This window comes from Homalodisca vitripennis, chromosome 2 (assembly GCF_021130785.1).
Source record: "Homalodisca vitripennis isolate AUS2020 chromosome 2, UT_GWSS_2.1, whole genome shotgun sequence".
NCBI classification, from domain to species: Eukaryota; Metazoa; Arthropoda; class Insecta; order Hemiptera; family Cicadellidae; genus Homalodisca; species Homalodisca vitripennis.
Window position 1 is genome coordinate 88,217,725 of NC_060208.1, and position 72,089 is coordinate 88,289,813.

The following is a 72,089-nucleotide window of genomic DNA, read 5'->3' on the forward strand; positions in this document are numbered from 1 at the left end:
AAAGTCTTGTCGGAGACATTTAACATCAGATTTTCTCCACTATTATTTCGTTTTTCCGTATGAATAAGCAACATGTGTTAGTAGTACACATGATAAAATCTCACATGACTGTTCTCAGCTTGTCTACAAATTTATTTCCCCTGATATTTTCTCGTTACCATCATAGTCACCTATAAAGGTTAATATACAAATATTGACTAATGTTCAGGCAAGTACCATCGTGGTAAATGCACCGCCATCGAAATCAGTGTTTTTTATATAGAAATGCAGCTTTGTGCAAAATTTTAAGTCTACAGTTCAGTTTGTTTTCAAGATTTCGTGCGGACATGCAGATAGGGAACAGAAATTAAATATTTACAGCCTCACGAGTGACGCGCTTTACCAACGCTCATCCTTTAATACTTTCTTTATATATTTTGCATTAATTTATAGAATATGAAAACATATTCCTTAGAAATTATTTTCAACGAATAGCACATGGGTTGCAGAGTTACAAGGAAATTGTGTGTATCTCTTCATGAAATATTTAAACACTGATTCCACTGTTTCACTTTATACACAGTGCCATACTTGCGTACCATACTTTACTTCTAGACACAATTCAAGAATGCCAATATTATGTAAAAACTTAAATTAAAAGATAAAAATCCAAGCAATTGCTCAGATTTGTATAATATTATGGATGTTCTTTTATTTGCAGATATTTTTAAAATTATCTGGCCGTTCCAAATCTAGCCTGGAATGCTATACCAAAACTAACCAAAATCTAGCTCAGTTACAACATGTATATTATAGAAAAGAGGATTAGATACGGAACTTCTCAGTGCATTAGAGGTACGTTAAAGCAAATAATAAATATTTGAACAGTTTTGACTACACAAAACATAAAAATGTATGTCATTCATGTCAGAAATTTTAAATACTATAGAGAACAAGGAATGATTTAAAAACACTTTAATTGAGTACTCGCTTTCAATCAGCGACCTTTTTTTAATACAAATATGAAGACCAAAGCCACAAGTGGCTTCAAAAAAGACTTTTAGAAGGTAATTAATTACTAGGACAAATTTAAAGACGAGTTGAATGGCGAAAAATTAGAAGAATTTTTTTGATGAAAATTTAATCATATAAACATCACGATATACGAAGTCTTTTAAATGTAACGGAATTAGGAGAAGTGTTGTAGATATTTACGTAAATATAGATAATTTAAAAATATGTCTGTTTTAAAATACTAGAGAACTTATAATCAGCTACAGAAACGAATTATATAAGATAACGATCAAGAAATTAGCGTAGCTTTCTATGGATGATAAACGAGTTGTCTGAGAAAATAGAGTCTATCCTGTATACGGGTATACCATGTGAAAACATATAATTTAGAATATTAAATACAATGGAAAGCTTTAAAAGTCGATAAAATTATGTTTAAAAAATTCAAAATAATCTTTAAAAATCAATGAAAACACCGAATTAAATAAATAAAATTCTCTATCAATCTATAATGAATCTGTAAAATTAATGACACAGTTCCTGTAACTTATAGCATAAAATATTGAAATAATTATGAACTGACCTGAAACTTTTATGAATATGGCTTGAAAAAAATCAATTCTATTGAAAAAGTTCTATATAAATGGAGGGACGAAATAAATTTACAAAGTGTCAAGAATTGAAATTTAAACAATTTAATAAACAGTATGAAAGACGGATTATTCCATTTTTGTAAGGATTGCTATAGTAAATATGAAAACGAATTATATGATAAAATATAAAAAATAACTTTAGAAGAGAAAAAAATATTATTCGTAAAGAAATTAATAATATTTCTAAATTTGATAATTGGCATTACAGTAAAGATAATATGCATTCATATTACACAGATAAAAGAATTTTCCGAGAAAGTCAAAAGAGAGAGAGAGACTTGTAAATTTGGATGAATTATTTAATATTTACGTAATCTTTAAAGACATTTACAAATCAAATATCATTACTCTAAATTTTAATGCAATCTATTAGTGTTAACATAATGTATTTGGGATATTTTATAAATATGCCGAGAATCTATCAAATTTTTAGTAAAATGGTTTCTATTGTATAAAATATTTAAAGATTCTTTCATTTGGATGTATAGATTTATACTATTAGGAACACCAAGTCTCAATAAAATTTCATTTCTGGGTAATCTATTTTACGTTTTTCAATCTTTTTTGGCGTTTCTCTTTTTTGACCACTGATTACATAATAAGGATATTCCCAAATATAGTTATTTTTAATTAAGATAAATATGTGATATTTTCGTTTATCAACATCTTTACAGCCCAGATCTAGTTTCATTAAATCCACTTTTACACTATTGGTTTTCTAATTTGTTCATTTTTTAATTCATCTTTCATTTGTAACTGTTTTATTTAATCTTTTAATAGCTTATTTTCTTTTTTTTTAATTGAAGATAAATATTCTACTGTAATCCAATTTCGGAAGGTTTTGCCTCCTTTTTAGATCTTAAATCTAAATAATAAACAACTAATTCATTTATAAAAATAATGTTTTTATGTATATTTGTTATGGTGCATTGAAATGACCCATTATCTCAACGTGATATCTAATTACTTTCTTTGTACTTTGATATTCTAAAATTGCTTATACATCCTTAGATTTTAACATGCACTATTTTCATCTACAATTGCTACAATAATTTTGTTTTTGAATTTGAGTTCGTTATTAAATAAACTGTCTCATGTTATACATAAACTGTTTGAACTGGCAATTTTTTATTTGCTAAATACATAATTTTTATAAATAAAGTGCTTTCTTAAATTGTATTAAAGGTTATATTTATATACTATTAAATAATTACATAAAAATAAAAGATGTTATCATTATTAACCGGTTTTATCTTAAAATTAGACAATATATTTAGTAAATATAGTTATTTATTCTTCAATTGTTTATCTTTTAATTAGCAAGAATCTTTCTTCAACAATAAATAAACGGTTGTTTTGCTTTAATTTTTTAACAAACTTCCTTCATAATCTTGAACAGTTAGAGCAATTAAAAAAAAATTCTCTTAATACTTTTTCTGCTTGGAATATAATATATTCTTTGTTTAAAGTTTGTTATTTTTGATGGAAGCGCTGAAAGGATAATAGGATTTCGGACATCTGTCATCGTTATATACCTTTTATAAAATATAACGATAGCAAATGTCCGAAATCGTACTATCCTTTCATAATCTATTCATTTGGTGTTTTTACTAATTTTTGATCCAAAAACAACGATTAGAATAAATATATACAATATATCAGACTCTTTGTTGTGTTAAAAACTTGGATCAACAAGATTACAGAGCACTTCTATGATATTGAACGATCTCTTAAATGTATTTAACGTTCTCCTAAAATTGCTCTATTAAATTTTAATAAATTAATCAAAAACTGTGAATGAAAGATTAACAGGAAATTGTTGTTGAATTTTGTTGAGAACTACAGTATTAGCCATAATAAACAGTACTGAAACTGAATCAGCTGAAACCTTCTCGATAACCTGATTCAACTGTCGTTTGTTGCCACGGCTTCCTGTTCATTACTTCTTTCTCATTTGAGGTTAGCTTTTATTAACATGGTCCTAACAACGGTAGAAACATTTTGTATCGTAGAGCATTATTTTCGCTTATACGAAATTTTACGTGAGATTGGGCCAAGCTTGTCATACACAATATCCATCCCAAAAGACCCATTAATAATAATTATTATTCAGAAAAACTGAAATTTTACGGCATGGGTGGAACAAGCAGTTTCAAAATGTCCTTCCCATTCACTCAGCGTTATTTTTCCAAATTATTATCTTTTTTTAATTTTAATTCTTTTTTTTTAAAGCTGTTTGTCGCTGCCCAGCACTGCTTCGTATTAGTTACCATCGACTTATTCTCTTGACTTTCTTCAGATTTTCTATAATATTCTATCTTAATTCATTGAAACTAGACTTACGAAACCAATTTTATATCGTACAAAAGCTTTATACTAGACATTTTGCACAATCTAACCCGGATTGTATTTGAATTACATTTAAATCTTTTCTGTATTATCTCCACAAAAATGGAGTTCCCTTCAATCTGTTTAGTTTTTGCAATTTATAAGTCACATTCACTAGCCTCCCATCTTAATTCAGGCTACAAAACGAGTTGCAATATTTATGTCCCCCCTATGGGTTCTTAGAGGTCACGGAGTTTGGGAAGTCCCAATCTCAGGAACCTGGGAGAGGGCAAAAGTTCTCAAACGAATTCTTCGAATTTTAGAATGTCAGAATTAGTGTAATGTGCATTCTTGTATCATTAACGAAGCCAGTTTTTTTTAGTAAGTTTCAATGTACTTAGAACCTGTAACGTAAAACTATCTGAATTTTGTAGCCGGTGAGTCATAAGGTCTTGACTATTATAAATGCTAATAAAAAGTATCCTTACACAATAGAGTTCAGTGTTTTTCGCACGTACTCGTTACATTTATCTTCACGTGGAGCCTGTTTTATACATTTTTAAATTTATGGGTAGCCATTATCTGTCCGGAAATCGTGACAATAGTATCAGTAAAGACGATGTGTATAAAAGGTTCTGGTTCCTCTCCTAAGGTATTCTGCTCTCATTTATTGGAAGACGATGGCATCATTGAGAATGATTGCAGTGTTCCTAGCATTACTGGGGAGTTTTGTAAGTTTTGTCAGCTCTAACGCTGTTGATCAGACGACTACTACTACTAAAGATACAACTTGCGCTGCTTGTTTTGAAACGGTTAGTAATTCATGCATTATTAAATACTAACTAATTTAAAATTTTTAAAATTAAGCAATTAATAACTTTTTATATTTAAGTAAAATAAAACTTAGTTGTAATTTTTATATATTCGAAAAACCCATTTATTATTTAATTTAATTTATTTATATCGCCACCGATAAGCTGAAAATTCTATATTTGTCTAAAGGAAATTTAAAACTTATGTTGTATTTACCTGTTCTGCTCAAAGTTTCAAGCCAGAATGGAGAAGAAAATTTACGTTTGTGCTGTGTATGTATTTGTACGTCTGCGCGTGGTTAATTTAATATGTCAGGGCATTTTATACAAATTAAAACATAACTTCTTTTTCTTTGAGATTATAAAATACGTACGTCCGTACTTTTAACTGGCCAAATAATGTAGAAGAATGTTGCGTAGTTCCGTTATTTATGAAACTAATGAAAGGTTTATTATTAAGGCATCTGTAGTATTCCAGATACTAATACCAAAGAATATTGCTCCTTAGTTTTACGTTTTTATATTACCACATTTTTACCAACTTCAATTATCACCTTAGGTACATTTTTAGACATTTTTATCCCAATATATAAACGTGAAAAACTCGTAGTAGTTGTACTAAACTATTAGCAAAGATATTGCCCTGCTAGAAGCATCTAAATTAAATGGCATTAATCGCCATCTGAGACCATACTGTTATAGTGGAATGAAACACACTGTGTATAACTTTTCAGGCGTTATGTTCCTCGAGTTTCTACGTTCATATAGAATTCATCAATTAGCTAAGCACGTAAGCCAGTGATAATATAAAGCTAAGACACTCTTCTTTAATATGAACTTTCATTCATTTGTCCCTATTTATAAAACATACTCAAATTTTGAAATAACTGAAATATATGATTTATCCCATGGTAAATCATACAATTAGTTCCATAAATTATAGTAAATCTTTTTTTATATATATCTATGACATTTTCTATTTTATTGTACTCTTTTATACTTCTCCACGCGCATGTTATTTTTAGCTCTGACATTTTTTTGTAATTTCAACAATTTTATCAGCTTTTTTGATAGGCTAAATGATTTATACAATGAATATTTAAGTCCATAAATATGCATGTCCCTTCCTGTGCTTGTCAATCATTTTCTTACATCATGTTCATGCCTTGTTTTTATCTTACAATCTTAGATTTGTAAAGTTATAATTTATATATTGTGTTATAATCAACCCAATCAAGCTTTATCTAATATTTTTTGGTGTGCATGTGTTTAGTTACAATATTTTTGTTTTTTATGCTTTAAAATATTTTAAAGTATATTTATAAATACTGTTTTAATAATAATTTTATAATTTAATAATTTTTTTCAATCATATAATTTCTCTTAAACATGTATCTATGAAAATATTCAAATAAGCAAATAAACAAGTAATGCATTTTGTTATTTTAATTAAAATATCCAGTAATTATTGTACCGGAGTGAAAAAAATCCAAACAAAAACGCGGGTGCATTGTTGGTGATTATTCATGCATTAAGTATGCAGTTCTTAATCCTACGTTTTTGTTTTGAATTTCCCACGTAATATATATATATTAATTAAAATCACTATTACGCATATGTATTACAACTTAAACTATAATTTCTTTTTAATATAGGACTAATTAATTTAGTTGTTTGTACCACTCGCACTTACGTTTTTCTTTACTTTAACCATTATTTCCAATTAGAAGATATGTTTTAATATTCTGCAACCATTCTAATGGTTAGTAGTATCCCATCTCTAGAGATGGGATACTACTACCTTGACAGGTAAACATCTTAATTAAGAAAGAGTCTATTCCAAACTTTATAATCGTTGACATAATATTTGTCTGAATGTTGTTGCAGTGTGCGGGGGTCTCATGCTGCGACCCATTTATCTGTATCGATGTTAAGGCATTAAATCTGGGTATCGATTTAGACGTCAGTGTATGCCTTACTACAGAGCAAGTAGAAAAAGGAATGAAAGGTGATAAAGAATTTAAAGCAACTTTAGTGGGTGTATTGGAGAATCTATTGGGTGTTGTGATTAATTTATTGGATAATTTATTGGGTGAAAAGGGGATATTGGGGAAATAAAGAAATACATGGTTGAGAAAATCATATTCATAAAAAATGTTTTACTTTTATATACCACATTTTCTCCTTTTTCTATCCGTACTCGTCTGGAATTAATAGTGTTTAACAAATATGTTATTTGAATAGCAGTTAAATAAAGTAAGCTCTTCTAATAGCGTAGGCAGCACTATTCTGAAGAATTGTGTTATTTTTTACAAATTCTCCATCTATTGTATTACCTTCATTTATTATACAATTTATGTCAGCATAAAGTTGTGTTATCCCTCAAGATGATATAGAATTCCATATAACTGCAGTAGTTGCTGTTGAGGTGAAAGTAATCTATAATATCGTTTTAGTCTACTCTTGCCGGGAATAGAACTGAGGTGAACCACTAAGATGCAGCACCAAAGTGTAAGAAATTACCAATCTTGTTTATTCCTACAAATTCCAAACTAATAAAAGCAATTACTAAATATTTTGTGATAAACTCTTATAAAGTTTGCAATTTTGAAATTAAAACTGAGTTTACGGTTCAATTACAATCACACTTATTATTAAAATATGTTATTATTATATAATTTCTACTCTACCTCTTGTACATAACAAGCCACAACATTCCAACTATAATATATATATTCTTAACGCAATGGAATGTACAATATCTTTTGTTAGCCCATCTTTAGCTAACACGAACAAACTGGATGACTTACCCACTCGAGAGCATGCCACGTACAGTTACCCTTGTGAAGTGCATGGTGTGCTCAAATCTAAGCCACAAACAGACAACGATTGGCCTTGAGATTTGTTGATAGTCATCACAAATGCCAGTCTAATTGGAAATTGAAAACGTTTCAATGGACTTGACATATCTGTGGGTATAATATGAATCTGTGATATTAATATATTTTCACCTTGGAATTTGCCATTTAAATTTAATGCTTTGGCCAATTTTTTCTTTAATCTTTTAATACCTAATCACGTTCCGTTGCACGACTTCGGTGGGTTCAAATTGCGAAACAAAATAACAGTAAATTCAACCGGAGATCCAACCTTTAACTGTATATTATGCGGTGACATGCCTGGTAAATTTAATGAGCTTTAAACCTCTGCTGGATAATTAACAGCTTCGGTGTCATCACAAACTGTAGCAATCGATTTATACATCACCAAGTTCCTAAGCAATAACTGTCTTGAGATTCAATTCGTAGACGCCCACATTTCTGCTGCTAAACTTGCTCTTCCTGACAGCTACTTATGATTAATGTATCGCGAATGTACATAGTGAAATATCTGGTCAAAGAAAGCATCTTGCGAATTAAGGATTGTGCAGAAATCACACGGTAGTTTTAAGCATTCTGTTGCATCTACAGCAGCTTATCCATCATGATATCTGATGGTTGTTTTGAAAATGTTTTAGCAGATGGATCTTGAAGGAACTGAACGCGCATATTTACTTTTAGTTGTAATTTTTCAACACTACGCCACATTGGCAATAATTTCAAACAGGCATTGATTTCATCAGTATATGTTGAACGTGGAATGACAGGAAATGTTTGCCTAAAATTACCTGAAAGAAGTAACAGAGTACCGCCAAATAGTTTGTTGTTGTTTTTAAGAAGTTTCAGTGCCTTTTCTTTTCAATGCCTTAAGTGAATATTTGTGTGCCATAGTGCATTCATCCCAAATTATAATTTTACAGTCTTTAAACACTGTGGCCATGGACGATATTTTTAGAGTTGCACACTGCCTCTAGGTTATTTTCAATATTCAGAAGGTTAGAAGTTATTGAATTACTAATATCGCTGTTAAAGCAATAGGGGTTCTTGGTTGGAGGGAGAAAATTTAGGGTTGTAAGTATATTTGAATGCCACACAAAAATGAAGTCCAAAAAATTAAAAAAGGTTTGGGGTGGACCATCTTTATCTCTTACGGGTTTTATAAATATATGATAACCTATCCTCAAACCTACCAAGTGAACATATAAAATTTCATCAAAATCGGTTAAACCGTTTTGCAGGAGTATACCAACTAACACTGTTCCACGAAATTTTTACATATATAAAGAGATATATAACTGATTTCAATATATAAATATTATATATATATATATATATATATATATAATTACGCATCATAGAACTCGTGAACTAACAATAGTGTTACCTCATCCAGTCACAATCTGCCCTTAGAAGATGTATAGAAAAAGATTATGACTCTTTATTTGAAGTTTATTTTTGACTATGGAAGGATTGTGAAGGAAACAGGATTTTTTCCGGACATTTGCCATCGTTCAGTGAAACAAGATTTCTGTTACTGATTTATTGTTTCACTGAATGATGGCAAATGTCCGGAAAAATCCTGTTACCTTCACAAGATTATGATCCTGGGGTTCCGCCCAATTTTGTCCGATTGGCCTCGAAAACGGACCGATTTACTTTTAGAACTTCATTCTAATTTTCGTAATGGACTGCTACAGTAAACTTGATGAAGATATACATGGATGTAGAATGTTTATATTTGCTTTATGAAAATATGTATATTAGAAATCTATTTAAAATAAAATTAACATAAGTTACACAAATATTAGGAAAATGTTATAAAATATTATAAATCACGTTAGTGCTTGGTAGCCCATCGTAATGCCCTTAAGAGATCCGCTACTTCCATTTCGCAAACTTATTTATATGCTTTAATTACAACGTGTAAGAATAATGATAAAAATTCCAGTGGGTTGCTCCTAAAAACTGCTTGTAAAAGCAAAATTTGAAACCTATTAGTTTAATTATAATTGGAAATTTTTCGACTCGTAATGCAAGGTGATAAATATTATACACAGCTGGGAAATTCACCAAAATAAACAAATTGGCCCAAAACCATATAAAGAGAGCCTGAAAAATATCACACTGCAAAACCTATTGATTACTTCCTTTCATCTGCTATGGTTATATTCACCTAATCACTGACAGCAGTTTACTTAATGATTGTCTTTTTGATTATTGTTGATATTGATTATAATATTGAGATGGGTCTAGCTGATGTACTCTAGCAGCTGCATTAACTTTTGGAAGTGGATGAAAAATAATTTCCAACAGTTAGCAAATATTTTATTTTCCGAATTTTTGTTCACCAAGTGTGAGAATTATCTGCTATGATAATTTGAATGATATTTATGATCACTGATGAGTAATTCAATTTAATTATTTGCAAACTTGATTAAATGTTCTCGATACTGTTGGATCCTCTCAAATACTTCTTGATTTTTCTCAAATTTGCCAGTGGAGAGGACATGCTATGGAACGAGGACTGCAACCTGATACCTGCCATGTACACTGTGCCTTCTGAAAACCGGGATTTACAGAGGCAAGGATGCGCCATATACCATAAGCGTTTCGAAGCCAATGACATTCCAGTATCAGGGAGCTGCCGAAGACTGGCACTTAGTGTATTTCCATGCTAAGCTAAATGGAGCCTCAATAAACCTCGGACATTGCAAATCTCCACATACTATATCTGAGATGTGCAGCCATTTAGATAAAATGCAATATCTGTACTCCATACTGTCCCACTACGCCATAAAAAGTGTTACATTTTTTATGTAACTGTGGTGCCATTGTAAAAATACATTAAGACTTAATTAATTTACAAAATAGATTACATTGATTTAATAAACTATTATATATCAATTATTACTGAATTCAATCTTAATCCGATCGAAATAAAACCCCTACGCAATACTGTGTTGTTTTACACAACTAGGATAAAAGCCTTCTAAAAGGACACATTATGAAGGACGAAACATTCATCAGCAACTATAAAGGCTGCATTATCAGTGTTATAGCTCACAATCTTGGATTCCATTCTTTCTTGATATTCCAGGCGGGATTCTGTCATGTCTCATACTATGGACATCATTCAGAACGCTAACACAAAAGCGAAATATTTCTTCACATCCCTGAGGTAAGCGATGGTAATAGCTATTAAACTACATACAAGTAAATTATTCCATATTTATACCTCCTTATCATTTGTTGTATCTGAAAACAAAACCAGATATAAAAAAACAACTTTTAGAAATTTATATTTGAAGATCTTTATTTATTTGCAAACGTTTATTCCTCTTCTATTTTCGCTCTAGGATAATTTCATACTCAAATAAAAATTTGAAATATTTTAATTCCAACTTTCAAGCTCAGTGTTGCATTGTTGCTCCAAAAGGGTTTTCAAATTGTCTCCAATAGGGATATCACTCGAGTAATCGTTGTAAAGGGATAACAAATTTTACTTGTGAAATTGAAAACTGATAAGTGAGTTCGAGTTGTCAGGCATTTGTAGTAAACAAATTATTATAGTGCGTATTTTAATGTAACATCAATTTTCACCACTAATAGTTATATATTACAGTATTTAGAGTTCTCTTATTATATTTAGACGCATACTACACATACTTATTAATTTATGTAATTTATTAAGAAGAAATAAGGCATAATAAAACAACTTTGGATACTAAAACAATTACAGATTCAAAAATCAAAAACTACATTTTCTGAATAACTTTGAACGCATTCAGACATCGAAAAAACGTGACATTGATCATAATAAAAAAGAACTCTTACGTGTTTTCAATATTACAACTACATTCAAGATAGTGCATCAAATAATAACTTTACTTTAGGAAAAACCTTCCTCTTAGCGCAGCGTCTGATATATGAACCTGGAATCTGGAGTCATGTTCCATTGAAAAAAGTCGCAGCAAAGAAGCTTGAAACGAACTTTTTCCATCTTTTCAACACCATAGAAACCTAGACGACAAAATATAGAGTAATCTATAAGTTTTAGACACGATCCTAAAGAACGATGGAGCAATCGAGCTTTCTACATATAACCTAGCTATGGTGGGAAAGGTTGATTCAATGTGAATGTGAATGATTTTTCGCAAGTTCACCTTCTCCTTAGTGCTAAATCTAACGCTGATACTTCTAAAAGTCAGTTTCAGAAATTAAAAAAAAATAAAATATTTTTTAGTGTAGTGACAATATGTTAGTTGTATAACTAACTTCAATAAGGGTTTTCTAAAATTTCAGGCACTCATACAAACAATACACATTCATACATAAAATTTTACAATCACGCCTCTTTCATTTATCGCCAATGCAACCCAGCAGAGTCAGTCTTCTAATTGGGCGGTCTCCCAGTCGAATAACAAAAATTCACCGGCATTATATAATGCTTGATACACCAAGAAGCGTTTGAGGCGATTCTTTAACGCCTTAGGCGTTGAAGCATGTTTAATTGAATTTGGGCAGTCTGTTGAAGAAATGGTTGACTAGTTTGTGAGCTTTTGTTTTATTATTATTGATGTCCCAAGCTGTTTTTAAATGCTTTTGGAAGAGAGAATAGCTTTTGAGCCATCATATGCTTTTGCAGCTTGTATCACTTTCCTGTATGTTTTTATTTTTAATTCTTGAAAATAAATGAAAGAATGAATGTTTATTCCATCAACTGTACATGAAATACACTTAAAATTAATGACAATAGTAAAGCATTAAACAGAAATGTTTTGAAAACAATATTTTACTAGTTATCTAGCTAAGATATTACTTAAATATTTAATAAGCAATAAAGCCTGCATGGCATTCAGCCTGTGCGCAGGCTTCAGTTGATCGTCCGCCACGATAACTTAAAATGAAGAACTTGATAGCTTTAATAGCATTTAATAAATAGAATGAGCTAGAATTTTGAACATAAAATTTATAATTGAAAAGAAAAGAAAATAAACACGATTTAATATGAGAACTGGCTTGTTACGTTTAGTAAAAAATTAATTCAGTGTTAGTTTATCTATAATAATGCAACGGCATCATATCGGTGTTTTGCTCAGGGCAGATAAAGTCAGCATGGTTATATGTAATAATAGTAGTAGTGTGGTGTGTACTAATGTAGCGTCTAAAGTAGTGTAGTGAAGTAGCAGTAGTAGTATGGTTTAGTAGTACTATAGTGGTCTAGTGGTCGGGTGTAATATTATAAACTGCATGGGGATGGGTGGTGCAAATATTTTTAAAATGTTCATTTGTAGTGTTTTTTGTACATTTTGGAGAAACTAAATCACCCTTGAAACTAAAATACCCATTGCACTGTGGCCCTGTTGTATTTGGAATTTATTTCGCAAATATTGATAATTTTTGTAGGGCAGCAAATGTTATTGGGGAAATCTAGAGTATCATTAAAATTTACATTAACTGCTGCTCTACAGATTGAATGAATTTATAAAATCCCATGTTTCTTTAGAAAGGGAAGTATTAAGGTGAGCGATGTTTTCTGAAATATGTTAATAGAGTGATTGCATTCAATGAAAAACCTTATTTTAAAGATTTAAATTGTAATGTAAGAACTCTAGGTACAAGTGATTTGAAAAAGATTTCTAGTTAATGACCTGTTTAGTTTATGAAAAATGGTCTAAATATATGTGATATTAAATTATGAAATAAACATTGTTGAAGTGGGAGTTTAATTACGATTAACTAAATCATTTAGATACAGATTTGTACCTTTATTATATGGGTACAGGCAGAAATTTTGTAATAAAGACATCCGTAAACCTTTTACGGACTATTTAAATGCGAAGAACTGTAAAACATTGTTGTTAATAAAACTATAAATATATATGGATAATTTTCAGAGTCGTTTATTCGAGAGTAAAAATGATTTAGAGAGATACACTTATATTAAAAGTTATAATCATCAAATGTATACAGACACTATAGAATATTTAAATCAATAAAAGTAGCTTTGATTCATTTCAAAAGGAATAATTAAGATATTTCAGAATATTTAAATAAAACTGGTTAATTTGAAGATGAAATGTAACATACGTGCATACATTATATTTTATTGCATTAAAAAATTTTAAATTATAAATAGAAGATGCACATCGACTAGTCCAGACTTGATCGAATCGTTTAGGCACAAGCAATAAATTAAATGTAGAAGTGTTCTATTTTATATGTATCCATCGACAACAGGCCAACGATGACTACCTATACCACAATAATAGGAGTTTGGAATTCTTAGAAACGTATTGTAAACTATAGTGGTGTCACCGTGAATAATTAAATATTGTTGTTTTAAATCCAAACGGTTTTCCATCGCTTACAATACTGTCAAAACATGGCATGTCTTTCGTGAAAGAGTTTTTACTTTTTGTATTAAAAAGCTACAACCACATATCGCGGTTTCTCCAATTGAGAAGATGTGTTTATCGTCAAAGATTGACGTCCAGTTTGAGGTACTACAGGATATTCATGCAAGTTACACTGTCTAAACGGTATATGTATTGAAGTTACGTTTTCAACCAGGCGTGTACTTTTAGCACGAAGTCAGTTAAACAATTAGTCAACAGCGGAACCTGTGGGATTAACACCGCACCTCCTTTCACGCCTTAAGCTTATGGAACTGATAAAAATTTGGAACCTTATGGAACCTATGTATAAACTCAACTGTTTGAATAAACTCAGAAAAAAACTAGAGTTCGAGTGGACAGAGGAGTGCTATATGTGATTTTGGAGTTTGATAACTAGTGTAATGACATGTCTGGTGTTAATTATACTAGACTATAATAAATCGTTTATCTTGTACTGTGATGCAAGTGATAAGGTTGCGTGAGGGCATGAAGCTGTTTGGTGCAAGAAGTGGACTGAATGAATCGGCCTATCACATATTCATTTAAAAAGTGCATGGATGCAGAGCGAAGGATTTTGTCTGTCTAATTGAAGGAAGCCTTGTCAGTTTATAAATAGAAATGCTTAGTAAGTACTTAGAGGTAAGACCATGTATTTCAATCAATGACAACTGTTCACTGGCATTAATACTGAGTAACTTTCGTAAGTTCAGAAGGCTACAAAGGCGGTCAACTACTATTTTAAGTTTACTAATAACTATTAGACATTTAAGATGCTGTAGTGGAATATTTATCAAGAGTATTTGTAAATAAGGGCAGATACGAAAATGTGTGGGGTCTGTGGGAGTTACTAAACGGATTGCCATGTGAGGTAAACAATAGTAGAGAAAAGAAAAGTTAGCACAGATCAGGAATACGAAGGTCAGGGCCGTATCACTAACAAGGATCCTTTCGATTAGTACAACAGTATAGCAAGTAGACAATATTTAAAACTTCCTACTGGCCTTTGTATATTTTAAAACGCACCAAATTAAGGATATATAATTAAGACATTGAATTAAAAAGTCATGAAAATAGGTTAGAACTTAGAAACGTTTTACATTAACAAAGGATTCGTAAAGTTAAAAAATAATATTATAGTGCAGACAATATATAATAACACCTGATAGAAGTATTGTTCGAATATTTTAACATGTCACCTATTGATATACATTTTTGACAACTGAAGGCGTAAGAAAAATATGACTTATTCCACATCCCAATCTGGCGGTAGAAATTAAGGTAAGAGTAGAAACATGCGAGGCGTGTGCCGTGGCGATAACTGGACACACATATCATGGTAACATATTATCTGAAGTGACACAGGCCTATTGACAAACTTACGTTGCCTTGTTTTGACAATTGATGAGGTTACCCAGAGGAAACAACAATGTGTTAGTAATCTTTGATGATCATAGTAAGTGTTTTCTTATATTTGTGGAGGGATGCGATGACTTAATCAATTACGAATAGTAAAGTGTTGGACATTATATTGTTTCAGAACTTTTCATATTGTAAAACATTGTTGAGTAACAATGGACAGCGTTTTCTTGGTGTGGAACTTAAAAACTGCTAACCCTTTGATCAGGGTATAACACACCAATTTATCTTCCCATTTGTGCCTGAAGTAGTAAAGAGGAAGAGAGCTTCGAACTTTCCAAAGAAATATTTAAGGAACCATTTAAGTTGTGTATGAATTATTATATCGTTGCCGTACACAGAATACAGAAAATCGATGATGACGTTTTCTGGTAAGCTGGCAACATTTAAAAGAAGTGGGCGAGTCACTAGTAATGTAAACGTTGTAAGCCTACACTACAAGCTTATCCCGTCTAAATAAATCTATAAGATCACCTGGAAGCACTGGGTAAATAAGTAGTGTACTTGATACAGATAGCGTTGTGTACATAAACAAAAATAGCTTCTACAGAGTAAATACAGGAGACTACCTAAGGCAGATGACAGACGAGCTGGCTAAAGGCTATGGTCCCTTAACACGTATTATAGAATTGGTTTCCGGTGGTCCAAAGACGTACGAATAGTATGTTTCTATAAACAAGAACTGTTTTATATCTGTCCGCAAAATCAAAAGTTTTTAAAACTTGTTTTTAGTGAAACCTGGATAACACTTAGTTAACATTGAAGAAAATAGAATTAGGAGCACATAGTCTAGGAAAACATTAAACGTCATGGAGACAAATGTTTTCTAAATTATTGGCCCAAAACGCATTCGAGAAGATAAATATAGAACCCTATCACATGGTCACTGTAAGACGTAAAAATACCTGTTCAAATTTAAACAAGAGATGGTAATTTATGCGGACAATATATAATTGTGTAAACAGGTAATGGGTCTATTGTTGCACTCGGTCTGAGTTCAGAGCGAAAATGAATAAGTTAACTTTTGTATTGTATTCCCTTTAGTCACCGTCATATTCTCCACCATTCCATCCACCTCCATCACGCACCGGAAAGTCTTAAATCTCCCTTACCGGATTATCCTGTGTCAGATTCAGAATTTCACGAGGTAGGGTAAAACTGCCAATCACTATAACAGGGGAACGCGGATGATGGCTCGACTAAAGGTATATAGTGGTCTTGCCACCGGTGTTTATCGGTGTACAAGTTTTTAGAAAAGTTTTAAAATTCTTATTATTTGTAAACAAAAAAACTAAATAGGAAGTCTGGCTATCTTCAAAAATTAAAATTTCTTCTTGTAATAAAATGTGACCGAGAAGGAGGTAGCACGTGTAGTCCAGGAACTGAAACACAAGACATTATGTGACATCAACGGAATGTCAATATGGATATTAAAGCGCTGTTTCAATTAGTTAATAACACCATTAACACAATTGCTCAACTGTCCATTGCAAACTGGAATCTTCCCATCAAAATTGAAAATAGCAAACATCATTCCAATTTTCAAAAAGGATGATCCCCTGCTCACCAGCAACTACTATTAGATTTTCATTCTGCCAATCTTGAGCAAAGTCTTTTAGAAAATCTTTCTTGGACAACTCAACTGCTTTCTGGAAAATTTTGAAATTCTCAGTCCCACTCAATTTGGGTTCAGAGAAAAAAAAACTCACAGCGGATGCTGTAACAAACCTCTTTGACCAAGTTGTCGGTGGACTGAAGAGGCGTAGACACGTGTTAAGCGTGTTTCTCTCCAAAACCTTTAACTGTGTAAATCACGGAACACTACTGAACAAGTTGGAAAGGTGCATAGTATGGGGTCTGCCCTTAAAATGGATCGAGTCTTATCTTTGTGATCGAGAGCAGTGTGTGCAGATTTCGGACAAATTATCCCCAAAAACAAAGATCGCCCATTGTGTCCAGCAGGGATCTATCCTTTGTCCAATTATCTTTTTTATTTACTGAACTTGAGTTATGAACTGAATACACGCATTCAATTTTGTTCTGAAATAAACCTGAAAACAAAGGAATCAAAATGAAGTTTCATAAAATTTTCATTGAAGAACCACGATACTGATACGAAACTTTCAGTGTTTGTGGATGATGTTCCTCTCCAGGAAACACAATCCACAAAATTCCATGGAATGTACCTAGATCGGGGTCTGACTTGGGACAATCACGTCGACCACGCATGTGGAAAAATTGCATCAGGTATATTTGCTCTTTGCAATTTGGCACAGTATTGCTTCATCTGAGTATTTAAGACGGCTTATTTTGCCATAATTTATCCTCATCTAGTGCATGGCATAAGACTCTGGGTAGCGTAAGTTAGAATGGGTCTTCAGACTCAAAAAAAAAACCCGTGAGAGTGATTTTGGGTTTGAGAGCCAGAAGTTGCTTTTAGGAAGCTGGGGTTACTGACATTGCCCTGTCTCTACATTCTCGAGGTCATCCTTTACTTCCTTTACTCCAGATGCGTTTTGGTTCGAGGCGAAAACGTCAGACTAGATTTAAGGACAACTTTCAAGTCCTACAACATAGAACTAATGCTTTCAGAAATTTTCATTTGTCTCCCTGGATTTATTAAATAACAAAATGAAAAGAAATAAAAGCTCAGTTGGAAACAATTTTGGTGTCAAAGGTATTTTACTGTGTTGACGAATTTAATGATGTGTCTATGGGAAAAATTCATACACATTCACAAAATCGTATTGACGGACCTGTAAACTGCAAGAGATAAGTTTGAATGAGGCCATGTATGTTTGAATGGGTCAGTGAAAATGGTTAGGTTAGATTTAATTAGAGGATTGTGATACAATTTTATATTTTCTTTTCACAATGAACGACATTATAACTTATAGATAAGGCTATAATTCGTTATTTATTGGTTTTCCTGTCTGTAATAGCTGCGAAAGACGATTATTTACTTAAATGTAATTTACGTAACTTTCAACGTAGTCCATAATTTACTTGAATTTATAGCTTGAGGTTAATTTTGAAATGATTGTATTGTTACGTTATTTAAAGTCGTAATTTTCCTTGCTATCTTTGCATATCTTCTAACAGTAAAATAATTTTACACTATGTTGTGCTCACTGGAAAATCGTATTTTAGAAAGGTCAATAAAAGGATCTTTAAACAATAAAATTCGTGTGTCAACGGTTTAATACCTTCCACACGCCTTCATCCCAGTTATCTGCACGTGGAGCCGGTTTTATACATTATAAGATTTACGGGTAACAATTAACTGTCCTGGAATCGTGACAATAGTATCAGGAAAGACGGTGTGTATAAAATGTTCTAGTTTCTCTCCTAGGGTATTCTGCTGTCAACTATTGAAGATAATGGCATCCATGAAGGCGATTGTAGTGTATCTAACGTTACTGAGTTTCATTGGTTTCGCCACCGCAGGTTATGTTTACGATAGAACGAATGAATGAAAATACTCCTTTACTGAGGCGAAAATTTGGACGTTATAAGTGGTCCATTCTTACATTTAACCTCACAGTCCAAATTATAACTAAAATTCTTTTAAAACTAAACAATACTACAAAGAGTAGTGTCTTCTATGTGTACGAGTCAACGTAATTATAGTTACAATAATCAATAATAAAAGGAAAATACTAATAACTTTAATTGAAAGATGTACAAAAAAATTACAATTTTACTTATTCGTTTCCATATATATATATATATATATATATATATATATATATATATATATATATATATATATATATATATATATATATATGGAATCAGGAAGGGAATTTCATGTTCGACAAGCAGTAACAGTAAAAGATCTGTGGAAAACCGTTGTTGTATGATGAGGAATACGCAAAATAGAAGAACCAGTAAAGCACTTTAACTTTAAGGTGATCCTTACAGTTTACAGAGCTACACTTCCTCCAATTTTTCCAATCCTATCTTTCCTAAGTAGTGAATAACCTTTGACAAAAACTCATTTGAAAGAATATTCAGCTTTAACGACGTCTCCGACACAGCAATCACGTCAATGATTTTAGACCGCAAATTGCTCTGACTTTATCTTTAGGACAACTAAATGATTGCGTATTCCTATTAGAGGCGTTAAAATATTTATAAAAAGCAACGAGGTTGTTGCGCGCATGGAGACATTATTGTGCGTTCCAATGAACACGAAAATCCTGTCTGAACCTTAAAATTATTTATCTTTTTTGTTTAACCCCGACTTTTATTTCACTTTTACACGTTTATATAGTGTATCTTGCATGTGTTTGATTACATTTTAGGCAATTCTATTCTTAAATGTTAATGCACACGTACAAACCATTCAAGTCACGCTTACAACTCACGAGCCACTACTTCACTAAAACCACCTGACCTTGATATACTGCTAATAACACAGCTTAATTATTAAGTAGCTTTATTTGTAACTAGATTACTTGTGTATTAATTCATGGGCAACTAAATATCCCTTTTATTACCCAAGCCTTTACTACCCCTCGCAAGTACATACACTTCCTATTTCCCCAGACGAAAATAAAATCAACCTAGGCTACCCAATAATCCAAGTATACATTATCAAGCTGAATGTTGAGTGAAAGTAATTAATATTAATATTTCTTAACATTTAGTCTTATTTAATTTTCATTTCAATGTGGTACGCAAACTTATCACCTTTATTCATGGAGATTGACATGTGACTTAGTAAAACATGACACGGAAGCAAACGATACACGCCATTTTTGCGATCCAACACATCATTTTGTGTCTTCAATTTTATAATTATACATGCTAATTATACTACTTACAAAATTCTCATAAATGTATATGACAAACTGAGAATCAACTAAACCCCAAACAAAAAACATATATTATTGAAATATTTGTTTTATTTGAGTGATTTTTGTTACTATCTAAGATGATTAAGTATAGAATATTATTTTTTCTCCTATATTTACAAGAAAACTTATGAACAACATTGTCCACAAAAAAAGTCTAGTACAGCAATATACTACGGTAGTACAGGACGTAAATAACTCACGCTTATTTTGTATTCGGGCATGATGTTCTAAATACATTTCCTGCAGGTCAGAATAACTTAATTGACTGGAGTATGAAGTTATTTAATAAAATACATAGAGCTTCCCGCACGCATTACAAAGCCTTCAAGGTTATCTTTATCGTATTTAAGCCGACTACTCTTGGGACCAGTGATGGCCATTCAAGGATAACCCCATATTCGGAATTGCTTTTCGACAATTAAACGTCCAAAAATTCAGTTTGAAGGTTCTTTGAGTTTGTAGAATGGAAAGTTTTCTTTTGTTCTTCTATAGGGTAACATGGTTGTCATGGTACTTTTTACTAGGTTATAGTATAATAATAAGAAAGTATTAACACATGGTTTATAAAGAAATTTTAAAAGGCAGCGGTGAAGTACGATATCAAACCTTATATTTTTATGTTTACAATTGAGCCTTTTCGTGATGTGCAACACTGGGTTAACCAAATCTTTTGTGAAGTGTTCCATGATACTGTGTTTAAGTATATAGTTTTTAATGCTGGTATATACGAGTATACATACTGACGTAAACAAAAGTAAATTTATGAAATAAATTTTTATTGCACCAAATTTGTTTGTATAAATATATCAAAATCCCATATATTTACTCTAGTTTTTTTACTTATTGGTCATTTTATTCTATTAGTTTAACCGATGCTCTTGAATAGTCTCTACTTTAGATCTAACTTTATCATGAAGGACACCCATGATGTTCAAGTGCTAGAGGTGCAATAATCCTTCAAGAACCGCGGTTCTCCGAACAGAGTAACTCCAGATACATTACAAAAATCCAGACAGGATACAGCCAGAGTGATTTATCGAAGCTGGTAAAGGGACTATTCGCAGAGTGGGCAGTGGCCTGGCAGCCTACGATTCACACTGAAACTGCGAGTACGTGAGACTGAAAGACTTAAAAGACTCCTGCATATACAGTAAATTTCACGAGTTTTGTAATATTGTTCAATATAGTTGGATGATTTCGTTGTATGCATGCCTAATGTGTATCCAATTTTATGAAAAGTACTAACGATAAATTTAAAAGCTAAAATCATAGAATCCTACTTGTGTACGACGTGGTCAACAAAGTCCAAAAGTATAATGAAAACACATTACGAAAACTAGTTGATTTTTTCTTTTCTATAACAACTACATGACCATGAAATACCAAAGCATTTAAAAGTTTGATCATGGAAAGCATTTTGTTACGAGGTAAACAGTAGGATATCTTTATGAAATCTAATTAAATACTCATGGCATATTCATTGTCATTAACACAAACTTCACTACATTATTTAGATAATCAAATGTGGTTATACATTCTCACTGATATCATAAAATACTTCTTTTATGTGTTTTTTTTATTTATAGTAATAACACCTTCCTGTGTAAAAATCCAGATATGAAGGATATTGATATTGGTTACCATAATTGCTTATCTTTATAAACATGTTCCTTCACCTAAATAATGTGTAGTGACTCTTATTTGCCACAAAACAATTAGTAATATGCCGTTTATTACCACCAAGTAATTATGAATAAATAAGAATGATCATGTAAAAACTATTAAATATCAATCAACTATTTGAAGGGTAATTTAAAGTGGAGAAATATGTTGCAACACTAAACAGGCTACAAAAAAGAGGCCAGTAAAATCTGTGATTATATCGAACACTGTTCTGAGGGAATATGGTCAGGACACCTGACTTGAACAATGGAATGATAGATGACAGTTGCACCTCAGAGGCAGTATCTACCTCTGGTTATGTATACTATTCCATAAATCTCAGAGGACAAGTGAAATAATTTATCCTTGATTTCTTGAATTTATCCAGAGTTTTCATGCTATATACAAATAATTAATATTTAGCTTGCCAATTAACGTTGGTATTATTTAACATGATGTGTTAAAATATACTTAAACGTAGTACATATAGTTATGAATTTGTCAAATTCACACATGTGTAAAAAGTAATTAGCTCTGTTTATATATTATTCTCTTTACGTACCAAATGCTGCAATGTCTTTAGACATTTCTCACCTACCAGGTAGTCCTTTGTTCAGAATGTATAACAGGACTCTGAACATTTCTCATCTATGTATAATACAAATACACACATTACGTTTCGATGACCGGAATCTTTACCCTTCTTCAGGTGTAATAAAACTCTATTATATGAAACCCTAGAGTTGGAAAATATATGGTTTTACGTATTATCCAATGCAATGCTAGTACGACATCAAAACTATCTATTTTATTAAGAAATTTTGTATAAATGTGTAGGTGTATCCTAAATTACTCATCATAATCGGATTAATAACCCAAGTGTTTATTTAGAAATATCACACAAGCCTTTATGAACTGTTATCTAGATTCTAGATTGTAACTGTACCAAATATAAAAGCCTTAATTGATGATGGGAAAACAAGAAACACTTTCTAATAAATCTTTTAGATTACATTTACACGACGAATTACGTTGTTATATTAAACTCACTTTATTCCAGTAAGTAGTGAAAATTCTATAAATATTGTTAGAGCAGTTTCTTAATCTTTCCGGTAACTCACCACTCATTGCTTGCTCAGACGTGATGTACCTATGGTGCGAAGGGTTGACTCAAAGCCAATGTTGAATTAAACTCCAGTTCACTTTCCTCTTACCGTCTAGAATCCGAAAATGCCATAGACTTGACTCCTGGAGTCATGTTCATCCAAATATAACAAACAAAAAATAAGATCAACTAACCCCTTTCATCGTGTCGACATCAGAGGCACCTATAATAAAAAATATAAAAATATATTGTAATAGAGGTGAAGAGGTATTCTCATTGTTTCTTCAGTGCGCAAATGAATGTACTGTGTTACTTCTGACACGATCTCTAAGCACGGTGGAGCAACGGGGTATATTTATATTGCATATAGCGTATAAGATCTTTGATAATATTGGGCTTAGAGGAAGGCGCGCTGAAGCTGAACTCGTCATTCGCATTATGATGCTGTATTTTTATATTTTTCTAAATAAAAAACCGTATAAACTGCATGCATAATATTTGGCAGTATGCGTAATCTGAGCTTATTTTTACCTTGTATTAGTGTACTTACCAGAAGAAAATTTCATTTAATTTGTGGAAGAAGGAATTGAAAATAGGTAGTATTTACCGAGGTTTTATTGCTACATTACTGGGGGGAGTTAATTTATAATTTTAAGTACGAAATTTATACACAATATTAAATTTTAAAATTATATCTAAAGTCCAGTTTTAAATATATGTTTTTATTTTTTGATTGCTCCGAATTTCACGTGCTCAAAATATGGTAAAAGATCAGATTTTCTTGGTCTCATCGTAGCCCTCTCCCTAAAATCACGGATACCACTGGACATAATCTTGGTTTTTCTTCGCTTAATGCCAAAATCCAATTGACACTGACCAAATAAAAGTTGTCTTTTGAAAACCCTAAGACAATCACAAAATAGAGACAAAAAATACAATATGCAGTGGTATTTGTTCTGTAATTCCAATAATATGATTTGTTGTGTAATTCCTTCACTGAATTTATTGTTTGTGTGCAGAGGTCATGTCATATTCAGCCGTCAATGAAAGTTCGTTACACACGTGTTTGCATCATTGTCATGTTTACAATATGAATCAAACTTAATTTGTTGTAAGGTAACAAGGTGTTTGTTTGTTTATTTATTCAGAATTTTTTTATTTTATCGTAAATATGTTTTATTTCCAACATCGTTCATTGTTATATCACCCGAGTTAAGTAACATACAAAAGACACGACTGAAGCTCACAAAAACATTACATTTTTACTTATTGTTTTATTTATTTTTAGAATTTGATACCATTGTGATACTATTTTATATATATATATATTATATATATTATACATATATATATATATTATACATATATATATATATATATATATATATATATATTGTTTACTCTATTATTATTGATGACATTTGTTTAGGTTTATATTTAAAAATTGATGTATATATATATATATATATATATATATATATATATATATATATATATATTGATATATATATCACTATATATATATATATATATCAATTTTAAATATAAACCTAAACAATTGTCATCAATAATAATAGAGTAAACAATGAATCCGTACCGTTAACCGACTCCCGAGCATAGCTTCAACATCGTCCGAACCTTCCGCTGCTAGGGCGCCAGACCAATCAGAGCGCGTTTCGTCTTAGGATGGTACTCTGGAAGGTGCTGCCGCCTAGGCGATTCATTTAATAATTAACAAAGTAAATGACGCTTTTAGACTGCTCGAAGCCTGCGTAAAACACAACTATTGCTGATTTCAGCGCATTCCGCACACATGGCAGCGACAACACCGGTGTTGTCGCACCACGAGCGGGCTTCAATTTAATGCATATGCAGGCTGTGGCAGAACTACTGTCCCTTTCTTCTGAAGTGGCCTTAACGCCTATATTAATCCGGATGGTACTTGATGTGTACGGCGGCATTGTTACATATTTTGGAGGTCTTGACTTCCAATATAAAGGTGATTAAAATAATCACTGAAGTAACAGTAAGAAATGTTCGTAGAATTCTCAGCTTAGTGTTAGGTTAAACTAATGTATTTGTTAAAATTTTGGGGTGTTAACACCGAGGTGTCGCAGTTATAAGAGAGAAGGTAGTTACTTTTAACTAAGTTTAATTCATTCCTGGCTCTACAGCGCACTATAGAAGTTCCTCTGCTAGCTATTAACCTATACGTTAGAAACACAAGTATTCTTACAATTTGTTTTATAATTCGATACAATGAGGAGGTCAAAAGCTTCCCCCTGACCATCTCTCTTGAGCGTAAATTTCTAAATACGTTTTACCTTTCAAATATGTCACAAACTTAATGTGTTTCATGCATACCGTTTATACCGGTTTGTTTTCATGTTAATTATATATATATTTATTATATATAATAAACAGCTGATTGGAATCTTGTTGTTTGGTATTTATTTGTTAAAATTTTATTTTGGTTATGTCTTTTGTTCTTGGTTTGAGTTCTGTTTATATGTTTTAATTCAGTGTGGTTCTGATGAAGGGTTTTGTGAACTCGAAAATTAAACATGAGCACTGAATTTTTGTTTCTGTTTTTGTATATACTTTTAAAAGTACTTAGAAGAGTATATATTTATATATATATATATATATATATATATATATATATTTACAGCTTATATATAAGCTATTTTGGGTTTCCCACAAAGTATGCCTCTTATAGATAAAGTCAATAGATTATATCTTTCTCGATACATCCTGTCACATGATGCAATCACACTTTTGCTGTTTAATTTAGGTTTCATAGCAGTGTTTCAATAATAAAAGTTCCAGTGAAATGAGTGGGATACTACAGCAAATAGCACGATGGAATCACCTATCGTTTCGAGATATCTTTTGACAGACAAACCACGATCACATTTTCCATCCCCTTGAGTTTCACAACTACTCAGCCAATAATTAATATACAGTATTAGTTTAAATTAAAATTTGAATTATTATTTTAATTAATAATTATTTGAATCTTTTGTTCAAATAAACACTATCTTAGAACTCCACCATGGTGCAGAGCACGACACTCTTTTGGATAGAAAAAAATAATGTGACAGTATCTGCTTTAATGCCTGGTGTCAATGATAACGAGAAGAAGGTTCAAAGAGAAGTGTGGCATCACAAAGGTGTACAGTGTGTGGTATTTTTCTCATACATTTTGCTCATACTTGAGTATATGATCTCAAAGTAACAAAGACATAGTTCCAGTATCTGAGGCGGCTATTAATTGCTTTCACTCGATTAAAGCCTATGATATACCTGTATTTGTAAATAGATGGAAGTTTATAAATAATATAAATATGCGAATACCGTTCACTATTACAGTTACTGAGTATTTTCAGTCTCATCTTGTAAAGTTTACAATATTCAGCTGTTGCTAAACTCGCTTAGGATATTAGTAATACTACAAGTGAACAATTCCAAAGATCTGTGTTTACGTCGTTTACCGAACTGTTTATTAAGTTCTTAAAAGTAATACCAGGAATTATTTTTCCCAAGCCATTATTTTAAAAAGAAATAAAATATGAAGACTTATATTAAAACCAACAGAACTGTAACTATACATAAGGAAAATAATGTTATTAAAATAAAATTATTTATATTATATATTATATTATTTAATTATACGACTATGCAGTTACTTATTAATAAAGATGAATTATTAATGTACATTACATATTATTTCATATTGAAACACAAATTTAGCACATTTACAAAAGATTAAATCAATTATCCTGTGTATATAATTGTATTTTTTGAAGATCTAAAATTTCACATATTTTTAATATTGAAATTAGCACGTTTTAAACATGATATTTACTTTAGTATTTAAATATATATGTAGTTATCCCAACAATATCCACAAAACTTGTAACATAAATTGTTTTCATAGTAGTATTCGTAATATAAGATGAAAAACGTGTGGTGATGTACTTTTCCGGTTCATTTCCTGTATGTTTATGGATGAACTTCCGGTACGCTAACCACAGCTAACTTAATATTAACTAGAAATTACCCATTTCCCAGAAAGAATCCTTTTGGAGTATAAGATGATTTATATGTAAACAGTATTTATAGTATTATTAAAGATATCATTGACTCGTGCTTGCTTATGTTCTTTCATTGAAGTAATTACAAATCAATACGAAAGGTATCATATATAGTTTGTTTTAATCGTTATCCCTCATCTCTTACATTCATGTTCTTAATAGTATGAATTGAAGATTTTAATATTTTAACATATTGAGTATATGAATATCTTGTTAAAATGCACACTATGACACGTTTAAACAAGGTACAAGTACATGACATATGTAACCTTACTTAATTCTTCACATTAATAATATCTCCACACACAACAGTGTGATATATTACCAAGTGTAGCAATGCTGGTAAATCCAGAGACAAACATTTAAAAAAGATTAAATTTAAACAAAGAGTTTAAAAAATGTGGATCTATTACGAAAATACAACCGGAAAATCAGTCTATTATGTTTTAAATGTGTAACAGTATAATTTTTAGGATTTATTATTTTGGAGATAAAATAATAATCTTTTTATTTGTGTTTTATATGAAAGATATACATTTGTATAACCATACAAGTGTTCTTTGCGTTTTGCGTACTGTAAAAGTGTTATTGTTGTGGAATATATTGGAATACCTAGAAATTCATATAAAGTGTTGCTGACGAGTATGGTAGGAAAGAAATGAACCGTTTGTAAATATCCATGGTGGTACAATTACTTTATAACTCCACATAATAAATACTTAGTTATTATATTTTAGAAATTTTCTGTTCAAATGTCATCTATGCTTAATATTTTGAATGGGGTTCGTAGACTGTAAAAATTCGAAGGCTAAAATTGTCTTCTGGAGAATAATTTTTCCTCGTTTCTGTCTCTATATGACGACTATTATTTCATTACCTACCTATTAAACCAAGCCTCGTATGCAGGTAAATTTCATGAGCAGTACAGTAATGGAGTACTACTATATATATATATATATATATATATATATATTTAACCTCTCCATTTGGGTAATAAACCCAAAGCAAATAAATAATATAAACTACATAACACACACAAACGCACGCGCACGTGTCTGTGTATAAAACTAAAAAATTCAAAAGCTATGGAGTGGGAAAAGTTATTTTTCTCCTTATAAGCATAATGCATATGTACGTTTACTGCAATATACTCTATAGACTTGCCAATTTGTCAGCAGCATAAAAACACAACCATTATTCTATTGTAAGATTGATGACTTGCCATGGTCAGGTGATTCTATATGTATTTAGCCAGAATAACTGCACCTCAGAGGATTTCACGTGATTAATTTTGTTATCCTCATATATTAGTTGTACTGCAGTAGAATTCATCAGGCTCGGTAATGTGTCAGCAGTGTGACAACCACAATGCAGTTTACGGCTAGAGTAACGTAGACTATTGTTCAGTTGTAAGATTGATGACTTGCCATGGTCAGGTGATTCTATATGTATTTAGCCAGAATAACTGCACCTCAGAGGATTTCACGTGATTAATTTTGTTATCCTCCTATATTAGTTGTACTGCAGTAGAATTCATCAGACTCGGTAATGTGTCAGCAGTGTGACAACCACAATGCAGTTTACGGCTAGAGTAACGTAGACTATTGTTCAGTTGTAAGATTGATGACTTGCCATGGTCAGGTGATTCTATATGTATTTAGCCAGAATAACTGCACCTCAGAGGATTTCACGTGATTTGTTATCCTCCTATATTAGTTGTACTGCAGTAGAATTCATCAGACTCGGTAATGTGTCAGCAGTATGACAACCACAATGCAGTTTACGGCTAGAGTAACGTAGACTATTGTTCAGTTGTAAGATTGATGACTTGCCATGGTCAGGTGATTCTATATGTATTTAGCCAGAATAACTGCACCTCAGCGGATTTCACGTGATTTATTATCCTCCTATATTAATTGTACTGCAGTAGAATTCATCAGACTCGGTAATGTGTCAGCAGTATGACAACCACAATGCAGTTTACGGCTAGAGTAACGTAGACTATTGTTCAGTTGTAAGATTGATGACTTTCATGTCAGGTGATTCTATATGTATTTAGCCAGAATAACTGCACCTCAGAGGATTTCACGTGATTAATTTTGTTATCCTCCTATATTAGTTGTACTGCAGTAGAATTCATCAGACTCGGTAATGTGTCAGCAGTGTGACAACCACAATGCAGTTTACGGCTAGAGTAACGTAGACCATTGTTCAGTTGTAAGATTGATGACTTGCATGTCAGGTGATTCTATATGTATTTAGCCAGAATAACTGCACCTCAGCGGATTTCACGTGATTTGTTATCCTCCTATATTAGTTGTACTGCAGTAGAATTCATCAGACTCGGTAATGTGTCAGCAGTGTGACAACCACAATGCAGTTTACGGCTAGAGTAACGTAGACCATTGTTCAGTTGTAAGATTGATGACTTTCATGTCAGGTGATTCTATATGTATTTAGCCAGAATAACTGCACCTCAGCGGATTTCACGTGATTTGTTATCCTCCTATATTAGTTGTACTGCAGTAGAATTCATCAGACTCGGTAATGTGTCAGCAGTGTGACAACCACAATGCAGTTTACGGCTAGAGTAACGTAGACTATTGTTCAGTTGTAAGATTGATGACTTGCCATGGTCAGGTGATTCTATATGTATTTAGCCAGAATAACTGCACCTCAGCGGATTTCACGTGATTTGTTATCCTCCTATATTAGTTGTACTGCAGTAGAATTCATCAGACTCGGTAATGTGTCAGCAGTATGACAACCACAATGCAGTTTACGGCTAGAGTAACGTAGACCATTGTTCAGTTGTAAGATTGATGACTTGCATGTCAGGTGATTCTATATGTATTTAGCCAGAATAACTGCACCTCAGCGGATTTCACGTGATTTGTTATCCTCCTATATTAGTTGTACTGCAGTAGAATTCATCAGACTCGGTAATGTGTCAGCAGTGTGACAACCACAATGCAGTTTACGGCTAGAGTAACGTAGACTATTGTTCAGTTGTAAGATTGATGACTTGCCATGGTCAGGTGATTCTATATGTATTTAGCCAGAATAACTGCACCTCAGAGGATTTCACGTGATTAATTTTGTTATCCTCCTATATTAGTTGTACTGCAGTAGAATTCATCAGACTCGGTAATGTGTCAGCAGTATGACAACCACAATGCAGTTTACGGCTAGAGTAACGTAGACTATTGTTCAGTTGTAAGATTGATGACTTGCCATGGTCAGGTGATTCTATATGTATTTAGCCAGAATAACTGCACCTCAGCGGATTTCACGTGATTAATTTTGTTATCCTCCTATATTAGTTGTACTGCAGTAGAATTCATCAGACTCGGTAATGTGTCAGCAGTATGACAACCACAATGCAGTTTACGGCTAGAGTAACGTAGACTATTGTTCAGTTGTAAGATTGATGACTTGCCATGGTCAGGTGATTCTATATGTATTTAGCCAGAATAACTGCACCTCAGAGGATTTCACGTGATTAATTTTGTTATCCTCCTATATTAGTTGTACTGCAGTAGAATTCATCAGACTCGGTAATGTGTCAGCAGTATGACAACCACAATGCAGTTTACGGCTAGAGTAACGTAGACTATTGTTCAGTTGTAAGATTGATGACTTGCCATGGTCAGGTGATTCTATATGTATTTAGCCAGAATAACTGCACCTCAGCGGATTTCACGTGATTAATTTTGTTATCCTCCTATATTAGTTGTACTGCAGTAGAATTCATCAGACTCGGTAATGTGTCAGCAGTATGACAACCACAATGCAGTTTACGGCTAGAGTAACGTAGACCATTGTTCAGTTGTAAGATTGATGACTTGCATGTCAGGTGATTCTATATGTATTTAGCCAGAATAACTGCACCTCAGAGGATTTCACGTGATTAATTTTGTTATCCTCCTATATTAGTTGTACTGCAGTAGAATTCATCAGACTCGGTAATGTGTCAGCAGTATGACAACCACAATGCAGTTTACGGCTAGAGTAACGTAGACCATTGTTCAGTTGTAAGATTGATGACTTGCATGTCAGGTGATTCTATATGTATTTAGCCAGAATAACTGCACCTCAGCGGATTTCACGTGATTAATTTTGTTATCCTCCTATATTAGTTGTACTGCAGTAGAATTCATCAGACTCGGTAATGTGTCAGCAGTATGACAACCACAATGCAGTTTACGGCTAGAGTAACGTAGACCATTGTTCAGTTGTAAGATTGATGACTTGCATGTCAGGTGATTCTATATGTATTTAGCCAGAATAACTGCACCTCAGAGGATTTCACGTGATTAATTTTGTTATCCTCCTATATTAGTTGTACTGCAGTAGAATTCATCAGACTCGGTAATGTGTCAGCAGTATGACAACCACAATGCAGTTTACGGCTAGAGTAACGTAGACTATTGTTCAGTTGTAAGATTGATGACTTGCATGTCAGGTGATTCTATATGTATTTAGCCAGAATAACTGCACCTCAGAGGATTTCACGTGATTAATTTTGTTATCCTCCTATATTAGTTGTACTGCAGTAGAATTCATCAGACTCGGTAATGTGTCAGCAGTATGACAACCACAATGCAGTTTACGGCTAGAGTAACGTAGACTATTGTTCAGTTGTAAGATTGATGACTTGCCATGGTCAGGTGATTCTATATGTATTTAGCCAGAATAACTGCACCTCAGCGGATTTCACGTGATTAATTTTGTTATCCTCCTATATTAGTTGTACTGCAGTAGAATTCATCAGACTCGGTAATGTGTCAGCAGTATGACAACCACAATGCAGTTTACGGCTAGAGTAACGTAGACCATAGTTCAGTTGTAAGATTGATGACTTTCATGTCAGGTGATTCTATATGTATTTAGCAAGAATAATTACATCTCTGAGGATTCCATGTGATTTACTATCCGCCTGTTGTACTGCAGTAGACTCTATCAGACTGAGCAATGTGTCAGTAGCAATGCAAACATAATGCAGTTGCTGACTAGAGTACAGTCAACCATTGTTCAGCGAGAGTGTATGTAGCGAGAGTAACTACACCTCAGAGGATTTCATGTGATTGGTTATCCGTCTGTATTTTTGTTACTGCTGTAAATTCTGATTGTTCTACCAGCAACCAAAAATTGCTTTATGATATGCCATTGTTTTATCATGTTTATTTCCATCTCACGGTTTTTTTATAGAAACGGATAAAAGAAGTAATAAGGTAAAGAATAATACATACAAAATATTTTAACAATTTATCTCTATTTGTAGATAAGTGAGACAATCTATTATAGAAATTAGTGATAGAAAGAAAGTTATAGATTTCATAGTGTATATATGTACATATAATATTATATACAATATATATATATATATATATATATATATATATATTATATATATATATATATTATACTTATATATAAATGTGTATTAATAGATTACAAAAATAACTGGATGAACATGGTTTTCAGAAGAAAAGTAATTATCACATTGTAGGATTTAGACATTTGAGCCTGTATTATTATCCATTATATTAAATCCATCCGAGTCTGTTGAAATATGCTTTTTGAGGGAAAATCTTATTTGCCTCTATAATACAGACTCAGTGTACACAGGATTTCCTTGTAGAGGTTTCTGGATTGGGCGTGCCATTGTATTAATGCGATCATGAATACTTTTCTCGCTATCCGAAACTTTTCAACACCCTGGAAGGAGGATGCAAATAATATATTTAGCTTTTCTAAACATATTTTTTAATCAAGGAAAATATAATACATTAAGAGAATATACTCAAATCAATTCGAAAATACAAAATTATATAACAATAAAATATATTTATTTAATATAAGAATGGATATTTAAAATAAAATAAATGTCCCATTAATTGATGTGTGTATACATCGTTTGGTTTACAAAATTATTTTATTTATTTAAACACTATCAAATATTTTGGCAATTCGTTGATTTGCCATGCCATGTAGTTTAACCACTTTTATCGTAATACGTAGAATCAATTATTCGGAAGCTATTCAGCAAAATCTTGTGTATTGTAAAAATATAAGTACCTAAATACAACATGAGTTTTTGGGGATTTCAGTGAAAATATAAAAAATACTTTTCTATCAATAAATCTAGATTCTATTCATCATCGTATATTTAGCTACAACTTAACAGATTAATTGTAAAAATGAAACCTGTAATACATATATTTAAGAGAAATATAACGTACCGCTATGAAGTTTAAAAAATCATAAAACATAGTGATTAAACTTAGATCACGTAATGCGTAGTAAAATATCTATAGGCAATATATTTTTAGCAGAACCTCAGGAAAGACACACAATAACTGACTCGGCCGAATAGTTTTATAGCTCAAAACATAATTTTTCTATAATTTTAGTTGTTATTGTTTTTTAAGTTATTGACTGCTGTGTACAGTATAGTATTTTAATGTTAATGTTTTAATCCATTTGGCTATTTTATGTATTGGAGTTCTTTCAAAATAGAAAGTTCTGTTCATCAAGATAATTCAAGAACCAGAAAGATAGGTTTATAATAAAAGTTGTAATAATCTGTTCATGTTTAAAAAAACTAGAGTTCTAGAACATCTGAGAGTATAGAAATAATACTAATAATATATAAAAATATAAAATAAAAGGTTAACTGTTTATAAGTCAAATTTATATTCTATTTCACTTCATGGGCTGTACAATTATTGCAGGTAAATCTTTTTTTTTTCATCTTCATATCATCTAAAATAGGGGGAAGTCTTCATGTTAAATAAACTTTAAAATATTCTAACCCGTCATTATAAATAAAAAATATATCTTTCATTTTCCCAAGATGCAACGTTTAGACTTCATATATCTTGAGTCATTAAAATTATTAAATCCTAATAACCTATCTTTATTTTAATTCGTTCAAGAATAATATTTATTAACAAAACATAGTAATAAAAAAGTTATTAACACATATCCTAATAAAAATCTGAGAAGACAAACTGTTGCTCTATCTGTCCAAATTCGGTGCTATGAATAAAGAAAAAGTCTTGCTTTGTTCTTCATGATTTTCATTAAGATTACCATTACATTACCTCATTTCTAAGCCTGCCAATCTTGTATTATGTTTCTGCATTGTGGGCAGAAAATTAACTTGATAAGTAAAAAACAATTCCTTGAGAAAATTTTAATGTTAATTTTATAAATCATTATTGTAAATTAAAAATTTATTCTATTAGAGCTAAATATTGCATTTATAAAATAAATAAATAAAAATAAATATAAGGACTTTATTTTGGAGTGGTTTTCAACAATAATTGCTGGTTTACAAAACGACTCATGTCTTATTATAGTTCTTAAAAAATTAAAAGCTTATTTTATAGTTATTAATAAATAAAACATAATATTAGACATACAGTTATATATGGCTACATCACCTTGTATTGTACATTAAATACTTGTATATATTTTCTTTGTATGTCGTTTCAGATACACCCTGGCCTTTTACGCTGGAGGACAGTTCATTATATAATTTGGGAGCAAAGTACGCAAATCGCTTTCTTTCAAATTCACGGCGAACGCAATGCATCTCCAACACTTGATCCTGTCTAGTACTGCGAGATCGGACTTGAGACCTGCTTTTTAGTTTTACTCTCAGATATCCCGGCTGCCAGTGGTCAGGATTCTGTATACCAGGCATGAGGAGCGATACAATACAAGAAATACAAGAAAAGAAATAATCAAGTTCTCTTTTACACTTCTAAAATTCATGATGAAATAATTTGTATTCACCCTAAGCTGAAATAACGTCAGAGTTCCAAAATCATGTTTTAATTACATGACCAAATATTTCGGAACCCACAACTCAGCAGAACCTAACGTAAAAACCCGTCAGTGTAACGCGTGTCAAAGATAGAGAAGGGATCATTGCGAATAGATAACGTCACAACTTGCACGTGGACCTTCGCATTGTCTTTGTTCTTTCAACTGATATTCACTAATATGATAGGCTGTTGTGGAAATATTTGAGAAAAATCTACTAGCAAGATTTGCTTATAAAAATGAATTTAAATTATTGCCTTTCTTATTTATTCATAAACGTCGTACGAATTTAAGTCGGACCACTACTACTGGTAAGTGTTGTTGAGTAGTGTTATGGCAGTATTAAATCGATACATTTTGCAAGCATTTATGAAATTTAATTCTTACGAGTTAATTGTTTACAGAAGAAATCTGGGAACAACTTTTAACAGACATGTTTACATTTTCCATAACCTGAATATATTCATTATAGAGTAAAAGGCAGTAAGTTCCATATACATAAATTGTAATATAAACTCAGTGAATAGACTGAACACATATCTATAGTATCAGTTTCTGCAACTAATAACTATACATTTTTAATTACAGATTAAGACAATCTTATTCATTGGTAGAACATCCTAATAATGACTCAATGAATAATCCAGAAATAATAAACCAGTAAAAAAGGCAAGTTTAATCCTGAGGTAAATGAAACATTAGAGTTTTATGCAGTTTACTCTTTACTTTTACTGTTACAGATTTTACTACTCTCTTTTAAGGTTTTTACCAACCGGGTGTAATGAAAATAGTTATATTAATATTAGATTCGAATTCTGTAAGTCATAATTCATTTACAACCTTATGAACCGTTTGGTTTAATATATGATTGTATTACAACTATTTTATACTTCACCAATATAGGAAAATGATTTGTTATTATATCAATACATAATTTTCTGTAAAGTTTAGATAAAACTTGAAAAAAAATAATTCTCAGTTTTGTTCGATCGTTACATTTACAATTTAATAAGTATGTATGCGTTGGCTTATTATATTGTGTGCAAAATGTAGTCCCCAATAAAAATAACCTTTAAATTTCTGTTGAAAAATTTTTTTATTTGCATCCTAGTTCTCTCAAAATAAAAGGTAGTAGCTTTCATATAGAAAGGATCTATGGTGTGAAATGACAGAGCCCTATGAAAGAAGTAGTCATATATCTGGTACTTATTATTGCAGTGCCTATAGGTAAAAGATTAAAGAGTTTAATACGATTTGTACTAGTTCATATTTGTTTTGCGCAGAATAATTGTATCCAGTACAACGTTTTCTCTTTTGTCAAATAGTTTTAAGCCTTTAACCATAAGGGTTATATATACTATTTTTTATGTTATGCCTTGGTCTGGCCACTTCAACAGTAGTTGTCCCAAACGGAACTGAATATTTATTTATTATTCGGCAATCTGGGAATGAAATATAAATAAATATACATTTTGAATAGTATGTTTATCCTTAGAACATTTGTATTAAAATAATAAATTTCAATTTTTCAGTCTACGTAGATAATTTTTAACTGTAATAAGATTATTTACTTGAACATTACACAGATATGTTTTAACGAATATAAAATAATTCATCGTCCTCAAGGGGCATTGGCTCATGGGCTTACAAAAAACATAATTTGTTCTTAGTTTAATTATTCAAGAATTCGTTTTTCGTATGATATTTAAAATTAAATTAAACTCCATTTGTAGCTGTTCAACGATTAGTATTAATTAGATCAATGATATCTTTTACCTCGGATAACCTATTATGTATTTTACACATCACATTATTTATTTAATTACGCATATTTCACAGTAATTACGACCAATTCTATTTCATTACTCGACAACACACAAAACACTACAACGAGAACAACAGTCGGCCAGGATTGAGCGCCCACGCCGCTATAAAGCTTTCAATGTACAATGACCAATCATAGCAGCCGAGTTCACCACGAGTAGAGTGCTTATGCATTATTTAACCAAATCTTTTCTTGCAGCGTTTCATATTCCTCTGCATGTTCTACTGCTAATTTTTTGATCATATACTCTTTATAACAGGTATAATCGAAGTAAGATAAAACAAGCACACCTTAGGGGTTATGAAAGAATGTGTTACTGTGACTTTCTATAATCTAGCCCACATAGCTAGGACGATTTCATTAACCAGTCATGACCAATAAAAAGTATTACATCGGCGGCTATCCGTTTTGGCTGATTTGGCTCAAACAATTCCCATAAAAACCTGAAATGGTATTTTGTATTATGTTATAAAAGAAAATAGTATTTCCAATAAGAATAGATCCTCCTTCAACTAAAATGATATGTTCAAATTGAATATTCAAACACAAAAATACGTAGTAATAAATAACATTTATTGTTCCACATCTTGCGACATTTCCTAAGCTTTTGAAGTGGCAGTACAAAATTTTTATTAGTGTACAGTATCCCTGCGAACATTTATTAGTGGTGAAAACTATAAAAATCATGTCTGATCGATTACAACTAAACTTACCAATAGCACTAAACACTGCTTTGTAATAATAGTCAAACGGGAATAGTTACTAGATAGCACCCAAGCGCGCATTTGTAACTATTACCGGTTATTTTGCAACATACGCAAAAAATCTAAACGTTTTTAAAAATGTCAAGCTATTTGAAACCACGCTTCTCCTACTTATTTATCGACCTTAATTCTCAGTTTTTATTCATCATGGAACAAATTAGAGTTTTAAAAAGCTTAGGAATTTTTAATAAGGTGTAAATTTACATGCTCATTTTATGTTTCGTGAGGTTTTGAGATGACGGCTGCACAAAACTTTAAGATGTACAACAAAATAATAAAATATTATAAACGTACTTGGTAAAGAGCTTATGAATATGTACATATCCCTCAGCCTGCCATTAACTCGATGGATTGATTTCGTGACATGGTCTTAGAACAAGAGCCCACCATCCAGTGTGACACCAAGAATCTTGACTGTGTCTCACGCTGCCAGTTAGCAAAGGATCTGTACAAAGCCGTGTGGAGCTAGATATAGATGACGGTTGTTGTTTCCTATGTTTGAGATCGTCTCCAGCTGCACGCCTTCAAATAGATTCACACGTTACAGTATATAGCATAAAAATAATAATATAAGCAGTATCATCTTATTGAAAAAGTTAATTTTAATTTTGTAATGAAAATATCTTTACGTAGTGTTTGTAATTGAATATGTCATTATCAAATCGCAAAATTAAAATATTATAGGTATTGAACTTTATTCAGGAACTTTAATTCACCAAACTTTTCGTGTTCTGCTTTCCTTTAATGAAACCTTCATTATTATTGTGTTGACCAGCCTAGAAAATTGTCGTTTCCAATTTATTAACAGTTTAAATGTGTCACAATTTAGTATAGCAGTATATAAATACTTGCATTCTGTATGGATCACGAAGTTCCTTTAGAATGAAGCAATACAAATATAGTCCATTCCAGATCCTAGATTTGCGCTTATCTAGTTTGTGCCGTAACAATTACCATTATCTCTCAATAATTGGTTACTGCGTGTATACCTATTCCTGTGTTCTTTAAATCAGTTTAAACTTTTTATTAATTTCATGTCATTAAATATTATGATTAGCGTATGATTTAATCCTTTAAAATTCCGTCAGGTTGAAACACCATGTCTGATGAAATCAACCATATTGTAAATGTCTATAGCGAGTTTCAATGCATGTACTGGTGGCGAGAGAAAAGAAGAGACCTGGTCCGTGCCGGACGTGTGTCCCCCTGTTCCCCGACATTAATATTTTTATGTTAAAGTTATATCATATTTTTGTACCATTTTTGTACCTTTTTGTAATACCAATAAATAATTTTGTACCACAATAGTTTATAAATAAAGTACTATATATAAACCGGGGAACAGGTGGACACTTGCACCCGACATTAATATTTTTATGTTAAAGTTATATCATATTTTTGTACCATTTTTGTACCTTTTTGTAATACTAATAAATAATTTTGTACTACAATAGTTTATAAATAAAGTACTATATATAAACCGGGGAACAGGTGGACACTTGCACCCGATATCAATATTTTTATGTTAAAGTTATATCATTTTTTGTACCATTTTTGTACCTTTTTGTAATATCAATAAATAATTTTGTACCACAATAGTTTATTAATAAAGAACTATGTATAAACCGGGGAACAGGTGGACACTTGCACCCAACATCAATATTTTTATGTTAAAGTTATATCATTTTTTTGTACCATTTTTGTACCTTTTTGTAATACCAATAAATAATTTTGTACCACAATAGTTTATAAATAAAGTACTATATATAAACCGGGGAACAGGTGGACACTTGCACCCGACATTAATATTTTTATGTTAAAGTTATATCATATTTTTGTACCATTTTTTGTACCTTTTTGTAATACTAATAAATAATTTTGTACTACAATAGTTTATAAATAAAGTACTATATATAAACCGGGGAACAGGTGGACACTTGCACCCGATATCAATATTTTTATGTTAAAGTTATATCATTTTTTGTACCATTTTTGTACCTTTTTGTAATACCAATAAGTAATTTTGTACCACAATAGTTTATTAATAAAGAACTATGTATAAACCGGGGAACAGGTGGACACTTGCACCCAACATCAATATGTTTATGTTAAAGTTATATCATATTTTTGTACCATTTTTGTACCTTTTTGTAATACCAATAAATAATTTTGTACCACAATAGTTTATTAATAAAATACAATATATAACCGGGGAATAGGTAAACACTTGCACCCGAAATTAACCCGCGGGAACTCTCGCTATTAGGTGTAAATAGTAGTATATATTATTTATTTACTTTATTATTATTATACTTTAAGAAAGTATAAGTAACTGATATTACACAGTTGAATTGATTATTAACCCCTTTATTTCTATGATACGTCAGGAATGTCGTAGTCATTTAGTGTTGGGAATCTTCTTTCCTTGAAATAGCATGACGATTTCAAAAATTATAAAAATATTAACCTAAATATCAATTATGGAAAATATCAGTTCTGCAGCCCCTATGTGAGTCATCAGCAAAGTGATGACAGGTAGGCCGGGCTGCACGTGTGAGGGTGGGCAAGGGCCGCCTTTTCAGGTGCCGAAGTTTGTTTTATTATCTCGGGGGCTTTTGAAGGCAACGGAAAAACCACAAGACCTAGTAAAAGCATTGTATCCAATTCAAATAGGAACTGAGCTATAACAAGATCACTCGCCGGCCGCGTTAAAACTTTATAAGCAAAAATAAGCTTCGAAAGCCAATTATACTTGTAAGTAGTTTGCCAATTGACTTACGCAGTTTTAACTTTGTACATCAATGTGATAGATAGTCAAGTTTTACAAAATTAGTAAGCTAAACAATTAGTAAATTATATACTAGGCCTATTGTACAAGGACAGTTCCAATAAATTTATTAATAATTGTTGACTTAAAGGATGTTTAAGAATAACACATTTTTTACATTTTAATTTTTTTAAAGAAAGAACAACTTGTAGACGAGTAGATAGTACCAGAAAAGTTTAAAAATTTTCTTTTTAATCAGTAGGTTTTATGTATAGCCATTAGGAAAATTTATGTGAGGGCAACTAAATAGAATAGAATAGAATTTATTTATTTATTTTCCTAGTGTTTAAAATCCACCACATGTACAATAGCCTGATACAAACTTAACAAAAACAGAGGTAAAAACAATAATTTAAAATTAGTGTTAAACTTAATACTGGAATGAAACAGTAAAATATAAAAAACTATCATAAATAAAAACAGAAAAAACTATATGCAAGTGTAAATGCAATACACTAATTCTAGTAAAAATGCATATACGTATAATACGTATCCGATATAGATTTACTTAAAAAAACATAGAGCCTCAAAGTCAACGCCTGCGTTGAGAGGTTCCTTCTGGAATATTAAACATTTTTTGTTGTAAACCAGCATATAATGGCGTTTAAGTCTGAATTCATGACTTGCTCTATTTCAATCCACCTATTTTTACGTAACAAAAAGCTGTCGCGTCCGCAGAAGATGATAATTTTCCATTTCAATTTTAATTACAAAGTTCATTCATGTAAATTAAAAAAAGAATTTCTCCTAAAACTGACCCTTGGTGTACTCCACTATTGATGTAAACAATTTCACTGAACATGTTACCCGCGGTTTCGCACTCAATTTCCTGCTGAATAACAGAGATGCCATGAGCATATAAGCTACTATTAAACGCGTACTCAACACTCCTGTGATGGTTACTGGAAAATATTCTATTTTGATCCAAGAGTTGGGTGAAACAGCTTTTATTTCACCGTCTAGAAAATATCTAAAACTAATATTTTATTGTATTTCAATGTAAACCAACGTTTTAGCCTAATTGTAGAACTTCATATGAAAATGATAATAGCTGTTAATTTTTAATTCACTTTAGATTACGTTTCGTAAATATTTTAACTATTTTCATCAATTCTTCAATATTTTGGGCAATGTTTTTAGTTTCTCTTTTGTTCTAAACCATTCTCGGACTGCAGCGAATATTATAAAAATATAATTAGTCAAATGGGTCCAGCCGATCTCGTGATTAACGCTTACCTACAAATTTAGCTATCCATTTTTATATAGTAGTAGATATATCCCTAGTAAAATATAAAAAGCGACATAGAACTTGCTCTATACTTCACAAAAAGGAGGTAATGGAGATATATAGGCTAATATATCGATACTTCACATCACATACTTCAACACAACTGTGTGATATTGCAAGGCCAAATCCAACCAAGGCCCAAGACGGCTGACGTGACGTGCCTCTGGACAAAGGCACCCATTAACGAAAATACGCAAAAAATAATAATCAATATTAATTTAAGTTTAAAGACATTAATTTATTCAACTAACATTGGATGTAGTGCATGTTATTGTGAGTAAAAAATCTTAATAATTAGTGAAAATAAGGAGTAGGAGGGGCAAAAAGACTTAACACACGTGTCTTTAATCAGGCTATTTAGTAATATTTACCTATAAGTTACAAATTATAGTTAGGGATATTAATCTATAAGTTTCAAACTATATTTATAACTATTTCATTAAAACATAATTATATTATTTGTTATATATTATTATAATATAATAATATATAAATATGGATATATATATATATATATATATATATATATATATATATATATATATATATATATGTATATATATTATACATCTTATCGTCCCTCGAAGGTGAGTAGGCAAGGTTTCAATAGATCCTCGTCTTGTCATGTGTGGTTTTATTAGATTTTTTGCTAATTCAGACAAAAATACCCTTCGCAGTTTGAGCTCACCTGTATTAGTTTTATATATTATTTGTGCATTTATTGCCCCAACATTGAGTAGTCCACCAAACACAGTTAACAGACATCTATTGCTAATTCTCTAGCAAGTTACACTATACTCGCTTTTTAGTCTGTCAACCACATCCACCCCACCTTTAGTCATTTTATAATGGTGGGGTTTGCAGCATCTTCAGTTTCTCATCATCGTTATGCATTGTCGATTCAAGAAGAACATTCTTCTTGGTTTTCTTATTTGGTAAGTAGGATACAATGGTACATCTATTTGGTGGTTTTCCAAACGCAAACATTGAGCTGCACCTTTGCCTGTCCTTTATGGCCAAGAGTTCTTGAGGAAGTTCCGGGTTATTCTTTCGAATAGTAACAACGACAGTAATTCTGTGATTAGTGTAAAGGTCATTCAATAATTGGACACTCGTGAAATAGTTTTCGATAGTTACGTTTATCCCACTGTTATCAATGGGTTTTATCATCCTTAGAACCACACTTGTAGCAAAGGGACCTGGGGGTTGCTTTCCACCATAGAGTTCCATGTTAGAAGTAAAAAATGTTTTTGCATCTACAAGTGCGTAGATTTTGAGGCCATATCTCGCCGCCTTATTCGGTATATACTGCCAAAATTTACACCGTCCTCGAAAACCTTCCAACATTTCATCTAGAGTTACTAATTCCCCCACATTATAACTTAGTTTACACAAACTTATAAACCGTTGAAAGACCTCACGTATTGGAGCAGCATTGTCAAATTTCTTTCTTTGACATCGTGTAAGTTTGTCGTCAAATATAATAGCCTGTAATAACCGTCTCTTGGATATAGTTGCTGCATAGATCTCAGGTTCCGTTCCATCATTGGACCAAAGTTCATAAGTGTTCAAAGTGGTTAGCTTTTTTCACTCCTATAAGATATAAGAGCCCAATAAATGCTTGAAATTCTACTAAATCAGTGTCGTTGCAGCCTAGCGCTCTTGTGTAATTTGGACGCATTTCTTGTAACTGCTGGTTTGTATAACGTGCAATGTCTGATATCATGTCGTTAGGGAAAAATATCTTCCAACAATCAACTGGGTGGTTCAATTCTCTAAATGACCGATTAACAGAAGGGGTTTTCTCTAAAATATTTTGTCTTGCCCTTTTCGTTATTTGTAGCTTGTGAACATTCCAGTTAGTAACTCCGTCTTTAGATGGGCAGAAACCGCTCAATGGGCTGTTTAGAACCTTTTCGTGCAGAAGGCCCTGGTTGCACAGTGTTTACATCTACATAAATTGAATGTACAATATTTATTTGTTCATCAACGGTGTCATAACAAGGGCTATCATCATCACACTGTTCTGTGTGCACGTCATCAATGTCATGTTCACTCTCATTATCGTTATGTGATAAATGTCCTTGAAAAGACATATCACCCTCACTTACATCATGTTCTTCAAGCCAGCACCGAATTTCGTTGTCATTTGTTATCTCCATCACTAAACATATGAGAAACGGAGCTTACGAGTGAAAATCCACTAACAAAACCCCAACACAACCAAACACTAAAACCACAGTCAATAATAAAACTAGAATGGAATGTGCCGTGATCACTCGCGCCGTTAGGGTCGACTTAACACAGACACTGACGGGGTCGCTTGCATAGTTAGGGCCAAACTAACAAAGGCGTGGGCCCAGACATTCCTCACACCTGCCACTCCCCTCCCTCATTACAGATTCTTGTAAAAAAGGGAAAGTGCCGAATATACTCTAGATAGCTTATTTATAACCTGAGGCCCATACAACGAACATTAAAATATTTCTTTAACAACAACTAAAAATGTTAGGTTCAACCTAAAAGCGAGAATTCCCGCGGGTTAATGTCGGGTGCAAGTGTTTACCTATTCCTCGGTTATATATTGTATTTTATTAATAAACTATTGTGGTACAAAATTATTTATTGGTATTACAAAAAGGTACAAAAATGGTACAAAAATATGATATAACTTTAACATAAAAATGTTTATGTCGGGTTCAAGTGTCCACCTGTTCCCCGGTTTATACATAGTACTTTATTAATAAACTATTGTGGTACAAAATTATTTATTGGTATTACAAAAAAGGTACAAAAATGGTACAAAAATATGATATAACTTTAACATAAAAATATTAATGTCGGGGAACAGGGGGACACACGTCGTGTCGGCTCACAGCTGTGTACTAGTGTGTTGCCGCGCGGTAATTTCAGGCGCTTCGCCCCACAGTCAACCCTGCGAATTGTTTATCCTAGAAATGGAGTTAAATAAAATAAACAATAAATAAAAATGCCTTTATTGCAAGCGTTTCTCAGTATAACAACTGCTTTACAGAACAACTCTTGTCATATCTTACACTATTGACAATACTGGGAAATAAAAATAAAAACTAAAACCTATAGACTAAAGAAAACACCCAAACAAGACATATAAATTACTGTACAATCATTTTTCTTAATTTACTTTTAAAAACAGTAACATAAGTCTGTTTAAGGTTATGGGGGAGGTCATTGTACAACTTTGGGCCAAAGTAAGAAAAGCTCCTCCTCCAAAACTCATGCTTGACTCTGGGAAAGTGAAGCAGGTCACCATGGCGGATACTGCGTTGAGAGACCTCCTCCCGAAATTGGAGCCTCTCGATCAGGTACCGCGGCTCACCCAGCGCAAGCACCTTGTGGATCATGCCACATGTCAGGATCCTGAATACATTTTCCATGGGGGACAAACTGACAGCATCTCGGAAGGGTGACACATGGTCAAAGCGCCTCAAATTGAAAATGAATCGAACTGCAGAGTTTTGCAGTCATTGAATCCGATCTATGTCTCCCCTAGAGATACTGTTGCCGTATGCAGGATAGCAGTAATAAAATGCAGATAGAACAAGAGAACTAATAATCCGGAGCTTAGCGGATTCTGGCAGCAGACTTCTAAACCTGTAAAGACCCCTCAGCCTACCAAGGGCACGCTGGATAGCATGAGTGACATGATCAGAAAAGGTGAACTCACTGTCAAACACAACTTCGAGAGTCTTGACTGACTCAGAGACAGATAGGCTCTCCCCACTGAGCCTTACTCTCACTCCTCTCTGACCAAGGGCCTGCACCAGATTGTGTGGGGCAAGATGAAGGACAGTGCACTTACCTATATTGAGTTTAAGGCCATTGTTAACCGACCAAGTGTTGATGTTCACTAGGTCGGAATTTATTTTCTCAATAGCCTCATCAATGGAGCCAGGCTCGTATGACAAGCGCAACTGACAATCATCTGCGTACAGGTGAGCTGCACAGCTTTGAACACAACTGGGGAAGTCAGACGTATATAAGTTGAACAATATAGGTCCAAGACAACTTCCTTGAGGAACACCTCGCCTTTTGACAAGTGAAGTTGACGTCCCACTTCCCATCTTTGTAACCTGACTTCTGTCTCCTAGGTATGATTTTACCCACACGATTGAATTTTTGTCAAAGCCATACAAATGCATCTTAGCGTACAAAAGTTCATGGTTAAGGGAATAAAATGCTTGTGAGTAGTCCAGTATCACTAGTGATACTACACTACACATCCTTTTATCTTTCGCATCAATTAAGTCACTGAACAGACTTACCAGGGCAGTGCATGTGCTATGATTTTTTCTAAATCCAGATTGTGTTTTTGGCAATATGTTTACTTCGTTCATATACTGTGCTATTTGACGTGTTACTATCTTTTCCATAATCGATATGGGTCTCAGTTGTTGGACACTTTTAGGGGACGTTACTTTTGGCAATGGATGAACAACACTCATTTTCCATCTCTGCGGGAACACACCGCTCATCAATGATTTGTTAATTAGATGAGTAATTGCACCCAAAGCATACGGACTCACGGCCTTAATCATTTGGATGGATATTTCATCACTACCAACAGCTCTAAATTTTATATCATTTAGTGCTTTTTTTACATCATCTTCAGTGACAGCAGAAAAGCTAAAATCATTCATCGATTAAATTCTCTTACTAGTTCTGAAGACATCAATTTCTTCAACTCTGGCTTCATTTCCATTCCCCATATTGACAAAATACTGATTGATGTCATCAAGCTTCAGTTGGTGTGGAATGTTTTCATTTCTGTTTTTCATAACTATATTGCACTGTTTCAAACAAGTCCAAAAATCTTTGGGATCCTTGTTAGTGGATAATTTCTCAGTGAAAAAATCTCTCTTTGCTCTCCACACCATCCCATTCAATTCATTGCGTGTTCTTTTATACATCTCCCAGTCTTTACTGTCCCTGGTTTTCCAATATATTTTACGGAGTTTGCTTTTTAGTTTAGTCTGCTTGTTTATGACATCGTTCCTCCACTGGGCTTTCTTTTTTGTTACTCTCTTGCATACAATTGGGGCATGTGAATCAAATACACTTATAACATGGGTAGTGATGAAGTGCTCAATATTGTCAACCCCGTCAATGTGCATTGCTCTCTCCCAGTCAATCTCCGCGACTGCTTTGACAGCACTTTCTGGGTTGAATTTTGAAAAATCTCTGTAGGTTATCATTTTTGGCCCTTTTTTTCTTTTTCTTAACTTTTACGCAACAATATATCAACTTGTGGTCCGTTATCTTACCCCTCTATGGTCCCTAATGCCTGCTGCATCGATGACGCCGGTCCTCTCGACCTCGACCGATCTGTCCACTATTATGTGGTCTAACAAGGTGGAAGAGGTTGCTGTCACTCTTGTTGGTTCATTTACTAATTGTATTGCATTGTATTCTTTCAAGAGTCGGCGTAAGTACTTGGCTTCATTACAACTATTTGACAATAAATCTATGTTGTTGTCGCCCAAGTACATAATGGAGTTCGATCCGATTGCCAAGTTAACAAAGATAGAGTGAAACAAAGCTGACAGTGAGGTGTACCTTACATGTGGTGGCCTGTATACCATACACAAACCAAGCCTTATTCCCCTTATCCTCAGGACGCAAGTACATTTAATTCATCTGAGTACTCTCGTATTTGAGTTGTCAGTTAAACCCTGGTCATAGCTGGATAGTACAGCCAAGTTAAATTAGGTTTTCTACTGTTTTTTTAATACATAATATTTACATTTTATATAAAATAGTTTTCCTTAATTCATCTAAGTTTAACTGCAACTGACGATTGGCTAAGCTACTGCACGCTTTTTAATTAATTTTTAAAATGGATCAATATATTTTCTCAGTTTTGTTCTGTAAAACATGAAGAGGTTCATAAAAACTAATATTAAAAAATTATTTATATAATAATTTCTAAATTTGTAGGAAATTATATACCAGATACACTATAGAAACATCACCTTATGGACTACTTAACTTTCTATAGTGAATTTGAGTAACATATACCTAATACATAGTATACTAAGTTACCTGTCTAAGGAATCAAGAAAGGCTTGTAACCATACAGACATGTGCAGCAAAGCAGATTGAAAGAGGAGAGAGAATAGGTATTGATGGCATAAGGGTCAGATAGCAAACCATGATGTCACAGCCTGCTACAAACAGACTCTAGACTTAACGTTACAGTTTGTTTATTTCCTCTCCTCTCATATTCTACTTATGTTTATAAGACACACAGCTCCGAATTCATTGTAATTGTTACATTCTGTCTATATATCAGAAAAATACAATACTCTATACATTCTATGCCTGATTTAAAAATTATACAAGTTTAAACATCTACCAATTGTACAATAAAGAACAAAATAATAATATAAGAACTGTAACAAAAAGAGTTCATATTTTGGCATCCAACGTTAGTCACTATCCTCAAATGACTTTTGTTCAGGTATATTCTAAATATATTTCCTCAAAATAATCTTCAAAGTAATCTTAGTTTGGTTGATTTTATAGTGTGTATTGGTAAGCATTCTTAATCAGAAAAGCGTGGTTCCTCAGAGACTCATCCATTACACGCGTTCTTGGAATAGCAACATTCGCATGTTTTTTGACACACACACACACACACACACACACACACACACACACACACACACACACTAATATCCGCATTTATGATTACAAATATTTATTTACATAATTAGAATACTGATTTATCAGTATTGGAAAACCTATCAGCTGCCTGAATTTAATGAATTATGAATGTCGGCTGGTTCCACAATCTTTTAGGCTTATACTAGTTAATTAAGAAGCAGAAAATACAATATTACATACTACAAACGATTATATATATATATGTGTGTGTATATGTGTATGTGTGTGTGTGTGTGTGTGTGTGTGTGTGTGTGTGTGTGTGTGTGTGTGTGTGTGAGTGTGTGTGTGTGTGTGTGTGTGTGTGTGTGTGTGTGTGTGTGTGTGTGTGTGTGTGTGTGTGTGTGTGTGTGTGTGTGTGTGTGTGTGTGTGTGTGTGTGTGTGTGTGTGTGTGTGTGTGTGTGTGTGTGTGTGTGTGTGTGTGTGTGTGTGTGTGTGTGTGACAGATACGGCAAAAAACAAAATAATTCAATCGTAAAAAGTAAGAGTTCTGTGGCAATAATTATTTAATTAAGAAATGGATGGCGTAAGAGTTGATATGAACGTTTTTATTTATTGATACAAACTAACCATTTTGCCGTGCTAAAGTATACAAACAAAAATTTCTTTTAAGATAACATACATATGTTATAAGTTAAACCACATGCTATGAATATAGTTTTGTTCTTTTTACGATGCAAGCACTATTATACAATATACGTTATATTAGAACAAGACTTTCTTAAAAAAGAAAGTATGGGAAACTAAATATAAATTATTAATAAACTTTATTAAGTATTAAGTTTTTTATAAATTTAGAAAATCCAACGTTGATCGCTTACTATATAACAAAAGAGAAAAACTCCAGTCCAAACTTTGCTCATTAATAAAAAGAAAAATTGACCTACTGATAATATAAAACTATAAAGTAGATTTAACCTACGTGTGTATGTAGGTCAATAGCTAATCACCAAGGGAATGAAGTCTAAAGCGCTATGAAGCCGGAAATGAAGTAAACTTCCGCTCGTGGTTAAGATTAACTGTTCCATTTTCTTATCACTATTACATCTTATATAACTGGTTTACTATATATTTAGTTTCATAAAACCTAATAATAATAAGGCTTAGTTTTATAATTTATAGGTTTAAATTATTTTGATAATAAATAGCATACAACCACGTTTTATTTCCGCCATTTCATCTATCCGCCAAAGTAATGTTTAAAAAAATAAAAGTTAACAAATTGGTCATCTTCTATGAAATTCAATAGTTATCTTTCACATATTTGTCATTGTACTAGAAATAGTTAAATAACATTCAACACTCAATACAATTGAATAGGCATTACAAATACAAACAAATATGATGATATAAAACATGTACTTATTAATCAATATGTATTTATTATTTTCAAAACTGAAGAAATTTATATTTATATATATATATATATATACTTATTTATTTATATTTGTATTTATTTATATTTATACATATAGAAGTTTAAGAATTGTGTATTTAAGAATACACAGTAACGTATTATGCACACTACCTTGACACCCAATAGTGTAACAATGATCGTCCGAGATAGGGGTTAACATATTATGGTCTCTAAACGCTATCATGCTTAATGCAAAACAAAACTGCACTATTTGTTTTTGTGATTGTAATAAAATAAAATCTCAGAATTCAGGATGAAAAATATAACAATCGTTTTGAGATTATTTATGAAAATAAAATATACCTCACACAATATTTCTATTAAAAGGAAATGCATTTAATTAAGTTTAATGATTTGCCCAATTTTGTTAGATACTGTGGTCAGGATGAACTCATTCTACGCTCTTGTGACTATCAAAGAGCTTATTAAGCTAACAATTTGTGACCAAGGTCTTATACGATTACCTCTATTTGATTACAAACGACTTTGATTAAAACAGCTGAAATATTAGCTCACTCAGGCTTAGTAGGCATAGAAGAACTAATTAAGTATATAAAACTGGTTCTTGGCTCAGTAATATCCCGTAATATGGTTATCTCTTCTGGAATATTATTAATTATTTTAAAAGACTGATTTATCTTATATATTTATATAAATATTTCTTAAGAGACCTTTCAAATAGTAATAAAAGCACAAATATCTATTAATAATCATATCAGAAGTCCATTCATTTCAATTTGTAGCTTATAAAAGAAGGCTTATAGAAAACAAGAATTTAGTCTTACGGACTAAATGATCAGGCCATTTCAAGAAATACTTATAATAAGTAAATAAAGTTTAAGACTTTAGTTATGTACTCAATTAAAAGATATAAATAGATTACACTTACACTTCTACATATGTTTTTAATATTAATATCGTTATGCTTAAGAAAACGCTTGTCTCCTCTGTTTGTAAAATCTCTCAACTTTGAAATATTCAGTAAAAATATTTAGCTATTACTCAAAATAACTTTTAAAATAATGTTTGTAATTAATAAATTTGTTCTGTAAACTTCCATTAAAATAATTAATGTTAAATATATTACACGCGTGTTTGATATAGCGTAAATATATCAGAATAATATACGAGAGGAGGAGACAGACATCTGGTCGCTGGCTTAAAGAGAAACGAGAATCTCATTACTTAATAACTCAGTACAATATTGACAACAAACATATACGATTCCAAGCAATGATGTAGTGATTTTACGGCATTTATTATTTTTCGCTGGATTTCAGAATAAAGTCTTTCTATTCCAGACACTTCATTCACATAGTGTTGTAAAGCTTTCCTTGTTTGGTTGCTTTGATTTAATCATTGTTGAGCAAGAGAATTAATAAAGAAAATATCTAAATTTAAAATAATATTAAAAGCAATAGAGGGAAATTTAACTAAAATGTTTAAAAAGTGCTTATTTTGTTCATATTCTCTAAAGTATTCAGTTCATAAAAAGTTTTAAATCCCATTTGGTAGATAAAAAATCTATTAATTTATTTGTAAATTTTATATCATCGTAATGTATGCCAGTGTAATTTTGTTCGGGTGCTGTAGTAGCGTATGAAGTTTCTTTATATTTTCTATGTGAGTCAAGAGGACCGTGTGTGTGTCGAGTTTCAAAAATTAATTCATATTAATTTTCTGGGATATCAGGAAGTTCAAAAATTAATGATGAGTGTGTTACTAAAGGGTTCGCCTTTTGTAGAGATTTCTTGTATCCTTGGGCTAGAAATATAAGAAATGTCATTAAGTTAATTTTTAAAACTTGGTCACATCTAAGGAAACTACCCTTTTATTGTCAGGTAATCTCCCATATATAATCTTGGATCCTATTTGGTTTAAAACAATTTTCATCTGGCTTTTAGATGTCGTTCAAGCAAACATAAATTGTCATGCTCATGTTCATTTTTTTCATATATATTTTTGTATGTAATCATATTTTTAATAGATGGAAGGATTATTTACAGAGTCATAACGATTATTTAAAACTCAATACGGGTATTTAGCCTTATCAAACGGTTTTGTTATTTTCAACATAAGTATAATTTTATCATATTAATTCTTCTACAAACCAGATGAAAACATATGGGTAATAAATTATTTGTAGTTATCTCAATAACTCTTTAAGAGTGTTATAGAATTCATACCTGTATATAAGCAGCTATTCTTATCATGCAACACAGCATGTGATCGGGGTTTCTTAGTTACGTGTACATGGTTAAACTATATTCTAAGCACTCAACAAACAAGTCGTAGAAATTCGGTTTTAAGTGCATACAGTTTCAGTCTACAGGGCTATGTATTTCAGCCCTAAAGTGCAAGAATAATTCAATATCTATGAGTACCAATGGGTTATATAAGCGAAATTCGTCGGTATTTCGTTAAATAATTAAATTATCGATGTTTATTAATGAATGCTTTACATGTAATGAGGCAATAATTTAGAAGCATAAATAAGGATTCATATCATTCCACTGTTTTTACTGAGTAATAAACAATTTCAACTGATTCGGTCGTCGAGTTTTGCCTAACGTGGGTACATCAATCCATGCACCCAAAATCTAAAAATTTGAATAAAATTAAGATTATAAATTTAGTTTAGAAATTAACTACAATCACCTCAGCTTGTCTGATATTTAAGTCTATTTATGTACATTAAATTTATATAAAACTAATCTTTCCCTTCAAAGAGTATTTATAAATGTCAGCCATCCCAAGTACAAAGCAAGAATAACAAAAAACAGGTAAAACGTTGCAAAGCCACAAAGAACGATGTTCTCTTTATGTTGAGGGCAATTAAGGTTTAACACGGCTAGGTCTTATTAGCCTCTCGTCCCTAAGAGGCCAACCTAAATCGTTTTGTAATTTTATACGTTTAGCTTTCAAAAATATAATTTTGACAAATGTAAGCATATACAATAATTAAAAGAATCTAACTCTATTAGAAAACATTAATCTCTTGAAATTCGTCATCATAAAGTGTTAAGCGGATAACTTTTTAATCGATAGTAAGAAATTATTAATAAAATTGTAGTTAAAAATTGCTGATATATAGATTGTGATTATCCAGCTTTATTGAAGGTATATAATATAAGTAAATAGTTATATGTATACACAGTACCGTGGGTAGCATTTTTTCTTTCTTCTGATAAAAGGATGAGTATTATGTTACATAGTGCTGGTTTTCATACTTTAGTCAGTAAAGTGACGTAGACCTAATAGTATGAATCAATATCTGGAACATTCAAGAAGCAAAAGAAAACAAAAGTTTGCAAGAAAAGTTTAGGAAATGCACGCATTCCAAAACAATTCTCATTTTTTCTCTTGGTTTATAAATAACAGGACTATATGAATAACATATGTGAGTTATGAAACTGCAATTATATGAATTAAATGAAAGTTTATAGTTAATTTATGTATGAAAATTAGATTTTCAGTATGAAACACTAACACTAACACAGTTCATACGGTCCATATCCTCGTCTCCCGACGTTTTGAGCCTTGATTTAAATATTTTAAATCTTACTAGTTTCGGCTTTTACTGTTACATCATCAAATCCTTGCAAAATTAGGACAGATCTTTCAGATTTTTTTAACTTTCCTGTCTTTAAAAATGTACTCTTACAGGGATTTTTAAATAACTAAGAGTGTAAAAAATTGAGAAATATATTATTAATAAAAAAGGTACTTCAACGTACAAACAATTACACAACCTTAAGTATAAATAATAATATCTTCATAATGATTTGTATAAATTGCTAGTTATTCAATTGTTTTTATAATTGTTTTTCATTCCCCAAAAGTAAATTTGGTCTTTGCAACATGCGGTTAGATAAGACTCACTGACTTTAGCTGACAGGGAGTTAACTTTACCAGGCGATTAAATAAAGAAACATTGATGTTAGATTTACTCAGTTGGTAATATTACATTTTTGAAGTGGTTAGTAATTATATAAAATAGTCGTAAAGAAAATGATTTAATAAAAATATGATATTAATATTTTATTTATTTACAGTTATGGTGAAATCTACAACAAATAGAATTTTTTTCAGAACAGTAATTACCAATCAATTTAAATACGAGTCCACGGACATTAAAACATTGTATTGTACCAAATTAAGAGACTTGGGATAGTCTCTTAGATGTGTTTAAACTTAATAAAAATCAGCTGGGAAATACAGCAACAAATGGTATTCTCAGAAAATTAATTTAGCTGACATTTAAATGAGAAGGTAAAACAAGGACTTCATATATATATATATATATATATATATATATATATATATATATATATATATATTGATTATATAATTTGTTACATTTGCTTAAAACTCAAAACTGGCTCTCTTTACATTTGTATAATGACAAAATTCAATAAGAAATTTTATAGCAATAGTGTCATTTTAAAATACTTTCTTAAATGTTATATTCAGAATAAAAACTAAGTTATGTAGTTTTAAAATCTTCCTTATTAATTAAGTTTGTTTGTTTTTCGTACATAATTTAGTATTTATTATAAATTTCATCGTCTTTAAATGTGTACTTAAGTGTAAAAATATATATTAATTGTTTTTATGAGATTAAAAGTAGCAATTAAAATACTGTATTTTATAAATCTTAAGATTGAAGTATACACATGGCAAAATTATAAAACATAATTATGTCTTTATGGTAAAAGAGCTTAGCAGAGTTACTAGAATTAAAAACATAGATCTCTATAGAAACATATTATTTGACCTTATAACTGATACACGAGTAGTTTTGGAAATAAAAAAACACTTACAAGGAAAAGCGAGCTCACAATCATCCACAATTTCCAACATTGTCGGGACTTTAATGACCCCTCGGGAGTAGAGGAGGTTCCTTTACTCACAGAGTTAAACATTCATGTAACAAAGGCTGAAGTAGACACATCACCTTCCCTGCAAACACGACACGTTTTATTCACTCTACTGCTGTTGAAATTATAGACAATAATTCACGTTTCTAGACATGACGATGCAATCATTTTAATATCTTGTTCATCTAATTTTGGAATTAAGTAAATCAAGTGTCTCAAATCTTTGTATTACTTCCTTTGAAACTTCTTGAGAAAAACGTAAAACAGGAATTTGAACTATCAAATTAATGCATAATGCTCTAAGGACACAGAATAACCATATGCATAAACGGTGAAAGTTAGAGCATTAGAACAAATAAATGATTTAGGAGATAGTAAAGACCTAAATGAGATTAGGAACTTTAAGAATATAGTATTACTGCTAATGTAACGTAATAATAGTATCATATTGGGGAGAAGCGAGGTGCGAGTTAAGTTACCACAAATAAAGCTAGAGCTCACAGTTAGAAGTAGATGGTGTACAGATGACAAACTGTTTAAACATACAGTGTAGGTCCTGTTATATCATCCCTTCTTCGCATTACTACAGTGAATTAGGATTTTGTTAAAAAGTTATATTCTCTAATTAATTTCGAATGAAACAACAATTAGTTACTTTTGAATTAAATAATTCAAAAATTTGAAATTACCTCAAAGTCAAAGGTTTTTATAAATTGCCACACCTATAGCTTATGTAATTTACCATAGTAGGATATAAAGCCTAAGACCTCGAATGAGGGATTGGTAATAAATGTCCTAAAACATCCCAGAGTGAAGTGATTATGCATAGGTGATGGTAATAAAAGTAATTTCTATTTTTTCATTAAATTATCCCAATAAAGTCTTCCTCAGTGCATAATCATTGTCTAAAATTGTTGTAATTGAGAAGGTAAATTATGTTGTCAGGTGTACCAACACGATTTCTGTATTACGACTTCAAAAATCTTAAGAATTATGGGTAATGAAGATGTAAAGGATATGAATAAATGTTGTACAAATAATGGCTAAAATAAAGTTTTTTTTTGTGAAGGATGTTTTTCTTAGATGGAATAAATCTTCTTTAGCTACAGAGTTAATCCAACTCGTTACAAGAAGTGGACCACAGTGTCTTCTTTGCATTAATATTAAATTTACTAGCACAAGACACAGTCGTACAATGTCATAGATTAATACAAAAAACAGTATATTAACACTAAACGGTGGTACTCAATTATATTTTGCTTTATAACTAATACAACCCCATATTCCTCGCATTACAAAGTGTTCGCAGAACTGAAGTTGAAACGTTTTAGTGTCAAATGTGTATAAACTCTAGTTTGCACTAGTAAAGCCTTGACTTTCTTCTTTCAAACAGGGTATTTTCAAACAACTTAGCCATTAGCATTATTTTATCCAGTTAATAGAATGATATTTTTGGTTAAAGAATGTACAATCCCATTGTTTGTATACACATTTTCTTATGAAGATATTTAATTTTATCAATTAGGTATTGATCTTCTAAAAGCTTAGAACATAATAATTATTGTAGACTCTTGGAGCAATTGGAAAATTCTTTAAATATTACCCTTGGTTTCGAAAGGCCTCGTCCAAAATATAAACAATTTGGAAAAAAGTAGTGTTTTTATTAACATATAGTAATATATAATAATTATTATTTCACAAATAGTTACAAAATGATACCTATAGTTTTGTGTAGCCTACCGTATCTTAAAATAGTATCAACAATATGAAATTTGGTCTTCGTATATGGATGTTTCTTGAGCGTGTTTTCTTCTGTCTGTAGAGTGTAAATCCAGTCAAAATTAATATTAAATATACCTTAAATATAAACAATTAACATACTATGAACTTAAATAAGATGTGAAAAAAGAGTTAAATATTAGGAACGCATATTGGCTTATTAAGTCCAATAATAGTATTGTGAATTTGATAGTTAACACCCATTAACTTAATTATAGTCTATATATATTAATTCATAGTAAATAATAAAATATAATTTAACTAAATAATCAATATGTTATTTACTCCTTATCTGATTTTTGAAAATTCTGTTTTAATATGTTTGTTTTATAATTATAGAAACCTAATATTTGCTGTGGAGATGAATATAACATGAAACATTGTAAAAGGTGATAAGTTCAAGGCAGCAAACTCTATTGTTATAGGAATTGAGTTATAAGTTTTCACCGGATCCCACAAGATATATCCATTGTTTTAAGTTGCCACACGCAAGCAACTTTACTACAGAGATTTACTGGAGTTTGACCCACCTAAGTGGTGTATTGTCACGGATACGTATAAATAGGGAAAACTGTCTTAAAAAAATTATATATCAACGAATCCAGAATACAGTTCAGTTCGTTACTCTTCCATTCAATAATGTAATTGCTAAAGTTTGAACTAATTTATGATAATATACGACTCAGTAAAATTATTGTAGACATAGACTAATCGTAACACAAACGTAGTCTATCTTGTTAGACCACTGGCGTTATATTTATTTTCCAAAATATTGTCATATGAGACATATAAAATCTTTCACTGCCATTTTCGATAGAAATAAGGTTTTTAAAACTTCAAGAGAGTAACGTAAATGAAATTTGACCATAGCATTTTGATATTAGTTACCAAAATGCCTCTACTTTTAGACAGATGAATAAAGAAGGAGTTGATAACATAATTAGTTTAATTTTAAAATATTTAAGGTACGAATTCCTATTACTTTCATTGAATACAGATCTGTTTATTCGTACTATAACAAAATACTATTACAAAAACTATAATAAAATAATCCAAACCGTTTTTCCTTCCACTGGAATACTAGAAATCTTTTATTTAGATTTCAAAATTCCACCTGTATGTATTTAATATATATATATATATATATATATATATATATATATATATGTGTGTGTGTGTGTGTGTGTGTGTGTGTGTGTGTGTGTGTGTGTGTGTGTGTGTGTGTGTGTGTGTGTGTGTGTGTGTGTGTGCGTGGCCTTAAATTGTTTTATGAAAGCCAGACAAAAAATTGTTGATATAATAAGTAGTTAAAAACACAATGCAAAATAAGGAAAATAAAGTATTTTAAGGTAACTTTTTTCATTATGACAAACTGTTTACGAATAAACCCATTGTTCTTTTTATCGTGCCAAATGAGATTTTTAAAAGTGTTATGTCCAAAATACTTCAGTGAATATGATTAAAATTACCACTTTGTAAAGAATTGGTTTAGATTTGCTGTATAGCTTTTTATATTGCTTAAAAATTAGATGCCTTCTAAAATCCATTCTTTTGCTCAACCATTATTAAATCAAAGTAATCAAGAAAGGAGAAGTTTTTAACACATATGAATATTTGAAAGTTGAAATTATTACAAATAGAAGAGACAAGTGTTTTATAATATACAGTGTATAAAGAAATAATCTTAAAAACAGATATAAAAATTGCAGTACGACTTATTAAAACCTTAAGAGTTATTTATTTTTATAAGGGATCAGTAGTTTTGAAATGTAAAGAATAAATTCTTTTTTAAGCATTCAAATATGAGGTACAGATTGAAATAAACGGATTGTTGTTATAAGTATTGATAGTTATTGTTTGAAAGTTCTACAGATTTGTAGTAAGAAAGATGTATAAACATAAATGGGTATAAGCAATCTTTTAAATAGAATAACAATGCTATAAAAGAGATAAACGTTTCACGGTAAATTACTGAGCCAAAGGCCAATATTATACACTTAATTAGTTTGTCTGTGACTAACAAGCCTGAGTGAGCTAACATTTCAGGTTTTGTAATCAAAGTCATTTGTTATCAAATAAGGGTAATCGTATTAGACCATGGTCACAAATTTACAGTTTAATAAGCTCTTTGATAATCACAAGAGCGTGAAATGAGTTCCATGCTGACCGCAGATTCTAACAAAAATGATGGAATAAAAACATAATAAAATAGTTTTCTTTTTAATACAAATATGTGTATTAAGCATGTTATATGCGAAATGCACCAACCAAATTTATTATATCACCATTAAACTTTTACTTTTTAAGGTTATGAACTAAGTACACAATAATAACGTGAGCACAAACATTAAGACTTAGATGTAATACCCTTTGTAACTTACTCGGTTGAAGAAGAATGTCCACTGGACAAAACATTATATTATAAATGTTTAAATCTTTCGAGGATTGGTCTGCAAGTAGAGGTATGAACGATCAACAATATACGATAGTTTTTATTTAGTTGATACTTATTACTGCTATTTTAATTCACATGTATGTATTCAAGTTATTAGCTTGTACAATACAAATTTAAATGCTTAATAGTTACGAGACTTCTACACTATGACATTTCTGTTTGGAGTGAGTTGGATAGGCTAATAAACTGTACCTTACAATTCTTAGATATTTAACAATGACATTCTTGAAAGGATTGGAAAGTAACAAAGGGAACTTTATATTATTCTGGATTCGTTGGTATATTACTGTCAAGGCAGTTCACCAACTTATACATACCCCTACAATACTTCACTTAGGTGTCAAACTCCTGCGAATCTCTTTAGTTCAACTGTGTGCAAGCAGTAAGTGAAAGCAATGGGGGCATTTCGAAGAATCCGGTAAAAACCTTAGTACCGCTAACAATAGATTTGGAAATATTTAACTTTGCTACCTTAATAATATTTAATGCTATAGTTATCTCTAGAGCAAAATTTTGTTTCTACATGATATTCTGACTTCGCTTTTTGGCCCATTCACAAGGAAATCTTCACAAACATATGGAACAACGTATTCAACTAAAACACTGTATAATTTTACACATTATTACTCTACCAATTAATTCAATATGTTTACTTATCACCATCTACCGTTTAGCACACTTAAGCCGTGAACATATTACATTTTTAAGATCTAAACACCAAATACATCCTTATAGAATAATATACAGAAAATGTATACAAATGTTCTCAATTACATTTAAAACACATAAAAACATTTATTTTTTAAAGTTTTTCGATAGTAAGGCTATCTTTGTCACACACATCACAAAATGTGTTAATAGTAGCCAAAACAAGCACCATCTTCAACAATAAATAATAATGCCTAATATTAAGCTGTCGCTAAATTGTATTGACCTCATTATATTTAGAATTAAATGTAATAACGATCCGATGGAAGTGATCTGAAAATGTGAGTTTTACAATAGATATATAAACTACATACAATATATTTAGAGCTATAATACTGAGAAGTCTTATCACTCCGCACGCCTTAAGTCTAGGTCTGCCACTGCAAGCTTGTTTAACTATTTACTACAGACAATATATTTAGAGCAATATTACTGAGAAATCTTATCACTCAGCACGCCTTAAGTCGAGGTCTGCCACTGTAAGCTTGTTTAACTATTTACTACAGACAATATATTTAGAGCTATAATACTGAGAAGTCTTATCACTCAGCACGCCTTAAGTCGAGGTCTGCCACTGTAAGCTTGTTTAACTATTTACTACAGACAATATATTTAGAGCAATATTACTGAGAAATCTTATCACTCAGCACGCCTTAAGTCGAGGTCTGCCACTGTAAGCTTGTTTAACTATTTACTACAGACAATATATTTAGAGCAATATTACTGAGAAATCTTATCACTCAGCACGCCTTAAGTCGAGGTGTGCCACTGTAAGCTTGTTTAACTATTTACTACAGACAATATATTTAGAGCTATAATACTGAGAAGTCTTATCACTCAGCACGCCTTAAGTCGAGGTCTGCCACTGCAAGCTTGTTTAACTATTTACTACAGACAATATATTTAGAGCAATATTACTGAGAAATCTTATCACTCAGCACGCCTTAAGTCGAGGTCTGCCACTGTAAGCTTGTTTAACTATTTACTACAGACAATATATTTAGAGCTATAATACTGAGAAGTCTTATCACTCAGCACGCCTTAAGTCGAGGTCTGCCACTGTAAGCTTGTTTAACTATTTACTACAGACAATATATTTAGAGCAATATTACTGAGAAGTCTTATCACTCAGCACGCCTTAAGTCGAGGTCTGCCACTGTAAGCTTGTTTAACTATTTACTACAGACAATATATTTAGAGCAATATTACTGAGAAATCTTATCACTCAGCACGCCTTAAGTCGAGGTCTGCCACTGTAAGCTTGTTTAACTATTTACTACAGACAATATATTTAGAGCAATATTACTGAGAAATCTTATCACTCAGCACGCCTTAAGTCGAGGTCTGCCACTGTAAGCTTGTTTAACTATTTACTACAGACAATATATTTAGAGCTATAATACTAAGTATTCTTATCACTCAGCACGCCTTAAAAGTCGAGGTCTGTCACTGTAAGCTTGTTACGCACGCACACACACACACACACACACACACATATACATGTGTGTGTGTGTGTGTGCGCGTGTGTGTGTGTGTGTGTGTGTGTGTGTGTGTGTGTGTGTGTGTGTGTGTGTGTGTGTGTGTGTGTAAGTCATGTTTATTTACGATATTTGTGGACATTGTTGACCGATTTCGCCAGCACTCAAACTTGCAAGTCATCTTTGTTATAATACTACTTTATTTTATTGTTATATTATTTGACTTTTTTGGTTGCCATTCCAACCTGATGATTGACTGTTTGTAAGATCATCTGATGGTTTGTTGATGTTGATTTTGTGTTTTGTCTGCTAACCTGTACTTTTAGAAGTTACAAGTGAAATTTCTTTGGTGTTATTGTTAATGTTTATAAAATGCGTAAAGGTGAACGTAGGTGGACTATCTTCAAGAAAAGAAAACATATAGGTGTGCCTAAAACATCTGGTAGTGTACAAAATATCAATGGTTCTAGGATTAGTGAAGTAAACCAACCTTCAACTTCTACAGGCATAGGCCTAGTAGCCCCACACCCTAAAGAATCCGAACTACAGGGAACACCAGTTAGTGCTTCTAGAAACAAAATTGGTGACATTGATGGTAAGTACCAGCGTTATGTAAAACAGGAAAATACTGACAATAATAGGAATATAATTGTTAATTTTGATATTTTGTCAAAATTCCTAGGCTCTGCTGTAAAATGCGTAAAATGCAATTCAGTCGGACTGAATATTGAAAACAAAAAGAACAATGGGCTGTGCTCTGAAATTACATTATATTGTAACATATTGTGAATATAATATTATAAGTTTCTTATCTTCACCACACTTACCGATTGGTAAAGATCTTTATGACATAAATGTTAGGCTAGTATTTGGCATACGCTCTATAGGCAGAGCGTTGAAGGCCGCACAAATTTGTAGCGGTATAATGAATTTGCCTCCTCCTCCAACCACATTCAAACGCTACACAGACGTTATTGGTTCAATTACTGAAGATGTGTGTTTTGAATCTATGGACAATGCTATCGAGGAAGCTGTCACTGAAAATTTAAGAGATCTGGCTATAGCAATAGACGGGACTTGGCAGAAAAGGGGCCATACTTCGATGAATGGGGCTATCTCAGCAACTAGCTTTGATACAGGAAAGGTTGTTGATGTGGCAATACTCTCTAAGTTTTGTAAGTGTGTAAACAAAAAGAATCATTCACCTAACTGTACTAGTAATTATATAGGGTCAAGTGGGAGAATGGAAGTGAAAGGGGCAGAACAGATATTTCAGCGTAGCCTACAAAAAAAGTTCCGTACACCAGATATCTTGGTGATGGGGATTCTAAAGGGTTTAGCCATGTGGAAAGCTTAGGTATTTATGGTGACACATCAATTGAAAAGCTGAAGTGTATAGGCCACATCCACACGAGGATGGCTCAAGACTAAGAAGGCTAAAACAAAAATAAAAAAGCACAAAACTTTCAGATGGCAAGCCGCTGAGTGGCGCAAACCGTTTGACTGATGCCGTTATTGATAACATACAAACTTATTATGGCCTTGCTATCCTGAGAAATGTAGAGAGTGTTAAAAAAAATGCAAGAAGCTGTGTGGGCTATGTATTGGCACATGCAATCAACTGATGAATCGCCTCATCACGGTCTATTCCCTAAAGGTAAAGAATCGTGGTGCAAGTACCAAAAGGCAGTTGCGAACCAACAACATTTTTCCCATACAAAGGCACTACCTGCAGTAGTTATGAAGGAGATTAAACCTATTTTTAGTGACCTAGCCAAAGCAGATCTACTAAAAAAATGTGTTCATGGGAAAACCCAAAATCCAAATGAGAGCGTGAACAATGTTATTTGGAACCGCATTCCCAAAACTGTCTTTGTAGCTAATAAAACATTGCATTTTGGAATTTATGACGCAATTTCATGTTTTAATGATGGTTACATTGCCAAATGTGAAAGTATGAAAAAATGTAACATGAAAATAGGCCTAAACACAATTGAAGCTATGAAAAGGTTGGATAAGGACAGAGTATAATTTGCGCAAAAACAAGTGTTAGAGATCACAAAGAAGGCTAGACAAATGAGAAGACATAAAAAAAGGAAAACTGAAGATGTGGAGGAGTATCCCGATGACCCCAGCTATGGTTATGGGATGCATTAAGAGTAAGTTTACATTAAATTCATGTATTTACCTTTAAAACACTGTCTTTCTTGGTGTTTTTGCGATTTCCGAAATTTACATTTTTAAATACATTTGCACACTTTTATCAGCATTGGAGAGGTTTAAAGTGTACCGTTGAACGATAGCACATGAGGGTGGTGACTTCTGAGGCCGTAGTAATAAATACTAGAAATGCAAAGTTTACTTATAAGTTTAGTTTAATTACGAAAATTTACAAGCACCACTTTTAGGTGGTAAAGGAAAAGTATGTAATGCCACGTTGCTGCCAATTAGAACACAAGAACTAAAAACGAATATCTTCTAAGTGGGCCTAAAATATCCAATGTTCTCAGGAATTATGCCTACGATGTTCTACTTTATAAAACAATAAGATTTCACTTCCCTTCGCAATATGTAGACTCACAACCCGGGTGTCGGCGTCATCGCACGAGACATTGAAGCTGCAGTCTAAGAACGGTTATTTCTAGAAGAGGAGTAGAAGTTGGGAAACTGGTAGCCATCTACTCAAACAACACGTGAGATACATCAGGTACGTGAGCTACGTGAACTCGCCTAAAACAAATTCGCGACGGTATTAGCCATTTAATGATACAAATTACTTATTATAACAACGTGTTCGCCATTAAGGACGACGAAAACTTTTATCTATCTCAATCAAGAAAATAAAAGATCTTCAAGGGTAAGTAACTTTACTATTTACAACTTTACTTTACGTTACATTCATTTTTATATGTTTGGCATCAAAGGGCTAGTTTAATAATACGAAAAGATAAATTTTATTTACGGACAAAGCGCGCGAGGTCTGATCGGTCACGTAGTTGGGCTGCTACAAAGGGTTAGAAGAAAATATTCATCCGCGTGCCAATTAGGTAGTTACTCCACCGATAATTTAGTTCCGGAACATTTGATAAAAATAATATTAAATTATACTGGCTGACTAGGTTGCGAAATTTACATTATATGAAATTTAATTAACTAATTTACGGTACAAAAGCTCTGAAATTTTTACCACATATAAAACTAACTTAGTTGTATGGTATAACGAGAGATTTTATCAATATTCATTCTAGAAAAAAAATAAAAATAAAATATTAAGCTAAAAATAAAGTTTTTGCTGTAGTTTAAAACAAATTCGAAAAAATAATTGTTTTAAAATATTTTATACATTCCTCCTGATAAACATTGTGCAATAGTATAATTATTATTGTGTAAAAATGTCATATGGTTATTGAGAAATGTGTGCAAATGTTTGGCCAATTTAACATTGTTTAGATAGGCCCTACCCTGTCCCCTTAAGTCAAGATCTGCCACTGTCTGCTTCTTTAACTATGTACTACAGACAATATATTTAGAGCTATAATACTGAGAAGTCTTATCACTCAGCACGCCTTAAGTCGAGGTTTGCCGCTCTCAGCTTGTTTAACTATTTACTACAGACAATATATTTAGAGCTATAATACTGCTATATCACTCAGCATGCTTTTATGACTGATTCGAGGTTTCCAGCTGTCATCTTAATTAATTACAGTGCAATAGCTTATAGCTGTACCATTGAACGCTCTTAACACTCAGAACGTCTTAAGTAGAGTCTGTCGTAGTCATCGTGTTTCAGAAACGTACAAGTAGAGAAAAATCAATAGTCAACAACTTTATATTTATATATATATATATATATATATATATATGTAAAACTCTGAGATATGGGTTATAAACATTGACAAGAATATGCAGAATAAAGTTTTGAATAGTAAACATACAAGCTTATCAATTATTCCCATCTGCAGAGGAATCGATGGAATCCTTTGTAATTTGGAACGTGAATTTAAAAATTTCTCATTTCAAATCTCATTTAAAATTCACTTAATGGCAATTATTAATTAGCGGTTCGGTTTCGAGCTATTTACTAACAATAGGCCTGTTTTACCACACAAGGGATAGTTTCCGAAGCAAAATGTTTGTAATATACTGTTAATGTCATTTTACCATAACAATTTAAATTTCAATATGCATTCGTATGTCTCTTATTTCCAGGAGGATATAAAACTAAGGGTATTTTTCTTTGCCCATCAGGATGTGATCAAGGTATAATGGATACATGTATGTTTACACAAAGCCAAGCTAGAGAAGTATGTCTGCCAACGTGGCTAGTCTGAGGTTACATGATATAAAAATAGTTTGCACTTTATGCCATACAGTATCAAGAGTGCATTACTTCTGAAATCAAATTATTAACCATCCAAAGACAAAAGTGCATATAATGGTAATTTTATTATTATTATTTTGAAATCACAAGTTTATAGCTTTCCACTTTGGGTTACACTACTGAAAGAATAAATTCTAAAGTTTACTCCAGTATTCTCTTATTATACTCAAAAGCTATTGGTTTTATATTTATGGGAAATCAATTTGAAAAATGCGACTATTCAAGAAAATGTTATATCGTGGTGAGTATAGTGGAAGGAGAGCTAGTGGAACCGGAACTTGAATTTCTTAATGAACTTCAAACGATCATAATCAGATATACAGTATATAGTGTGTAATTCAAAAACTAAAATATATACTAATTCAAAATAGTGTGTAATATATATACAACATTCAAAAACATTTAATGTATATTCTTGCACTATACGGAATACACGTAGTAGAGAATTACAAGTAAAAGCTTTTTTCCTTTTCCAATACGAACAAAATCAGTATTGGACTCTATCCTCTACCTTCCGAAGAAACACAATTTTAATTTAGTCATTTAAGAAATTTATATTTTACCTTTTTAGATATAAATATTAGTTTTAATAAGTTTTTAACAATGGTATGGTTGAGAAATTCTAATCCACTGGAAAAAAAAGTATACAACATTTTTTTTCAATACACTATTTTAACGATGTTTTATAACTACATGTGTTGTTTTCGTTTTGCAAAATATAAACTGTTATACTACCGCAATAAACGTATGTGATCAATTTCCCATATAGAACACATTGATTCACACGTTTGTCTAATAAATGCTGCTCCATTTGATCTAACTGGACTTTGAGCAATGAGTTTCGACTATGTAGTCTCATCTGTAAGCAAGTCTCAATTTTATATTGGTTATTTGGACCTATCAGACATACATATTGTCTTTCTGTTTGGTCCTCTCTTCCCAAATAATACACCTCTATCTGATGTCCACACTTCTGTGACACGAGAATGTGAGTATGTATGTTTGTATTTATAATGAACAGAGATAATAAAACACATATTAAACGATTACGTACGTTATATATATATAATTGCCCTCGGCATGCCCACTTAAACATGTTACATCATGATGAACATATCAAATACAAAAAGCTTGACACCAAGAAGTACTACTGTTTTTTTTTCAACAGTAAAATAAAGTCAAGAAGATTGACTAATATCCATATGGATGGAAAATATCTTGTAGAAAGCAGAATATAAACCTTTGGATATAGAAAAAAATAGAGTATTTCCTATATAATTGTGGCCCAGTTCAGTTTTTCTCTCTAGTGGGCATCAATATAACGGAATACGCTATATATTTTCACAGTGGAGTATATAACTCGTTAAGGCGCAGGTAACTAAATACAATGGAGTCATGGACAAACATCAGAGGAAGAAAATTTCAATCAGAGTTACGTAAGACGAACAGGATGCAAAATAGGCTGATATAAATTTTAGACAGACATATATAAGTTTTATCGTTTAAATGCTATACTTATTAATCCAATAATATACATAACAATTCTATAACAGGCTTAAAAATTTGAAAGAACATAAAAGATATATTTAATTTTTGTTTACAGCATCTTTCAACTTAATACTTCTACATTTTAAATAGGATAGTCTTAAAATTAATATCGGATTTATACTAGTTATATACCCTTTGCTTTTCTAAGTAAGCGACGCCAGATAAATTTTTAAGTTCATAGCTCTTCATAAGGAAGAAGTAAAGAAGAAAATATTGCGTTACCAGATAACGAACCTCAATATCAGTAGAGATACATTTTCTCATCAATTTTAAACTTTAGAAGACAAGGTGAGTACGAGTAATATTGGATTTTTATAGCAGCTAGTGGAGATTCGAAATTGGGAAACTGAGAGGGCTCAGTTTTCAAAGTAGAGGTTATCGAGTTTAGCTCAGTCGTGAACAATAAAAGAGGTGAATCAGTAACGTTTAACACAGCGGCCAACGTCTTTGTTCGGTTGAAGTCAACCATTACTCGACACAGGAAGTTTCTGTCACTTCCGGTTCTGCCACTCACTAATCGTTCTTATTAATGGCATTCATATATACTGTCTACTTTTACTTTAAGGGATGATTTATTGCTAATATGAAGTGAAAATCATAGGCCAATCACTTCATCTCCATTTTCACTCAAGCTACCAATTTCTTGATAAAAGTAACATCGAGGATAAAAAAATACAAACGCACTCTTCAATTAAAAAAAGTATCAAAGGTTGAAAACATTTTATAATTCTTACTTCACTTATCCTACATATTTGTCAGTTTTTAACATATCATACAGTTTTCTTTATCTGTTATACCTTAGTAAAGCACGGTTATACACTAAGGTACTGAAATCTTGCCAAGGACGCTTATTTACTTTAAACTTACATAGCTTATAAAAATCGTAATCCTACGATCCTAAGCCCTAAACAGTTCGTTTATAACACTGGAAACTACCCAGTAGTTCTCTTGATAAAATACTTCTCTTTAACTAAGCAAATATTGGCTCCACAGATAGTGATGACCAAGAAGTGCTACCACCAGTAATGTTGACTATGAACACGGGGACAGTGCTAGTGGGATTTTAGTTGAGACAGTCTAATTTGCCTAACGGAAGTCAACGCGCTTCTTCCGGAAGTGGATATTTAACTCAGCTACGTATAAAAAATATCGGAGGTATTCATTTATGAATATTTTGTTATAATAGTATACAGAATAATTCTTTATAATCAGTATATGTTATAAGGCCCCAAACTAAAAATTTCTGCAAAGTAAAAAAGTTATGAAAATAGATGCATATTTTCCCTAATATATATATATATATATATATATATATATATATATATATATATATATATATATATATACATGTTTGGAGATTGTGCAACGGTGATTTTCAACACCGAATCTTCACTCACTAAGCTAGACCTACCGCTAAGAATATCGTCATATCATCATGAAAATTGGTGCGTCCATTTTTAAAGTCAATATACCACTGCCTTACTCTATTTTCACTCATTATTCCATTTCCATAATCTTCGCACAGTTGGCGATAGATTTAAATCGGTTTGTGGTGTTTTGCCAACAGAAATCTTATCACTGAACGCTCTTCACATATAGCGGAATATTCTCAATTGCAGTACACCTTTCAATGAACCACAGTGAGAAAAGTAACAGAGACACAGACTTCGCGACTACAGCTCGATGCGTACTGAACGCCAGTGTTTTTTCGTGAAGATAGTGGCTGTAGCCCCGCCCACTGCCTCACCATTCAAAAACGTCTGTTACTTTCTGGATAACCCTCGTATTACAATTTTGATATGCACTAAACTGTGTATTATAATTTATTATTAAATGTGTGAATGAAATGCCCAAATATATTCCAATATAATTACTTGTTAATATACTCAAAATAAAATATTATTTTTAGATTCAAGTCTTTATTCTTTGTTTGAAGTTTATTTTTGACGATGGAAGGATTGTGAAGGAAACACAATTTTTCCAGACATTTTCCATTGTTTAGTGAAACAATAAAAATCATGATTGAGTGATTTTTTGTTTTTAACTGAACAATGGTAAATGTTCGGAAAATCCTGTTTCCTTCACAAGTCTTTACGTTATTTATTCTTCAACTCTTCAACAATAGCTTAATAGGGCAATCACTGAACTGTTATATTTAGATTCTAAGTGACCATTTCCAATAGGATGATTGAGTGTCTTGTGATGAAACTTACGTCTTTTTACTCAGGAAATATAAGCTATAATGATGTTTTATTCAACAAAGACTACCATAAGAAGTGTTTATGTCATCCTGCACGAGCCATTCCATGTATGTGCAAATAATTATATTCTACTTTAAGGTATGGGGTTTAATATTGCACAAATATATCGTGAGTTCATATCTGTATGCATTAAAAATATAAAAAGGAGGTTTCATAATTTTTTAACATTGTGTATATTTTGATAGTACAGTTCAATGAGAAACAAAAGTTCTTATTCACTTTGTATTTCCAAGCCCTATTCTAATAAGAGCAAAATTTACTAAGGAGTGTAGCGATAAAAGAGGCTTAAAAAATGTCATTCTACTTTTATAACGTAATGAGGGGAGTAATTTATTTTCACCAGAGTTCAGTAAATGTGACGTGGCAGTTTAGAACGAACACTTCGGAAGCCACAACTCAGCAGAACTTGCCGTAAACAACTGTCAGTGTGACATGTGTCAGAGACAGTGAAAGGGTCAGTGCGAGTAGATAACGTCACAGCTGTCACGTGGACCTTTGTGTTATCTGTTTCTTCAAATGAAATTTACTAACGGGCTGAAATATTTCAGAAAAAGTAGCAACAATTGCTGATAAAAGTGAGTTTCAAATACAGCCTGCCATAGTTTTCGTAAATTTTTTCAGATTTTTTGACTGAACCCAATTGTAGTTTGCTATTATTATGATAATATTAAATTAATATAGTTCATAAATATTTAGGAAATTTAGTAAGGCAAAGGTGATTTTTCCAAAGTATCTGAGAACAACTGTCAACAGACTTGTTTTTATCTAACCAGAAAGTACAGATTATACAGGGTTAATACTCGTAATAAAATGTCTGGAGATCCCTATTCATATTGTAACTGCTCACACTAGAAAAAATAAACGCTGCACTCATTTATGTAATGTTATGAAGTAATATTTTAGCATAATTACTATAGGCCAAATTATATGATTTTGAAGGCAACTAAAAAATAAGATCAATCGAGTGACCCCTCATTTTGAAGGTCTTAAAACATGAAAACTATTAACGCAAAGTAAAGGGTCCTATCTTAACCCAGTAAAAAATAGCGGCCAATTTAATGTTTTAGAAGTTATAATTAATCACTTATAGGAAGAGGACTTTAACGGCGCGCGTGGTATTGAGCTTGTGGTCATAGACGGGAGAGGTGGCGGGGTAACAATATGTCCCGGAAACATTCCTATGAATCACCGGCAACAGCCTCCTTTCTCGTAATAGTATTGATGTAAATAACTCAACATACTCGCTAAAATCAGTCTGTTTTGTGATAGTGATGAGCGTGGTGGTTGCTTGTGATTCGTTTTGACTGATAATGTCTGATGAATTAAAGTAAAAGATAGAATAATTCATAATCAGAACACGGGATGACGACAGCAATGCTATTAAGGAAAGAAAAGGTACAATGTAAACTTCCAGTGTTGCGAAAAAATTTGGTGGATATTAAAGGACCTGGGGTTTACTTGGCAAAGGACAGCAAGCAATAGGAAATTATTAATTTAAAATCCTGAAATCGAAGAGAAAAGGATAACATATTTGATGGCATCAAAAATCAAAAGTGCAAGGTAGCCCAATAATTTGTTCAGACGAATCTACGTACTACGTCTCGTGCTTCTAACAAAAGAAGCTTTCTGCGAATATGGACACAGAAGAATGGTTTTCTCAAAGTGCAAGCAAGTGGAGAAAATCGAAAAGGAATATGCAGCCTGAAAACACAAAAAGGACACAAGTATATATGTCTTTATTATATCAGTTGGAGATGGTTGGGATATAAACATCAGTGTTAGTGATCCAGAATAGGCGGACTATTTGAGTGGGATTGAAGAACTGTAATGAAAAAAAATCAATGTAAGTCACATTTGTTATCAGAAAATTATATTAATTCAAGCATTGTCATAAACTAAATATTATTGAAGTCAACCGAGAATCAGTGAATTAGTGATAACCAAATAATATCAATAATAGGACCATTGTTTCTTACAACAAATTACCAATTCTGATAGTTTCCATCAACGTGTTTTACAAAATAACCTATTTGTCGGTAGTTATTAGCATTTCAAAATGGTGAATGGTAATATTTAAAGAGATTGTTGCGCCTTCAACTCAACGCCTAGCACGTTACTTCATATCGCAAAACAGATACTGTTTGTTTGTTGAAAGGGTTATATTTAAGTTTTGTGCGCGTGGCTAAATTCCTCCATCTATACAACCTAGGTGCATTTTAAAGCACCATTCTGAGATTTCTAATTTTTAAGGTATTAAAAGGGTATTAAATATTATAATAAAATAAAATACCAACTTTTAAAATCATTATTGGGAATTCCTAACTGCAGGAGAACTACATTCTACAAGTTACAAACTTCGTTCAGTGTTCTTACTGGTTTTATGAGAGGCTTACTAGCCTCCAAACCATCGGTGTCTTGACATACTGACTCCGAGTCACATTGTTCATTTTCATCATAGAGTTAAATGGACATGAACGTATTATATTGCTAACATTACCAGGCCAGACATCCAGAGGGGTTTTGAACAAGTTTGGTTCCAATAATACGGAGCACCTTCATACTGTACTCGGCAAGTAAAGCACTACTTAGATAATATTTTCCAAAATCGGTGGATAGGTAGACGTGTATTTATTGAGAGGAGTACCAGGTCATGGACCTGTCACCACTCGACTACTTTATATATTTTTTATTTTTATTATATTTATGATGTCGACTATTATATTTGTGGTTTCGA

The 72,089-nt window shown here is 31.9% G+C and overlaps 1 protein-coding gene across 1 annotated transcript; it reads left to right on the plus strand.

Annotated features, from left to right (window-relative positions):
• Positions 1-4,613: 4,613 nt before the first annotated feature.
• Positions 4,614-7,080, plus strand: LOC124354331. The gene is made up of 2 exons (XM_046804697.1): positions 4,614-4,786; positions 6,674-7,080. Exons 1-2 carry the CDS (start codon positions 4,655-4,657, stop codon positions 6,902-6,904), a joined length of 363 nt encoding a protein of 120 aa, XP_046660653.1. The 5' UTR covers positions 4,614-4,654; the 3' UTR covers positions 6,905-7,080.
• The last annotated feature ends 65,009 nt before the right edge of the window (positions 7,081-72,089 follow it).

Excerpts from the sequence above, each read along its gene's own strand:
- LOC124354331 (XM_046804697.1), top strand. The coding sequence starts at position 4,655 with ATGGCATCATTGAGAATGATTGCAGTGTTCCTAGCATTACTGGGGAGT. Across the intron at positions 4,787-6,673 it reads GCGCTGCTTGTTTTGAAACG|TGTGCGGGGGTCTCATGCTG; the intron begins GTTAGTAATTCA and ends ATGTTGTTGCAG.